This window comes from Diabrotica virgifera, chromosome 8, assembly GCF_917563875.1.
Source record: "Diabrotica virgifera virgifera chromosome 8, PGI_DIABVI_V3a".
NCBI classification, from domain to species: Eukaryota; Metazoa; Arthropoda; class Insecta; order Coleoptera; family Chrysomelidae; genus Diabrotica; species Diabrotica virgifera.
This window is the reverse complement of record NC_065450.1, coordinates 31578831-31650919: the sequence shown is the minus strand read 5'-3', so window position 1 is coordinate 31650919 and position 72089 is coordinate 31578831. Positions and strand designations below refer to the sequence as shown.

Genomic DNA, 72089 nt, shown 5'->3' with positions numbered 1-72089 from the left:
TATATCTGTATGAAACCAGACATATTGTCGTCCTAATCTGTAAACTGCGAACTCCATAATTCTCTGAAAATGATTTATTACTGCCATCTATTTGAATTACTGTCATGATTGTTCTAAAATTATATTATATGAATGTCTGATTTTAAATAAAGTATTCTCAATCATTGTAAAGAACGCAAATACTCTAATAAAAATAAATTTTTGTAGTTGAAGAATTTCCAAAAAAAATAAAATATTTTTTTTAGGTGAAGCATTTCCAAAAAGCTAATGCTAAACGACTAAATGCTTGGGTGGGGTGATAGCCAGTTCTGATGACATAGCAAATGCACATTGTATGCGTATGGCCGGTAATAGTGAAGTCTGCAGCCATATTGCAGCAATCCTATTTTTAGCTGAGTATGCCCAGAGCAAGACAGACGAAGAAGAACCCAATGCATGTACATATGTTACAGCTACATGGTTTGGAGATAGCAACATATGCATTCTCTGATGAAAAACTAATGAGTTTTGAAACTGTTCGGTCAGAGTGCTTGTTGAGCTCACTAAACGAACTGAAATATAAGAAGTCTTTGGCATTGTGTTGCAGCGATATGAAAATGGTTATTCATTTTTAATTATAATGTACTTCTTCATCATGAGTAATTATGTATTGGTCTTTTAGATGTGTATTTATTTTTGTAATTAGTATCAACTTGTAATGATAATATACATTTATCGTTTAAGGTACGACTATGTTTTGACTCTAAAATAAATGTTTTAAAAATCGAATCCTGCCTCTTTCTGTTAGTAACTACCCATGGATATCACAAATTGTGCTTACTGATAGGTTTGTTCGTAGAACGATCAGCAACTCTTGCCAACCATCAGACACATGCGCATTTGTAGTCTATGAATGCTAACTATTAACTGCACAACGCTAACTGTTAACTGCTCATGCATCTGATGGTTGGCAGCAGTTGCTAATCGTTTGTGTCGTACTACGAACAAACCTATTAGGTCTGGATCTTGTGTACCAAAAAAATTGATTAATAGCAAGCTGAAAATTTGTTAATAGTTTAACGGTGTCCAGTTGGACAAACTTTGATGTATTGTGACACTGGAACAGGGGTAGTTTTAATTGTGAAACAGTTTGGAAACTCAGATTTGGAACATCAGATTACGAAAACATCCCATAAATTTTGTCGGACAGAACATCCAATTGATCTGTTACCCTTTCATTAAATTCTCATGCAAAAATCAGACTGCTATTACTAACCAACATGATTCCTGTAGTTTGACATGGTCTTCGTGTTCTACTCATTAAAATGCCCAGTTGGTGATTTTTTCACCAGTCTGGTTTTTGCATGAGAGTTTAATGAATTGGTAGCAAATCAATTGGAAGTTTTATCTGACAAATTACATAAACATTTTCGTAGTTTAACGTTCCAAATTTTTAACCTGTTCTACAGTTAAAACTTCTAGTGTTCCCATACATCAAAGTTTGTCGGACTAGACACTGTTAAGCTATTAATAAATTTTCAGCTTGCTATTAATCAACTTTTTTTTGGTACGCGGGATCCAGGTCTATATGGAATAAATAAATAACAAAACAAATTCCCTGTCAAAACTGCATTTATTTTGAATAGAATGAAAAACAAAATAATATTGTTTTAACAAAATAGGGGATAAATGTTAAAATTTAGTATTAATAAAGTTTGTCACATTGGCCTAAAATTAATGTCACTAGTTACGTTAGTGTCACATATAAATAATTGTAATAATATTAATAAAAACCATAATTCCTAGCATGAGTGCGTCCTGTTTTTTGATAATTTAGTTAGGCGAGGAAACATAAATGAGTTTCTAATAGGGTTTTCATTGATTGTCATTTGTTTCGAGCTTCCGTTAGATGTTGTATAATTCGTGTATAATATTACTATACACGGATTATAGGACATATGACAGAAGCTCAAAACAAATGACTGTGAATGAAAAGCCCTATAGAGGGAACACGAAAAAAATTAACATTATCCGATCAGCTCGACTTTCACAGTTCACTACTATACAAGTTACAGGCATGTTTTCAGCACTTTTTTTTTATTAATGGCTTTGACATAGCCAATTAGCCATTTTCAGCACTTAAAATCACCAAAAACGAAAAGTTTATAAAATAATCAATCTAATGAATGTCTTTAAATACTATATTAAGCTCAAAATCACGATAAAAAACAAATTAAAATTAACATTATTCTGATCAGTTGGACTTCCACAGTTCACTACTATACAAGTCACAGGCATGTTGTCAGCACTCAAAATCACCAAAAACGTAAAGTTTATAAAATAATTAATCCAATGAATGTCTTTAAATACTATAGTAAGCTCAAAATCACGACAAAAAACAAATTAAAATTAACATTATTCTGATCAGTTGGACTTCCACAGTTCACTACTATACAAGTCACAGGCATGTTGTCAGCACTCAAAATCACCAAAAACGTAAAGTTTATAAACTAATTAATCTAATGAATGTCTTTTAATACTAAATTAGCTAAAAAATCACGACGAAAAACAAATACGAAAAATCAAAAATTACATCGAGTTTAGGTTAAGAACGGTTTTGTGTGCCAACCAAAGATCACGTGATTTAACTTTGACAGGTCGATGGATTCCCTACATCGACCTGTCAAAGTTAAATCACGTGATCTTTGGTTGGCACACAAAACCGTTCTTAACCTAAACTCAATGTAATTTTTGATTTTTCGTATTTGTTTTTCGTCGTGATTTTTTAGCTAATTTAGTATTAAAAGACATTCATTAGATTAATTAGTTTATAAACTTTACGTTTTTGGTGATTTTGAGTGCTGACAACATGCCTGTGACTTGTATAGTAGTGAACTGTGGAAGTCCAACTGATCAGAATAATGTTAATTTTAATTTGTTTTTTGTCGTGATTTTGAGCTTAATATAGTATTTAAAGTCATTCATTGGATTAATTATTTTATAAACTTTACGTTTTTGGTGATTTTGAGAGCTGACAACATGCCTGTGACTTGTATAGTAGTGAACTGTGAAAGTCGAGCTGATCGGATAATGTTAATTTTTTTCGTGTTCCCTCTATAGGGCTTTTCATTCACAGTCATTTGTTTTGAGCTTCTGTCATATGTCCTATAATCCGTGTATAGTAATATTATACACGAATTATACAACATCTAACGGAAGCTCGAAACAAATGACAATCAATGAAAAGCCCTATTAGAAACTCATTTATGTTTCCTCGCCTAACTAAATTATCAAAAAACAGGACGCACTCATGCTAGGAATTATGGTTTTTATTAATATTATTACAATTATTTATATGTGACACTAACGTAACTAGTGACATTAATTTTAGGCCAATGTGACAAACTTTATTAATACTAAATTTTAACATTTATCCCCTATTTTGTTAAAACAATATTATTTTGTTTTTCATTATATTCAAAATAAATGCAGTTTTGACAGGGAATTTGTTTTGTTATTTATTTATTCCATATAGACCTGGATCCCGCGTACCAAAAAAAAGTTGATTAATAGCAAGCTGAAAATTTATTAATAGCTTAACAGTGTCTAGTCCGACAAACTTTGATGTATGGGAACACTAGAAGTTTTAACTGTAGAACAGGTTAAAAATTTGGAACGTCAAACTACGAAAATGTTTATGTAATTTGTCAGATAAAACTTCCAATTGATTTGCTACCAATTCATTAAACTCTCATGCAAAAACCAGACTGGTGAAAAAATCACCAACTGGGCATTTTAATGAGTAGAACACGAAGACCATGTCAAACTACAGGAATCATGTTGGTTAGTAATAGCAGTCTGATTTTTGCATGAGAATTTAATGAAAGGGTAACAGATCAATTGGATGTTCTGTCCGACAAAATTTATGGGATGTTTTCGTAATCTGATGTTCCAAATCTGAGTTTCCAAACTGTTTCACAATTAAAACTACCCCTGTTCCAGTGTCACAATACATCAAAGTTTGTCCAACTGGACACCGTTAAACTATTAACAAATTTTCAGCTTGCTATTAATCAATTTTTTTGGTACACAGGATCCAGACCTAATAGGTTTGTTCGTAGTACGACACAAACGATTAGCAACTGCTGCCAACCATCAGATGCATGAGCAGTTAACAGTTAGCGTTGTGCAGTTAATAGTTAGCATTCATAGACTACGAATGCGCATGTGTCTGATGGTTGGCAAGAGTTGCTGATCGTTCTACGAACAAACCTATCAGTAAGCACAATTTGTGATATCCATGGGTAGTTACTAACAGAAAGAGGCAGGATTCGATTTTTAAAACATTTATTTTAGAGTCAAAACATAGTCGTACCTTAAACGATAAATGTATATTATCATTACAAGTTGATACTAATTACAAAAATAAATACACATCTAAAAGACCAATACATAATTACTCATGATGAAGAAGTACATTATAATTAAAAATGAATAACCATTTTCATATCGCTGCAACACAATGCCAAAGACTTCTTATATTTCAGTTCGTTTAGTGAGCGCAACAAGCACTCTGACCGAACAGTTTCAAAACTCATTAGTTTTTCATCAGAGAATGCATATGTTGCTATCTCCAAACCATGTAGCTGTAACATATGTACATGCATTGGGTTCTTCTTCGTCTGTCTTGCTCTGGGCATACTCAGCTAAAAATAGGATTAGAGTAGAGTAGAGTAGAGTAGAGTATTTATTGGTAATAATGTACAAATGTACTTTTACAGGTCAGCAATATATATTGCTGCAATATGGCTGCAGACTTCACTATTACCGGCCATACGCATACAATGTGCATTTGCTATGTCATCAGAACTGGCTATCACCCCACCCAAGCATTTAGTCGTTTAGCATTAGCTTTTTGGAAATGCTTCACCTAAAAAAAATATTTTATTTTTTTTGGAAATTCTTCAACTACAAAAATTTATTTTTATTAGAGTATTTGCGTTCTTTACAATGATTGAGAATACTTTATTTAAAATCAGACATTCATATAATATAATTTTAGAACAATCATGACAGTAATTCAAATAGATGGCAGTAATAAATCATTTTCAGAGAATTATGGAGTTCGCAGTTTACAGATTAGGACGACAATATGTCTGGTTTCATACAGATATATAAACGTAAATAAATCTAATATTTAGAACCAATTTATCCAAAAGACACTAATACTGTTATCCATATATTTCTTAATGGTGAATAAATAAAATAAAGGCATACCTTTCCAACAATAATATGGAAATCAGGAAATCATTAACAATTTTTACTCCATTCAAAACAAATCCAGCTGTAAAATATTTATGTGCCTGAAGGCTTTTGTATGCTTTCATCTGCTGCTTAGAGTAGCAACTGTGAGACTCCACCAGATCTGTATAAATACATATCTATAATAGTAACTTGATGGACTGCACTTTACTGTAAAATCCAATTCTGACTCAATTCCGTATGGATCTAAATCCCCAATTATTTTCAGCTTCAATAAATATCTAAAACAATAAAAGAAATAATGTTATTGCTTGCAAAATTCATCATTATTGATAAATATCGGGGCAAAATGAACAGTAAATAAACATTGTTTCGCCTACCTTTCTCCCAACATCTGGAGTTTCCAATAATAATTTCCTTAAATAATCAGTTCGCATTGTGGTAAAGTTTATAAAGTTCACAAAAACAGGAAACGAAATCCAAATGAATCCAAAATACGACGATAAACAATGAAAAATCATTGAAAAATAGACACAAACATAACCTCTTCTTTAGTTTGTGTGGCAACCAGAGGTCACGTGGTTTGTATTGCCCATAGATTTATAATACTCTAGATTGCGCCTTACGATCTTAAAATGGGTGACGGTTGCGACAGAGATAAATGAGCCTATTTGGTCGGTAGTCTCTTTTTAATTTAAGGGGAATATCGACGACGTGACTATCCCACTTTATCGAGTATTATGTATTGACAGTTCGAGCGGGTGGTGACGAGAAATGGTCTTTGGACTTCGGACATGGATAATCGTGGTTCGAATCCCATACCAACTTTACCTTTTTTATTTTTAATTTAATCAATATTGCGTTTATTAGATATTTTTACATCTGAAAAATGGACCTAAGTAAATCTAGCAGATAATAAATGTATGTATAGTAAGTTAATATTGGAATACATAATTATTTGTAAAATAAGTCATTCGTTATTAATATAAATTCGGCCTTATTCGAATGACGTGAATAAGGTTTGTATTGCTTCTACCTTTTTAAAAAATTGTAATAATAGTTTCATAAATAAAAATAATATCTAATTACTTATAATTGAATCGGTCATTTCAAAAACAGCAAAGTCCACAATTTTCAGAAACTAGCTTTTTGAGAGGAACAGACTCCTTTAAGATAAACGTTGTGTGCAAAAACGACACCAGTCCAGTAAAAACATTAGGAACAAAACTACAATATAACTCTGAATTTTGATGTCATCCATTTCATCCATCTTTCGACTATATAGGTAGTTTTCTTTGCTCTTCTGTAAAATTAGGAATATGTGACTCGTGTCTCGTGTTGTTTTTGAAATGACCGATTCAATTAATAAATCGATCATGGTACATTATGTTGATATTAATTATTGGTAATTTGTACGAATATTTTTAACAATTACTTTATACTATTGTACCATTAACTTATTAAAAAAATAACTGGCTTTTATATTTTTAAAAATCTATAGGTACCTACACAGTTTTTCTTATTTGTTATATATTTCTTTGCTTAGATTTATTTTAGAGATATAATAATATCTAATAAACGCAATATTGATTAAATAAAAAATAAAAAAAGCAAAGATTGGTATGGGATTCGAACCAGGATTATCCACGTCCGAAGACAAACGACCAGTTCTCGTTGCCATCCGCTCGAACTGTCAAATCATCTAAAATACTCGTCGATAGAGTAGGATAGTGACGTCGTCGATACTCCCCTTGAATTAGAAAGAGACTACCGACCAAATAGGCTCATTTATCTCTGTCGCAACCGTCACCCATTTTAAGATCGTAAGGCGCAATCTAGAGTATAATATATCTATGCACTGGAGTGACTGGAATATTGACTAAAATGTACTACACCAACACATTTTGTACAAAAACGTCGTTTTATGTTATTTGAAGCAAATTTATTATATCACAAAATTTTAGGTTTTTACTTTAGATACTTTAGTATCACAAGTTTGGTTGTTAATTGTATCAAATTGGTACAAATTGTACCAACTCTGGCAACGCTTGTGGGACGAGCTTCCAATTTTCGCCACCATGAGAAGGACGGTCGATATGTGTCATCCCCTCCATGTCAACCCTCTCAGCGGATATAACATGATACAAACCAGAGACGTATGACGTAGATATATTAATATTATGTGACACATGACAGAAGCTCGAAACAAATGACAATCGATGAAAAGCCCTATACGCATGCGTCAAGTCAAAAATTGACACAGAGTGAGTGCGTTTTTTGTGTACAATAAAATAATAATAATTATTATTAAATATTATAAAATATAAATATTCAATTATTCTGTGTCTATGCTGTGATTGCTTGAGCGTTAATTGCTATCTATTGTATGTATTTTCTCGATAATCTTTAATTTGTTGCCGTTTGCTGTGCCGTTGTCTAAACCTGTGCCTTAATTAACCACTGCCCTAGAATCAAGTTATCAAGTGTAATCAAATGCAAAATGGAAGTAAAACAAGAAAGGTATGAAATAGAGCATATAGACCTGGATAATGTTCTTTTGCATGGCTTCAAATGTGAAGTTAAAGAGGAATCCAATAACCAAAGTACACATGAAGCTTATGATTACTTAGACTCAAAGGAACAGGAAATCAAGTGTAACCAAATGGAGATAAAACAAGAAATTGGTGATGAAAAATATAAATCAGTAGAAGAGTATAATGAAATGGATTTAAATGACTCTAAATGTGAAATAAAGGAGGAATCTATTAGTCAAAGTGCAAATGACCCCTATGATTATTTAGACTTAAAGGAATATCCTATAATTACTGAAGAATTAGAACAACATGGGAATAAACTTGAAGGAAACCAAAAAACTGAGAAAGGTTAGTAAAAATATATTTCTGGACCCCAGAAGTAAACTACACTGTGTCATTTCGAGTAACTGTCTTTAGCCTGTGTTTGCAACAAAGTTGATATATGTATACCATATTGGTTGAAAGACAATTGACCATATTTTAATGATAATATATTATAACCAATTTGTATCATCTAACTCAGCGTTTCCCAACCGGTGGGTCGCGGCGTGGCTCTTACAGTAGCTGAGTGACGTACAGAGTACAGAATAGCGTATCATCATGGGTGAGGGATGGGTCAGGAATATGAAAAAACATCAGAAGGTGGGTCGCCAGACATAAAAGGTTGGGAACCACTGATCTAACTAATAAAGTAAGTGGATTAAAGGAACTTGTTCAAAATAACACCATGTTGACATAGTGTAGTTTACCTCCAAGGTCCACATTTAAGTCCTCTCATATTTAGAATAGTATAAATCAACCTCTGCATAGAATAACCTTGTGAAATAACTCCCTAACTAATAATAACTTACATATATAACTTATAACTACATTTTTGTTGATTTTGAGTTACAGGTGTACAATTTTTATGCTCTATTCAACTACGCTCTATTAACAAACTATATAGAATTTTCAAATCATGGTGATAACGACGTTCTTCCAGGGTATTGATATTTATAAATGCTCTAATTTCGTCATAACTGTAAAACCTGTTACTCCCAGTAATAGCTCTAATTTTAAATCCCAAAAACCTAAGGAATTTGTTTTGGACCTTTTCAATTTTTTCTGCGTAAACATTATAGTAAGGTGACCAAATACTACAACAGTATTCCAAGTAAGGTCTAACAAGAGAACTGTATAACAATTTTAGGGTATTGGGACTTTTAAAATCATAGCAGTTTCGTTTCATGAAGCCAAGCATCTGTAAAGCCTTTGAAATAATAGAATCAATATGATCTGCGAATTTTAGCGATTTGTCAAACAGTATTCCAAGATCTCTTATTGTATTAACACAATCTAGTGGTGTGTTATCAAGTTTATATTCAAACGGAATACACGTTCTACCTTGATAAAAACTAATTTTATGACACTTTTTGACATTTAGCTCCATTTCATTTTCTTTACACCAATTCTGTATTTTATTTAATTGAAATTGCAGATTTTCGCAATCGTCAAGACTAGATATTTTCGAAAAGATTTTCAAATCATCCGCAAACAAAAGCTTATCACAGTTTATATCTGCAATATCATTTATAAATATAATAAATAATAGCGGACCCAGATGTTAACCCTGAGGGACCCCAGAACTGACAACTACATCCTGAGATAGACAATCCTGGATCCTTACTGCTTGGCGCCTTCCTATTAGGTAGCTTTCCAGCCATTCAAGCAGTTTCCCATCTACTCCAGCAGCTTCCAATTTAGACAATAGGATGTTATGATTTACCCTGTCAAATGCCTTGGAGAAGTCTGTATAAACAGAATCAATTTGATACCCACCCTCCAAAGCACTTGACAACGCATTCAAATAGCAAAGAAGATTTAATTCCGATGATTTGTGTTTCTGAAAACCATATTGCTCATCTACTGGAAACAATTTGAAACATACCGAGAGGCAGTCGTACACTAAGCTTTCAAATAACTTAGGAATGGTACTTAATATAGAAATCGGTCTATAATTTGTAATGTCAGATCTACTACCAGCTTTATGTATTGGCGTTAAAAAACTTAATTTCCATGAATCAGGAAAGTAACCAGTATACAATGAAGAATTAAAAATTTTCCACAATGGTCTGGCCAAAATAAAACTGCATTTCTTCAAAACTATAGGAGGTATTTTGTCAGGACCAGCACCTCTGTTCACATCTAACGCCATCATCCTTTCATATACTTGAGATATTGTAATATTACATGAATTAATCATTATATTGGTGGTGGGAGGTAAAACACGTTTACTGATTACTTTCTCAGAATAAACTGATGAGAAATATAATGCAAAAGCATTTGCAATATCACTTGGAGTTGTATAAGTGATATTGTTCAAAGACATTTCATTTGGTAAACCTGTCCTCGTTCGTTTTGAATTTATGAATGACCAAAACGATTTAATGTTACTATGAATGGAATTCTCAGTTTTTTCTATAAAGTTATTATGACAAGTTTTTGTTAGAGCTTTACATTTACTTCTAAGGCTCGAGAATGCATTATAATCATTTAGAGAGGAACTAACTTTAAATTTTAAATGTGATAACTTCTTTTCAATTACTAGTTTCTTTAGTTCTGGCGAGAACCATTTTGGAAACTTTTTTGTTGACATTATTTTTTTTGGCACGAAAATTTCAAAAGCACAGTACATGACTTCATAGAATGTATTTAACATTTTATCTAGACTTTGATTTTCAAGAATTTGATCCCAGTTAACACAAGAAAGGTAATCATTCAAGGCGTTAAAATCAGTGTTATTAAAATCCAAATAGTAAGAGCTGTTCAGGTTTGTTAAGCAGCCATTACTACAAAGAAAATCTTTTATGGCAATGTTCAAGGCAGGATGATGCCTATCTAATGGAACTATTTCCTCATCAGAAGCTATAACTTGAATAGAACTGTCATTAGCAAATATCAAGTCCAATAAAACCACACGAGAATTGGATATTGTGTTGATTTGAAATAAATTGTGAAAATTACATAGATTTGACAATATCCAAGCAGATTGAGTTTCATTAGGAGTACAATATTGACTAAAAGTAACATTGGAAGACAGTTCATCATTAGACCACATAATGTTTGGCAGATTAAAGTGTCCGAACAAAAATAGTTTGGAAGCTGGATACTTCTCACTAACTTCATCAACACTTTCACTGAATTCGGTATATACAGCTGGTTCCGCTTTGGGTGGAATATAGACAGTTCCAAATATTGCCCTGGACTGACCACTGCCAATAGTAATAAACACCTGTTCAATATTACTGCTGCTTACAAATAGGGCACTCGAGATTGACTTCCTGACCGCAATCAAAACACCGCCACCCCTAGTGTGGATGCTAGTTTCACTTGATCTATCTTTTCGGTACACAATGTAACTCTCCATACCAAATTCAGAGTCTAGAAAATCAGCAGTCAGCCAAGTCTCAGTTAGAATAATTACATCATATGAACAATGTGAAATATTTAATAAGAGAGTCTGAAGTTTAGTTCGAAGCCCATTTGTATTTTGGTAATAAACATTTAAGTTATTATGAGGCGTGCCACGTGGAGACTGACTTAGTTTTTTGAACAATTTTGGGTATATTGTTAAAATATTTAATGGTTAAATTAAGTTCACCTTGGTCTTGTCTCTTTAATAATTCACTTCGAGTTTTACTAAAAAGCTCACGTTGCATTTGAGTTTGATCGAGACTTATAAAGATTTTTTTGTCTTTGTTGGTATTGTGTCTATTTTTAAACACCATAAAAGCTTCTTGAGCAGAAGATAGTGTTAGTTTTAGTGGTCGATTGCCATTTTTATTTTTCTTACCCACTCGGATTATTTTTTTAACTTCAACGCTGGATGGGTTATCTACGATTTGAGTTATGAAACTCTTAACTTCTTGAACATCAGAGTTATGATTTGTTTCTGGAAAATTAAAAATCATGAGATTATTTGCTCGTTTTTGCCGCTCCTGTATTTCTGTAATCACTTCTTCGGCACTAAGATTTGACCTCTCTTCTTTTAGATTTTGAATTTCCACTTTCATTTGCCCAACTTCTGCCTTAAGAGCTTCAATCTGCCTCACAAGATTTGGCACATTTTTAAACGCAAGCCTACAGTCAGTACAGAAAAAGTATAAAGATCTCTTCTGCAGAACCACTGCACGTAACTCACTGGCACTGAGACTGGTGCACTCTTCAGTATTATGCAATATTATGTGACAGCTGTCGCACACTACAGATTTATCTCCCACAGGATTTTGACAATTTCCACAATTTTCATTCATGATTATACTTTGAACTAAATTCCTGGACTATAAGGCTTATTAAAAACCAACTTATATTTGGAAACAAGTTAAATTATTAGCCTCTACTAATTGATGTCAGCAAAAAAGAAGGAAGCAAAAACCAGCTCATTAATAACTTACTGTGGATTTATAACACAATTTAGTCAATTAATTGCACAACAAACACAGGTTCAGCAAAACAAGGTAAATCACTGAATCACTTTGATTTTTCTGCAAATTTACATATAAAATAAAGTTTATTTACTTAACAAAAACCTCTTAAATTCAGCAAAAACATGGCATGACAAATTGTTCCACTTGTATTTGAGAATGTTGAAACTATATTTTCTTCTTCCTGGACCTCTTTTTCCTTCCACTTTCCCTTCCGTCTCTGTAACTACATTTATAACAAATATTCTGAGTGGAATAATACCATAAATATGAAGAATATATTTTAATTATTTGCAATAACTGAGTATCTACACCTACAGTATTGAACCTAATACAATTTTAGAAACTGCATGATAAATGATAAAAAAAGAATGTGTGTGTACTTTGTACTCACATAAGAAGTTTTTCTATTATATAATTTTAACGAAGTAAATATACTTAACAGGTTATTTGTATTCTATTTAAATATTAAACTAACTTTCTTATCTACCACTTTCAAAAAATTTTTATTAAAACAACCAAAAATTAAAAAAATCGTCCAGGATTGGAACCCGGGACCTTTCAATCTCTGACCGAACGCTCAACAACTAGACCACCAAGTCTCCTGTAATTGACACGTAAGTTTCGGATATAATTACACAACACGGTGACAAATAGATTGAGTGGTATAGTGATAAAAATGTTATACCTACATATTTTATTATCTTACTACAGAAGAAGAGAAATTCAAAGACACAACAAAAATTATAATAAATAATATATTTTTACTAAAAACACTAATATATTCTTTTAATGACTTATTTGCGCTGATACAGATACTATCTTGAAAGATTAGAAACAAACTACATACTGTCTGTGTGCGCATGCGCGCAGATTTATGAAAAATTTTACTCTCAATCGCGCCTTAAGAAGAATAACTTCAAAAAGACTAAGCTACCTACTTTAATTATTTTTTATTGAGTCAATTCTAACATTTATTGTAATTTTACATGTTTAACGTTAATTTTAATGTTTATTATAACATTAAATAACAATGTAAGTTACATTACAACTTATTATATTCAAGAGAGTTTGTAACATTTTTAGATAAAAAATGTTGAAGGAAAACACTCTGTCCTACTGTAGTGTATCAATAGGTTTGTTCTAGCATGTACCTAGTTTTGTATGGTTTGACACCATATTATTTATTTATTTATTTATTTACGGGCCTTACCCATTATTACAATATAATTTAAGAGCTAAAATATACATTAAACCTCAAAATAAATTATAAAAATATGTAAATATACTTAATTAAAATCACAAATTATCATTATCACATATAATAAATTGACAAATATTTGGGCACTTAATACTAAATCACCTAGCTACCTATAAATATACTTATAAATTAGTGTTAGTTCTTCCCCAAGCGTTAAATCCTTAATAAAGCACATAAAGCGTCTTTGACTTAAACTGAAATCAATGTTCGGAGATAAGTTATTGGCTGTCCTTACAGACCTTGAACTAAAACTATTAAACTTTACATTCGTTCTACATAAAGGTTGTTGAAACATGGGGTGAAATCTAGTATTCCTTGATGGCACTGCCAAACCAATACAGTACAGTAGATCTGGGCAATCAGCAATACCATTAAAAATTTTGTAAAGATTTTCTAAGTCCCTACATTGCCTGCGAATCTGAAGAGAAGGGAGAGAAAATCTCGTGTGAAGTGAACCATAGTTGTAATGGTAGTTGTCAGGGGGATCCACACCAGCCTTAAAGGCCAAATACCGCAAAAATCTACTTTGCACTTGTTCTAGTTTGTGTACATGGCATGTATAGAGGGGATTCCAGACTGAAGAAGCATACTCCAATAGGGATCTGACCAATGAACAATACAATAGGCGGATTGCTGAGAGATTTGTGAAATCTCTTTTACATCTCTTGACAAAGCCAACCATTTTAAGGGCTCTAGAAACAATCTCCGTGATATGAAATCTGAAGGATAGAGCATTGTCAAATAAGACTCCAAGATCCTTAGTAGCTGATATATTTATCAAGATGGTGTTAGACATTTCATAGGAAAAAGTCAAGGGGATATGCCTCTTAGAGAAATACATAGTCAGGCATTTGTTTGGGTTTAAATCCATGCAATTTCTTTCACACCAATCCACAAGTCTGGACAAATCTGACTGCAAGTTGTTACAATCAGTGGTAGAAGAGACAGCATTGAAGCATTTTAGGTCATCAGCAAAACATAGAAATTCGGAATATTGAAAGCAACTCTGGATGTCATTTTTAAAGATGTTAAATAACAAGGGTCCCAAATGAGACCCTTGAGGCACACCAGAAGGTACTTTTATCTCCTTAGATTTAAAGCCTTTGACCTTTACTATTTGAGATCTATCAGACAAATAGCTGCCGATCCAGCTCAACAAACCACCACCCAAACCCGCTGACCTCAGTTTATCCAATAAAATTGTATGATTTACCCTGTCAAATGCCTTAGAAAAGTCAGTGTATATACTGTGTACCTCACCACCACCATCCAAGACACTTGACAGAAACTCACTGTAAACTAGTAAATTAAGCTCAGTAGACCTTCCATTTAGAAATCCATACTGCTGGTGTATTATTGTTGATGATAACACTGATGTAAGATATTTTGTTACTATTTTTTCAAATAGTTTTGGAATTACATCTATAATTGCACACATCAGCTTTATTCCCAGATTTGTATATGGGGGTAAGAAGCTAGTTTTCCAAAACTCAGGAAAATAACCAGACTTTAAAGAAGAGTTAAATATTATATAGAGAGGACGAGAAAGTATGAAACTACATGCTTTTAGAATAATGGGGGGTATTCCATCTGGCCCTGGACTCTTGTTGGTTTTTAAATTACAAATCTCTTCATAAATTGTTGAAATACTGATTTGAAGATCATTTAGGCTGATATCATTAAAGGATAAAGATTCAACCGCCTGACAAACTTTTGTTGAGTAAACAGTTTTAAAATAATCTGCAAATAGATTTGGAAGATCAGGCCTCAGTTGGCAACTCACCTCGTTGTAAAACATTTCAGATGGTAAATCATTAGATTTTCGTTGTGAGTTGACATAGGACCAGAATTTTTCCACATTACTCTCATTGACAATAGCATTTTCATATTATTTTCATATTTCATTATTGTATTGCTTTGCTGCTCATGTTCAATCCACAAACTGGTAACAAACTGTTTTGTGCTCTAGAACGCTTTTTTATGAGAGTCAATACCAACGTCAAATTGTTTGATTTATTTATAATTTTGAGGTTAGATTAGAAATACATTTTTCTTATAAGTATCCAAAGGACATCGCACACATCTTATGGAAAATATAATGTCACTCAAATTCAATAAAATTTATACCAATAGATTCGTTTTAAATTAACGTTCAAATCTTATCATTGTGCCAACTCTCTATTTTCAAAAATAAGAGCAGAAATTGATATAAATAAATCTGAAATCAAATGGGTAGGTACATAAGTTAGAGAGAGAAAAAATATTTTAAAATACCCAGATTTTCGGTACTCCATAAATCAGCGGATTAGTTTCACTAATCCGCTTAGGCCCAGCGGGATTTAAGCTGTTATGAATAGCACTCAGAGCAATAATGATTGTAAACTAACATTTTATGGACTCTAAAAATGTGATTTCGATAAACTTTAATTGCAATTTGCGCCGTAATTAATCATAATTAAGAGTTGGCGCAATGATAAGAATTGATCGTTATATTAAAATGTATCTAATCGTATAAATTTTATTGAATTTGAGTGACATTATATTTTCCATAAGATGTGTGCGATGTCCTTTTCAAGATTTATGCTAAATAATGTAATCTAATGTTTTAAACGTAAATAATGGTAAGTAACATACTTAGTCATATTACTTTCATTTAAAAATTGTAAATATCAAAGAAATAATTCCACTGGGCAATTCACAAACTGAAAATCTGAACAAAATCTGCAAATTCTTTTGACCGTTTTAAGCCAGTTTCCAAATCAAAATATACTTTTGTTAAAACGCTTGACTAGTAGTTTCAAACTAGTAATTTGAGTGCTTGAGTGCTGGGGCAGAGTTTTGGATTTCAAGTGGTTGAAAGTCCCTTTCTTCGCGACATATGTGAATTTCGATAACATGATCGCCAGGACCAACACTGGCGTCGACAAGGGAAAAAAAGGGACATGATTTCGAACTATTTACACAACAAATCAATTGTATGGAATTTCCAACACTCCGCAAAGAAACCGAATCAAAACAACCCAACACAGGTAGCATTAAATCCGGACCCCGGAAGTGTCATAGCTTTTCGAAACGGACCTTCAGGGAACATAATTGGTGACCCCTGCTCTAAAATACAATACTTACTTAGAAATAATTCTAGAGTTTACTATAAATCATGGTTTTTAATTGATTTAAACTTAAATTAAAAGGATATATATCACAGTGACTATTTAAAAATCTTAAGGCCCTATCAAATGGATTATTGCAGGCATAAGTGGTAACATGAAAGTTTATATGAAAAAGTTCAAAAGATCGTAGTCTATGCTGTGGAATATTGAAGCTTATTTTACTTAAAAGTGCCGGACATTGAATTAAATTATTTAATAATTTATAAATAGATACAGAATCAAACTGAATTCGTCTGTTATAAAGTGTTGTTAGATTTAATCAATCTAAAATTACTTTTTTGTCTATATTTGCAACTGGAATTCTCATTTTGTAACCACAATACCTAAGAAACTTACTTATTCTGAACTTTCTTAATGGAATTGATATACTGGTCATACATAGGAGACCAGACTAGTGTGCCATATTCTAGTTGAGAGCGTACAAGAGAACAATACACAACTTTCGTTACATCAATTGGGAACTCACTACAGTTTCTTAATGTAAATCCAAGAAGTTGTAAGACCTTTCAACGTAGGTAATCTGTGAAACATGGTCATTGAAATTAATGTTTTCATTAAAAGTGATGCCCAGGTCTCTTAACTTATTTTTATATCTTAAGTTAACATTATTCATAAGATAGTTTGAGGTCCGTGAACTTAGCCCGAAAAAGTCGGGAAAAAAAATGTGATCATTCGATTGTCCACGTTTGTCCACCATGTTATTTCGTTAGTCCACCCATCAATTTTTTTATAAGCAAAAATTTTTTTTCGGGCTAACTTCACAAATCCACAAATTTTCGAGAATTTAAAAAAACTCTTGCTATATTGTTTGTTCATCGTTTGTCCATGTTTGTCCACCACATAACTTTTTTTTGTCCACCCACTGATATTTTTAAAATATTTTTTTTTGTATATAATATATTGCTTACGGAGAATAGGACAGTACCGCCGAAAAAGTACTTCAGACATTAGAATGAATGTTTATGCGGGAGCAGAATCGCAACTATCCATTTGTCCACACCCTCACAGCGTTTGTCCATCCCCTTAAAGTGCAAAACAACCCTCTTGAAGACTTTAATTTATTTTTTTTTAATTCTCAACCCGGGCCAAATTCACGTCCGCTTAAAAACGCATTTAAACGTTATTTCAGGTTCAGAATCCCAACTACCCGTTTGTCCACTCCTTCGCCGCGTTTGTCCAACCCCTTAAAGTGCGAAACGACCCCCTGGAGATGGTAATTATTTTTTTTAAATTCTCAATTCGGGCTAACTTCACGTCCGCTTAAATGCGTATTTAAACGTTAATTCGGGAACAAAATCCCAACTACACGTTTGTCCACTCCTTCGCAGAGTTTGTCCAACCCCTTAAAGTGCGAAACGACCCTCCGCAGATTGTAATTATTTTTTTTATTTCTCAATTCGGGCTAACTTCACGTCCGCTTAAAAATACATTTACATGTTATTTCAGGTTCAGAATCCCAACTATCCGTTTGTCCACTCCTTCGCAGCGTTTGTCCAACCCCTTAAAGTGCGAAACAACCCCTCCTGTTATTTGTAATTAATTTTTTTTTCTTAATTCGGGCTAACTTCACGTCCGCTTAAATTTATTTATTTATTTATTTATACGGGCAAGCCCAATTCGGTAATACATTAATAAGATATTGTAGCGTGATTAGTGTAATTACTTCTAATTACAATAAAACTAGCGGTTCGTAATTTATATACGACTTTATTTATATAAGTTACAGACGAATTTATCTTATACACTAAAACTTATTCACAAAATATGCCCGTATTTATACCCAGTTGTTATTCTGGAACAATCGACTCCCATCTCGAGCTATCGGCTTGTTCCGCCTACGTGACGTACCTTCCAGAATTCTCCGGCGAGGCCTAGCACATCCGATTACGTCATTCTCGAGGTGTTTACTGTTATACGGGGATCGGCCAAGATTTCTCTTCCGCTACACTGCTCCCCTCTTAAGATCTGAGCGTCTCGATCAGCAACTCTAAATGAAGGCCCAGGATGGCGGAATCTACACGACTCTCCAGCTCTGCATACACCCTTCAAGAAGAAATAACAGTCTACTGTCTTTGAAGGGTACGACATCTTCGGGTTCATGCAACACACAGTGATTTGTACACCAGTTCCTCTGAAGACCACTTCAAGCATGCTTCTCACAATCTTCCAATCCAGATTTTCTACTGCATGGCCTATTTTTGGTAAAGCCAAATTTTTGATGTCATAATTACACACGATTTTCTTCAAATTAGTTAGAGCACGCCATATGTTCTCGTAGCTTGGCGTGTCCGTATAAGACTTTCTGGTCACCATATACAGCAAAGATCGAGGACCATCTTCCAATCGCAGTACTCTTCCAATTTTAGGCTGCTGATTTCTTAACTCGTCCAGGCGGCCGAACTTTCTATTGAATACGGACGATATTCCTTTAGTCATCTCGAGGTCTTGGGCAACACAGTGGGCCAGAGAGACGTTTTCTGGAACACCAAACAGATCTTGCTGAACTTCTGTGGTCACGCCGAATCTAGCACTCTTTCTCGCTGCGTAATTTGACATAAATTGATTAAAACTTGGCTGTGCGACATCTTTCATCTCCTGTTGGAGGACTCGTGCTTCTTCTGTTTCATTTGAGCCAGCATATGGTGCAAGACGATTTATGTGAATAACTTTTGGTTTACCGTTTGGCAACTTCTTAATTCTATATATTACGTCATTTATTTTCTTCTTAACTTCATACGGACCTTCCCATTGTCTTTGCAGTTTAGGACACAAGCCTCGACGACGTTGCGGATTATAAAGCCAGACAAGATCACCTACTTCGAAGCTTTCATTCTTGCATCGAGAATCATATTGATCTTTCATTCTGTCACTGGCTATCTGGATGTGTTGTCGGGCAAGTTCATGAATGTTGTTCATTCGTAATTTCAGGCGGTCAACGTAGTCTTCGCCTGCAACATGTTCCTCGGAAGGTCCGCAGCCAAACTCTAGGTCGCAGGGGAACCGAACTTCACGACCCAACATCAGGCAGGTTGGTGTTTGACCTGTAGTTTCATTTACGGCCGAGCGGTAGGCCATCAGGAATAAATGAATGTGTTGGTCCCAATCTCGCTGATGTTCAGATACAACTTTGGACAAGTGTTTACCCATCGTTCGGTTCATCCTCTCGACCATTCCATCTGATTGAGGATGCAGGGGTGTTGTTCTGGTCTTATTGGCACCAATCAATTTACAAACGTTTTGGAAAAGAGCTGACTCAAAGTTTCGCCCTTGGTCGGAGTGGATCTCCAAGGGAACACCAAATCGGCTGAAGAATTCTTTAACAAGTACCTCTGCAACGGTAGCAGCTTCTTGATTCGGTAATGCATAGGCCTCGGTCCATTTCGTAAAATAGTCCATGACTACCAGAATGTATTTATTTCCAGCATCGGTTTCTGGAAATGGACCTGCAATGTCGATTGCTACTCTTTCCATAGGACTTCCAACATTGTACTGTCTCATGGGTGCTCTCTTTTTACCAACTGGACCATTACCGGATGCACACAGTTCACATTTCCGGCACCATCTTCTTACATCATCTTTACAGTTCACCCAATAGAACCGTTCTCGAACCTTTTGCAGAGTCTTCGTAATACCAAAGTGTCCACCTGATGTACCGTCATGCAACTGACGCAATACTTCTGACACTTTACTTTTAGGTACAATCAACTGAAGCTTAGATTCTGTACCATCATCGTTCTCAAAGGTTCTGTACAGAAGATCATCTTTTAGTATCAGGCAATTCCATTGGCTCCAGTAGGCCTTGACTTCCGGACTACATGCACTAATGTTTTGCCAACTAGGTCTCTCACCTCGACGCATCCAATCCAATACTCTTTTTATACATGGATCGTCTTCTTGGGCTTCTTGTAACTGTTGTGGCTGCCATTGCTCATTAACGACGGTAGTTCGTCTCACAGGGCAAAGCTGTTCATCTAGTTTAAGCCGGTGATTACAACTTTCACTGCATGGCCGTATCGAGGAAGCATCTGTATTTGAACCAACTCTTCCAGCCCTCTTCATGCGTCTCTTCGGCATCGTGTCACGAATCACCCTCCGCACCATTTCCACCAAACGTTCATCTTTTCTCTTATCGCCTTTTTCCACGGTTATTACTCGATTGTTTCGTGAAGCTTGGCTAGCTGCTTCGTGTTCCAAGGCAATAGCAAGTGCTTCATCTAAAACTTTCGGTCTTGCTAGTCGTAAAGCTTTCTGTAGTTCATTATCTTTCAGCCCATTGACGAAGGTATCTACTGTAATTTCTTCTAAAACGCTGTCTGGCACCTCTGGATAAGCCAACCGCACCACACGAGCCACATCTGCTTCAAATTCTTGCAGATTCTCACTTGCTCGTTGACTTCTACTTCGCAGTTGTGCTTTGTATACTTGTTGTAGATGGGCATCTCCATAGCGTTTTTCTAGACGAGTGAACAAGGTCTGGTAACAATTTTCTTGACCCTTGGGAATTGACCTTAATATATCTGCAGCATCACCTCGTAAAGCAGCAGTCAAGGAAACAGCCTTTTCTTGTTCGGTCCAATGATTGGCGGTCGCAATAGCTTCAAACTGTCTAAGATATATGGACCAAGAGGACTTTCCATCGAATGGTGGTAATTTGAATCTCATATTATGCGACGTTTCGTCTCTCGGTAGTTCATCTTTCACTACAGGATCTAAAGCTACTGCATTAACTGACGGTTGCACTTTTGTATCGGTTATCATGCTCTCTAATTCTTTGATCTTCTCTTCTACGGCCAAAACTACTGCATTAACTGAAGGTAGAACTTTCGTATTGGTTACCATAGTCTCTAGTTGTTTGATCTTCTCTTCTAACATTTCTTTATTGTCGTCTACACTTTTCTGTATCTTATCGAATGTTCTAGAAACTTCTTCAAATTTCTCATTGTTCTGTTTACAAACTTCTTCAAGTTTTTCGTTGTTTTGCCTACAGACCTCTTTAAAAGTTTCTTCAATCTTTTGAGAAGTCTCGTCGAATCTTTTAGCAACGTTTTCGAATTTCTCGTCGCTTTTTCTACTAACTTCTTCAAGTTTCTCGTTGTTCTGTCTACTAACTTCTTTAATTACTTGAGAAACACTTTCAAATTTCGATAAGATCGCTTGTTCTGCTGTCTGGAAGTGGAACGTCTTTGGGTCCTCTCCATTCTTCTTGAGGACCTCGTCGAGTCGTGCTTTCAGGACTTTCTTGGACCCACTGGCATCTTGCTCGTACTCTTCTAATTGTTCACGGAGCTGTTTTAGCGAGAGTTCTTCTAGCAACATCTTTAGTCGGCACACACGTACTTTTCACAATGTCTTTTAAGTCTTTCCGAATACCGAACAATCAACGCACTCCGGTTATTCCCGACGAATAAAGTTCAAAAGTCTTTTAAAGTCTCTCTGTAATTCACTTATTTATATCGCACTAAGTTAACCGAACACCGACACCAACTGTAGCGTGATTAGTGTAATTACTTCTAATTACAATAAAACTAGCGGTTCGTAATTTATATACGACTTTATTTATATAAGTTACAGACGAATTTATCTTATACACTAAAACTTATTCACAAAATATGCCCGTATTTATACCCAGTTGTTATTCTGGAACAATCGACTCCCATCTCGAGCTATCGGCTTGTTCCGCCTACGTGACGTACCTTCCAGAATTCTCCGGCGAGGCCTAGCACATCCGATTACGTCATTCTCGAGGTGTTTACTGTTATACGGGGATCGGCCAAGATTTCTCTTCCGCTACAATATTGATAATTACAGTGTTGAATATATAAGAATAAAATGAGAGAGTACAAAACATTTAAAAAGACATGACAAAGTAAAATAATTACAAAACATTAATTACTAACAAATAACAAGGTTATGACATTGCTAAATATTTAATTTGGTTAAATGGTTCTTAAAAACATCAACAGAGTTACCAAAAAGTAAAAGGTCACCTAGGGAGTTAGCAAGTCTTAGTGTTCTAGGAACAAAAGTAAAATATGAGTAATTATATCTATGAAAAGAAATATGAAAGGTTTGAATTTGTCTTGTTGATCGTGGTGGAACAAACAACAATATTTTAGCAAGGAGTTCAGGGCAGTAATATATGCCATTGATAATATTAAACAATACTGTAAGATCTTTACGCTTCCTACGGACATCCTATTCAAAAATCGTTCCATATCTGTATAATTATAATTGATGTGTTTTTTGAACCCAATATATCTAAGAAAATTATGTTGAACACTATCAAGTTTGTTCTTGAGGTGTAAATAATGTGGGGACCAAACTGGAGAACAGTAGTCAAGGTGCGTCCTGACTAAAGAACAATAGAGCATTTTAATAGCGAACACGTTCGTGAAATCACGAGTTGTCCTTTTAACAAAGCCAAGCATTTTCATGGATCTTTGAGTAATATTGTTGATGTGATGGTTAAAGCTCAGAGAGGAATCAAGAACAACACCTAAATCTTTAATTGAGTCTACCGTATCCAATAATTGATCATTTATGGTATAATTAAATACTGATAAATGATGATTCCGACAAAACCGGATAATGTGACACTTGTTGACATTCAAATCCATCCCATTATCAAGACACCAGTTGGCTAAATTATCTAAATCTGATTGCAATGATATTGCATCATCTTGATTATTAATGATTTGATAACATTTAAGATCATCAGCGAATAAGAGAGCAGAAGTGTTAGAGAAGCAGGTGACGATGTCGTTAATATACAGGTTAAACAAAAGTGGACCCAAATGAGAGCCCTGAGGTACATCAGAGGTTACTAGAAAAGTGTTGGAGTAATGATGATTAACCCTAACCTGCTGTGTTCTATTTGTTAGGTAACTGCCCAACCACTTCAACACAGAACCTTCTATACCATATAATTTGAGCTTATGTAACAAAAGATCATGGTTCACCCTATCAAAAGCCTTGGAGAAGTCAGTATACACTGAATCAATCTGCAACCCCCTCTCCAAAGCTTCAGACAAGGTATCAACATAAAGCAACAAACTAAGTTCTGCTGATTTACCACAAGAAAATCCGAACTGTTGAGAATTTAGTATCCAAGAGCAGTCATAATTAAGGTAATCAGTAACAATACTCTCAAATACCTTGGGAATTGTGCCGAGAATAGAAATAGGACGATAATTCGTTATGTCAGCTTTATTACCTGCTTTGTAAATTGGAGTGACATAGGATAGTTTCCAAAAGTCAGGAAATTCCCCCAACTGAAGGGATTTATTAAAAATATGATAAAGCGGCCGAGACAGAATAAAAGAGAATCGTTTGAGAAAAATGGGAGAAATACCATCTGGCCCAGGTCCCTTATTGACATTAAGAGTTGAAAGTTTTTCGTATATTTTTGAAATTGGTATAATATAGGAAGATACACAGACCTTAGACTGTTTTAAATTGTCATTATGCTTAAGAGTTTTATTACTAAAAACTGAAGAGAAATGGCTAGCAAATAAATTTGCAATATCGTTGCCATTAGAGGCTAGTGTATTGTTGAGTGACATTGAGACAGGCATACTATTATTTTCTTTCTTACTGTTTACAAATTTCCAAAAATTTTTTGGATTAGCTTGGATCGAAATCTCAGTTGAATGTATATAATTAGCATAACAATTTTTTGATAAAATTTTGCACTGAGCTCTAAGTTGACTAAAACTTGCATAATTCCCAGGAGACCTGTTACTCTTGTAAATTAAATGGGCAGTCTTTTTGTCACGTATTAATTGTGTAAGTTCACTAGAATATCAACCAGGAAATTTCTTTGTACAAACTTTTTTCAATGGTACATACATATTAAGCACACAGTAAAGAATATCATAGAAAGTACCTATCATCTCGGAAAGTTCTTTATCACTTATAAGACTGTCCCAATCAATTGCTTCTAAGTATTGATAAATGCAAGGAAGATTATCTTTATGAAAATCATAGTAGTATTCACCATCGCCTGCAGTAGTGTTTTGATCAAAGTGTAGCTGTAAGATAGTTTCAAGTGGAGGATGATATAAGTCTGGAGGAATCAATATATCAACTGCCGAGGTTATCACAAGCTCTTCTGATGAGAGAACAAGGTCTAGAATAGCGCCTCTAGAATTGACAATGTTATTTGATTGGAATAGATTATGAAGAGCACACATATTTGAGATAACACCAATCGCCTCCGTTTCTGCAAACGATGTATTAGGTTTAGCAGTTGCCGATGAGCAAAAGTCTTCAAGTTCCCAATCAGCTGATGGCAGGTTGTAGTCACCAAAGAGGTATAATTTAGAATTTGAATATTGTTCACCTATACTTATAAGCTGATCGAAGTGCACTTGGTACTTGTTGGGTGTAGACTTTGGTGGAATATACAATGCTCCCAAGATAAACTTACCACACAAGTGAACAAAAAGTTGCTCAATGGAGGAATCTGACGGAATAATTTTTACGGAAAATTTCTTCTTAGTGGCTATTAAAACTCCTCCTCCTCCTCTTACAAATTTGCTAGATTCAGGTGTACGATCTTGTCTGAAAATGTTGTAATTTGTCAATCCAAGTTCAGTATCATTGAAATCGGCAGTAAGCCAAGTTTCTGTAAAAATGATTACATCGTAGACACAGTTTGACACATTAATACTTAAATCAGTTAATTTGGTACGGAGTCCTCTAACGTTTTGGTAATAAAGAGATAGCTTGCCCGGGTTTAGTGTTTTTTTTTTGGTTCCTTTGGACAATTTTTGGTACGTTATTGATATATTTAATTATTAGATCTTGTTCACCTGCATCTTGACGGGCTAGTAGTTCAGTCTTGACGGTGTCAAACAGTTTCCGTTGAGTAGGTGTTTGGTCAAGAGATATGAAGATCTTTTTCTCTCGACTAACCTTTATCTTGTTTTTAATTATCAAATGAACATCCTCATTTGAAGATAATATTAATTTGAGTGGTCGATGCCCATTTTTGTTTTTCTTGCCAAAACGTACCATTTTCATACCATCCAATTTAACAGAATCATCAGCAGTAGATAGAATATTTTTCACTTGTTCAACGTCTTCAGGAGTATTGTTTGGTTACTTATCCCCAAGTTTGTCCCTGCAGCAGTAACAAATGTCAGCCATTTACAGCGAATCAATCAGCCTAGGTCACAAAATTATAAGTTATCTCCTGGACTATAACAGAAAACCATAAAGTGATTAACTGTTATCAGCTGTTTTGCTTATTGTTTTGTTTTTGCACTTTTTATTGCAAAAAGTGATAGAAATATGTTCAAAAACAGTATTGTATAACCACTATAAATATGTATAAATTTTCTTTTGAACAGTGAAGAAAATACTACAGAAATCACTGGCGAAATAGCGAAATTTTTAAACGACTTCCAACCACATGAAATCAATAAAAACTAGCACAGACAATCAACACTGCCATTATCGACAGTTTCTTAATAACAACTAAATGCGTATTTAAATGTGAGTTCGGGGACAGAATCCCAACTACCCGTTTGTCTACCCCTTCGCAACGTTTGTCCAACCCCTCAAAGTGCGCAACCACCCTCCTGCAGATTGTAATTATTCTTAATTCGGGCTAACTTCACGTCCGCTTAAATGCGTATGTAAACGTTAATTCGGGGACAGAATTCCAACTACCCGTTTGTCCACCCCTTCGCAACGTTTGTCCAACCTCTCAAAGTGCGAAACCACCCTCCTGCAGATTGTAATTATTCTTTTATTTCTTAATTCCGGCTAATTTCACGTCCGCTTAAATGAGTATTTTAACGTTAATTCGGGTGCAGAATCACAACTACCCGTTTGTCCACCCCTTCGTAGCGTTTGTCCCACCCCTTAAAGTGCGAAACCACCCCCCCCAGATTGTAATTATTTTTTTATTTCTCAATTCGGGCTAACTTCACGTCCGCTTAAAAACACATTTACATTGGAACCTCGATAAGTCGGATTAATCGGGACTGCGGCCGATCAGGGTTATCGAAAATCCGGGTTAGCCGGATAATAATGTAAAAATTAATAAAATACATATAAATAATAAACAAATAGACATTATAATTACAAAAACATGAAATAAATATATGCATAGTACATCTAAATTACGTATAGGTCTGGATCCCGCGTATGAAAAAAAAGTTGATTAATACCAAGCTGAAAATTTGTTAATAGCTTAAGGGTGTCTAGTTGAACAAACTTTGATATATGGGAACACTGGAACAGGGGACGTTTTAACTGTGGAACAGGTTAAAAATTTGGAACGGTCAGACCACGAAAACGGCACATGTATTTTGTCCGACAGAACAGACTTGAAACTCTCCGAACAGAGATTAAACTCTCATGCAAAAATCAGACTGCTATTTATCACCAAATGGGCGTTTTAATGAGTGGAACATGTAGAATATGTCAAATGACAGGAATTATGACAGGTGATAAGTAGCAGTCTGATCTTTGCATGAGAGTTTAATCTCTGTTCGAAGAGTTTAAGTCTGTTCTGTCGGACAAAATAATTGTGCCGTTTTCGTGTTCTGACCGTTCCAAATTTTTAACCTGTTCCACAGTTAAAACGTCCCCTGTTCCAGTGTTCCCATATACCAAAGTTTGTTCAACTAGACACCCTTAAGCTATTAACAAATTTTCAGCTTGCTATTAATCAACTTTTTTTTCATACGCGGGATCCAGACCTTGTACAGTTGTATACAGTATTGTTTATTTCTTGGTAAAAAACTCGGTCAAAGTGAAAAAATGTTTGTTTTGTCTGATGAAAATCGGTCCGGGTTAGCCGGACTTCCGGGTTATCGGAGGCCGACTTATCGGGGTTCCACTGTACATGTTATTTCAGGTTCAGAATCCCAACTATCCGTTTATCCACCCCTTCACAACGTTTGTCTAATCCCTTAAAGTGCAAACCCAGCCCCTTGGAGACTTTAATTTTTTTTTAGTTCTCAACGCGGCCGACCGCCACTTAAGGGGAATGGAGCGAAATGCAAAATTTTGACGCATGTCAGAATTTTCAATGTGTTTTAAATTTATTCATTTTTTTCGAATCTTGAGAAAACTAATAAGTATTTTTAAAAAATCTAAACGCAGAATGAATAACTTCTCTATTACCGAGGGGCCGAAAGTCATTTAGAATAAATAAAAAGTTTCTTTTAAATGAAATATTTGAAATTAAAAATCACACTAAATTTTATCTTTTAGTTTTAAAAGTTTCTTTTAAATGAAATATTTGAAATTAAAAATCACACTAAATTTTATCTTTTAGTTTTACCCTTGTAACTTATTAAAATAAACATTAGGGAAGATTTCAGGAACTTTCGGCCTCGGTAATAATGTAATATTTCATTCTGCGTTTAATTTTTCAAAAATATTTATTAGCTTTATCAGGAATCGAAAAAAAAAAATGAATATATTTAAAACACATTCAAAATTTTGACATACGTCAAAATTGGACAAACGGGTAGTTGTGATTCTGCACCCGAGTCAACGTTAAAATGCGCATTTAAGCGGACGTGAAGTTAGCACGAATTAAGAAATAAAAAAATAATTACAATCTCCAGGGGGTCGTTTCGCACTTTAAGCGGTTGGACAAACGATGTGAAGGGGTGGACAAACGTGTAGTTGGGATTCTGCCCCCGAATTAACGTTAAAATACGCATTTAAGCGAACGTGAAGTTAGCCCTAATTAAGAAATAAAAAAATAATTACAATTAACGAGTGGTGGTTTCGCACTTTAAGCGGTTGGACAAACGCTGTGAAGGTGTGGACAAACGTGTAGTTGGGATTCTGCCCCCGAATTAACGTTAAAATACGCATTTAAGCTAACGTGAAGTTAGCGCGAATTAAGAAATAAAAAAATAATTACAATCTGCAGGAGGGTGGTTTCGCACTTTAATGGGTTGGACAAACGTTGCGAAGGGGTGGACAAATGGGTAGTTGGAACTCTGTCCCCGAATTAACGTTTAAATACGCATTTAAGCGGACGTGAAGTTAGCCCGAATTAAGGAATAAAAAAAATAATTACAAATAACAGGGGGTGGTTTCGCACTTTAAGGGGTTGGACAAACGCTGCGAAGTAGGGGACAAACGGATAGTTGGGATTCTGAACCTGAAATAACATGTAAATGTGTTTTTAAGCGAACGTGAAATTAGCCCGAATTGAGAAATAAAAAAATAATTACAATCTGCGGGGGGGGTGGGGGGTCGTTTCGCACTTTAAGGGGTTGGACAAACGCTACGAAGGGTGGACAAACGTGTAGTTGAGATTCTGCCTCCGAATTAACGTTTAAACACGCGTTTAAGCGGACGTGAAGTTAGTCCGCATTAAGAAATAAAAAAATAATGACAATCTGCAGGAGGGTGGTTTCGCACTTTAAGGGGTTGGACAAACGCTGTGAAGGGGTGGACAAACGTGTAGTTGGGATTCTGCATCCGAATTAACGTTAAAATACGTATTTAAGCGGACGTGAAGTTAGCCCGAATTAAAAAAAATTACAATTAACAAGGGGTGTTTCGCACTTTAAGGGGTTGGACAAACGCTGTGAAGGGTTGGACAAACGGGTAGTTGTGATTCTGCACCCGAATTAACGTTAAAATACGCATTTAAGCGGACGTGAAGTTTGGCCGAATTAAGAAATAAAAAAATAATTACAATCTGCAGGAGGGTGGTTTCGCACTTTAAGGGGTTGGACAAACGTTGCGAAGGGGTGGACAAACGGGTAGTTGGGATTCTGTCCCCGAATTAACGTTTAAATACGCATTTAAGGGGACCTGAAATTAGCCCGAATTGAGAATTAAAAAAAAATAATTACAATCTCCAGGGGGGTCGTTTCGCACTTTAAGGGGTTGGACAAACGTTGCGAAGGAGTGGAAAAACGGATAGTTGGGATTCTGAACCTGAAATAACGTTAAAATGCGTTTTTAAGCGGACGTGAATTTGGCCCGGGTTGAGAATTAAAAAAAATAAATTAAAGTCTTCAAGGGGTTGTTTTGCACTTTAGGGGGTTGGACAAACGCTGCGAGGGTGTGGACAAATGGGTAGTTGAGATTCTGCTACCGCATAAACATTCACTCTAATGTCGAAGTGCTTTTTCGGCGGTACTGTCCTATTATCCGTAAGCAATATATTATATATAAAAAAAATTATTTTAAAAATATCAGTGGGTGGACAAAAAAAATTATGTGGTGGACAAACATGGACAAACAATATAGCAAGAGTTTTTTAATTTTCGAAAATTTGTGGATTTGTGAAGTTAGCCCGAAAAATATTTTTGTTTTAAAACAAAATGATAGGTGGACTAACGAAATAACATGGTGGACAAACGTGGACAATCAATGGACAATCGAATGGCATCGATCACATTTTTTTCCCGACTTTTTCGGTTTAACTTCGCACGGACCTGATTGTTTGAGTCATATTGTTTATTCTCCCTAAAAAAAAGATATAATAGCATTTATCGATATTTAATGTAAGATTATTCTGTATACTCCAGTCCCATAACCTGTCAATATCCTTTTGCAATATATGTATGTCAGCTATAGATTTTATACATCTATATAACTTTAAGTCATCTGCAAAAAGAAAAATTGATGATTCAAGATTATCAGAAATATCATTTATAAAGAGATTAAAGTAATGGTGAACAGTGGCCTCCTTGGGGGACACCTGATAAAACCTCAAATGATTCAGATAGAAAACCGAGAAACCGTTTGTTTTCGATCCTTTAAAAAACTTGATATCCATTCTATGACTTCCTTAGTAAATCCTAAATTTAGGAGTTTTGCAAGCAAAATGTCGAAATTGACTCTGTCGAAGGCCTTGGAGAAGTCAGTGTAGACTGAGTCCACTTGTTCCTTCCTCTCCAATGCCTCCAACAGAGCCATTTCATACACTGCCAAGTTAGTAATAGTGGTTAGTATTACATCTTTGTGTTTTTACATTCACTTTCCCTTATACTCAAATATGTATATTATAGTCAGTTTGGTTTTTAGATTATCTCGAAGATAACGAAATGGAAATTTTGGAAGCATTAACTGAACCTTCATCTCATGAAGAAAATTATACGAATCCACAATTTACTCAAGGAAGTAATTTAAAAGTGCACACTGAAGAAAAACTTTACAACTGTGCAACTTGTTTGAAGCAGTTTACTGTGAGAGATTCTTTGGTAAAACATTTGAGAGTTCACTCTGGAGAGAAACCTTATAAGTGCAAAATTTGTTCTAAGCTTTTTAGTAAAACGAGTAATTTGAAAACACATTTGCTAGTGCACACTAAAGAAAAAGCTCATAAGTGTGAGATTTGTTTGAAGCAGTTCACTACAGCTGGTAATTTGAAAGTACATTTGAGATTTCACACTGGAGAACAAACTTATGAGTGTGAAATTTGTTTTAAGCAATATACTCAAGCAGGTAATTTGAAAGCACATTTGATGGCGCATGCTGAAGAAAAACCTCACCAGTGTGATATTTGTTTGAAGCAGTTTACTTCACCAAGTTATTTGAAAGTACATTTGAGAGTGCATACTGGAGAAAAACCATATGAGTGTGAAATTTGTTCGAAGCAGTTTGTTCGTAAAAATTATTTAACTGAACACATGCAAACTCACAATGAAGAAAAAACTTTTCAGTGTGAACTTTGTTTTAAGCTATTTGCTCGAAGAGCTTATTTAACTTTACACATGAAAAGTCACACTGAAGGAAAAACTTTTAAGTGTGAACTTTGTTTTAAGCTATTTGCTCGAAAAGGTTATTTAAAAGGACACATGAAAATTCACACTAAAGAAACAGTCAACACATTTAAGAATGCACTCGAGAATCTGATTCAACGTCAGGAAGATGAAAAGCTTTCTTAAAGCAATGCATCCTGAGATTCTACAACGAACTGCCTGTAACGGAAATATGATTAATTAGAAAAATTGCATTTGGTCCTTAATTATTTAAATGTATAATAAATACCACTTCAATATACTACTTTATTTAATGGTATTTGACCTGCGAGTATAAACATCAACAGTAGTAGCGACCTAGCCTAATGACATGTCGTACTCGACTTTACATTAATAAATACTAACTACAATAATTATATATCACCACGGTTTATATTAATATATACACTCTTAAATAATACAAGCATGGCATTTCAATGTTATGGTATGGTACGGTATATCGGGACAGGGCCCACTTGTGAGGCCTTCAGACAGTTAGACCTCCTACGGCAGGTCCATTATATCACTCCTATCTTATGGAGTAGGTTCATAAGAACCTGGGCTTCGGCGTTTCTGGGACCCAGACTGCATCGGGCTGTCAGAATCCGCAGGGTCTGCAAATCTGAGCTCCTTCTGCCTATGTGTTGGTTCCGGAGACAATACGAAGTCATTAAGTTCAGTATCATTCGTTTCTTGCCATACTACTTGAAAATCCGATACTTTGCTTGTACAATCTAAACCACTTCCAGAACTACTATCATCAGACCCACCGAAACTTGAATTCACAGGGTTATGTTCAACGTCTTCTGTATCCTGTTTAGAAACATTTGCTACTCATAGTTTAGGAATTTTTTGATTTCTAAGTTTATCTTCCACACAATCACGCTTTCTTTTCTCATTACCCACACTGTCTGACTCTGAATCAGTCTCGCTTTCAGTTATATTATAGTCTACAAGTCTACACCATCACTTAAAAAAATCAATGTCTTCCAATATTTTCTGCAATTCGATTAAAAATAATCTTTTTGCCATTTTTTTGGTTAAAATTAAGTGATAACACACATATTCACTGATAATTTAGTGAAAAACGTATGTCAGAAAGCGGTACAGGTGGGTACAGACCATAGACATATTTTTATAACTTAGAATTCGATTACCGCGTAAAACATTCTACCTAGAACATAAAATAAGTGTTCAGGCAGGCCCAAACTAACTAACTTCATGTATAATTTATATGGACCTATGTTCTTGAAACAGCCACAGTTGAAAGTAACAGCATATTACGTGTGTCCATATATGGTCACAAAGACTGGGAAAGTATGAGTGTGTACCATATTTGGTACACACGGCCGTTAAAGTGTTAAGCGATATATTCAAGCAAGTAATTTGACAGCACATTTGATGGCGCATGCTGAAGAAAAACCTCACCAGTGACATTTGTTTTAAGCAGTTTACTTCACCAAGTTATTTGAAAGTACATTTGAGAGTACACACAGCAGGGGAAAAACCTTATGAGTGTGAAATCTGTTTTAAGCAGTTTGTTCGTAAACATTAGGAAATACTTTATTGAAGATACAGACAAGCTTATCTAAAAAATCACTGAAATTATTATCCACGTCCATAGCAGGAAATCACCACTCAGAGGTTAAGCATAAATTTTGGAAATTACGAAAGTTCTGGGTGGAAAACTGCTTCATGATCAGATAGTCCAGCATTAATAATTGTAGAGTGGACATCAAGGGGTGAGAAATCTGAGACAGTATAATCAATTATGGTCAGGCACGTAGCCAGGGAGGGGGCTTGAGGGGCTTCAGCCCGAAATTTTCAGAGAAAGGACAAAAATTGTGTCAGATTTACAAAACAACGATTTACATATTGGCATTAAGCAAACAATCTAGAGATGGTGTCTACTATTAACCATGCAAAAACATTATTGGAGTCTTGAGATCTATTGAAATCTATGAGAAACAATGCAATGAATGCTTTTAGAGACATGTTTACATCATTGATGGATTCGACCGTTACTTGATGGAAGTTCATTTTATCTCACAATAAAACACTGAAAACGTTTGTTTTCTATACTTCCACAAAATTTATTACAACTATGTTATTACTACAGCTGTTTCGGCAAAGTGCCTTTCTCAAGTGATATATTTTACAATGTGTTTGCCTTTTTAAGTCTTTAACTGAAGAGGTTGAGGAGTGGGGAGCTGTTTGTCTCGAGTTGGTCATTCAGAATTATATCTGTATTTTTCAATTTATTAATTTCCATTGATTCTAAAAGTGATAGCTTAAGGCCTTTATTTTGAATATGTAGAATTTGAAACTCTTTATTGAAAGAATGATTATGATCGAGACACTTCTACATACGCACTTCACCTTCTAGATCATAATCATTCTTTCAATGAAGAGTTTCAAATTCTACATATTCAAAATAAAGGCCTTAAGCTATCACTTTTAGAAACAATGGAAATTAATAAATTGAAAAATACAGATATAATTCTGAATGACCAACTCGAGACAAACAGCTCCCCACTCCTCAGCCTCTTCAGTTAAATACTTAAAAAGGCAAACACATTGTAAAATATATCACTTGAGAAAGGCACTTTGCCGAAACAGCTGTAGTAATAACATAGTTGTAATAAATTTTGTGGAAGTATAGAAAACTAACGTTTTCAGTGTTTTATTGTGAGATGTTTACATCAGCTAAAACACTAAGTCAGGAAATATTTGATCGTCAATTGGCAATTCCCAGGCTGATTTCATGCCAGACACATCGTTCAAATCCAGAGACTAATTCAGTTAAAGATTATTTCAGAGTAACAATGTACATACTATGTGTTGACTCACTTATTCAAAATTTAACAGAAAGGTTTTTAGCGAATGAAGACATTTTATCTAGTTTTCAAATCCTCCTTCCGGGATTTACAAGTCCTGAAAAAGTAAATCTGTTCGAAAATCTAACTGAATATTTTGAGTGGAATCTGTCTCTAGCTGCTGTAAAAGCTGAGTATATACTGTGGTGTAACAGTACAAAAGGAGAACTGAAAAAGGAGACTGAAGTTTTGAAAGTCCTTGAACTATGTGACAAAACATACTACCGGACAATACATTACCTCTTGACGGTATTAGCTACTATGCCAGTGACCACTTGCAGTGTGGAAAGGACTTTTTCAATAATGAAAAGGGTGAAAAGTGTTCACAGAAGTTTAATGTCAGATAAAAGGTTGAGCGCACTGGCTCTGGTAGCCACCCATCGAGATATAAATATAAAACCCTATGATGTAATTGACTGCAGGCGAGAAGAAAAGGAGACTGTTGCTATAATTTCATAGAATTGAACCACACTACTGTATTTAATGTAATTAAGCAGGAGTTATAATAGACTGTCCGGAAATTGTATGTTTAATTTGTAAATAAGTAAACTTGTATATATGTTGTTCAATTACACATATTTTAAAAGTTAAAAGTCTTTCATGTTATTTATTTCTTCCCGTCATCGTCATTATTTTTTATTATAAGTATACATAGTGTGACCAACTAGCCCGAAAAATCCGGAACATGGCCCGAATTACGAAGTTGTGTCCCGGCGTCCCGGACAAGGCTTCCGGGCCATCCGAATTTTCAACGTTTTGGTAAAATTCTATTTTGAAATTTTGAATACGTTATTTTTCTAAGAATTGAGAACAAATTAATTGAATTGGTGGGACGAAAAAAATCGACAATTTCTAGAGTGTAATACTAATAGGTATCATATCTAATGATATCCAAAGACCACAATGAATATATTTTGTTCGGTGAGGTCAATGTAAAATATGATCGGATTGAGTTTTAAAGGTTTTCTTTTACAAAAATTGAAGAAAGACTTCTCTGTAAAAGGTATATTTATTAAAACCCCAATAAAGGGCTACATTAAAAGACAGAACGTTTTCGCTCTAAAGAGAGCATCATCAGTGTTCTAAGCCTAAAATAAGTACAACCATAATTAGTGAAGACAAGAGTAAAAAAATTTAAAGGTTGACCAAGATAAAAAATTAGGTTATACTTACAAGCTCTACATGCCAAGCCACCAAAAATACATAGGTTAAAACCCTTAAAACGCCGACCAAAAGTCTTACATTGGCGTGTATTATGTTAAACCCTGGCGATGGGTGAAAATGAAAAAGATATACCTCACAACATTATATAACTCTACCACGTGTATGTGGGTGGTTGAGTTGATTTGAGTATTCACAAGACAGAGAAATCAACTCAACCACCCACATACACGTGGTAGAGTTATATAATGTTGTGAGGTATATCTTTTTCATTTTCACCCATCGCCAGGGTTTAACATAATACACGCCAATGTAAGACTTTTGGTCGGCGTTTTAAGGGTTTTAACCTATGTATTTTTGGTGGCTTGGCATGTAGAGCTTGTAAGTATAACCTAATTTTTTATCTTGGTCAACCTTTAAATTTTTTTACTCTTGTCTTCACTAATTATGGTTGTACTTATTTTAGGCTTAGAACACTGATGATGCTCTCTTTAGAGCGAAAACGTTCTGTCTTTTAATGTAGCCCTTTATTGGGGGTTTAATAAATATACCTTTTACACAGAAGTCTTTCTTCAATTTTTGTAATTAATGGTATACAGCCAGTTACGGGTAATTTTTCCTTATGGGTTTTCTTTTAATTTTTGAGTAAATTCAATCGTTCAACAAACAGTATAGGAAGAAGTAATCAACATAAAAATGTTCTGAAGCTGTTTTCTTGTGACATGTTCGCATGTTTGGCAATTATATTTTTGATGGGATTAAGCCACAATTGGTTGTAATGATAATTACATTTTTATATCAACCCAAGGTTATATTTACATGACAATCCAACATTAGTTAATTTTCTGATTTTTCCTTTTTTGAGAACGATTTCTGGATTGGAAGTCGAAACGACAATAACTAACAAAAATGTAATTATCATTAAAACCAATTGTGGCTTAATCCCACCAAAAATGTAATTGTCAACATAATAATGTTAAATAGTCGTTCTATATCAATAAAAAAATGGCCCGATTTTCATTGAGAAGTCCCGAATTTCAGGTATTTTTTTTTCAGCCGTGTCCCGAATTCGACTGGATTGCAGTTGGTCACACTAAGTATACACTATTTATTCTGCTACATTTAAGTTTACATATGAGGCAGACCCGACATCAACTCATCAAATTAGCCCCCCCCCCCCAAACCTAATCCTGGCTACGTGCCTTATTATGGTAGATGAAGTTTTTGTAATCCTTTTAGGAGAATCAACGTGCATTGTTAGACCATACGATTGAAATATGTCGACCAATGATATAGGGCTTTTCATTCACAGTCATTTGTTTCGAACTTCTGTCAGATGTCACATAATATTAATATATCTACGTCATACGTTATTGGATATACCAATGATAAAAACCAAAGACGTATGATGGAGATATATTAATATTATGTGACACATGACAGAAGCTCGAAACAAATGACAATCGATGAAAAGCCCTATTGGTGTAGCACAAGCAGCAGCATAGTCAATGTTAAAGTCCCCGCATAAAATTTTTCTACTTTTATGGGGCAGGTCATCTAACAAATTTAGCAGGTTCTGAAAAAATAGTTCCACGGAAGAGTTAGGTGATATAAAGATTAGGATTCTTATTTCCTCATATTTTTATAAAAACTTGACAGTGGACTATAAATAATACCCTTGAATACCTTCTACACCATCAAGTGAAAGCACATTTGATGGCGCATGCTGAAGAAAAACCTCACCAGTGTGAAATTTGTTTTAAACAGTTTGTTCGTAAAAATTATTTAACTGAACACGTGAAAAGTCACACTGAAGGAAAAACTTTTATGTGTGAACTTTGTTTTAAGCTATTTGCTCGAAAAGGTTATTCAAAAGGACACATGAAAAGTCACACTGAAGAAACAGTAAACACATTTAAGAGTGCACTCGAGAATGTGATTCAAAGTCAGAAAGATTAAAAGATGTCTGAAAGCAATGCATCCTGAGATTCTACAACGAACTCACGGTGAGCTTGAAACATGTTATTATCTAATTTACTATATCTTCACCTTTTTTGGTTGGAATATCTTCTACAACTCAAAAATAGACAATCCAAGACAAAATTTAAATCCGCTAAGCGTCCCTTTTTGAAAAAAATGATTTTTTTTAAATATAAATTTCTGAGAAGTAACATTTTACATAAATATTTTGCAATAACTATCGTTGTAATCGTTGCAAAATGAGAGAAACGTTTATTCAAACTTCTATATTAGTAGTACATGAACACAGCAATATATAAATACAGGGTGGGCCAAAGAAAAGAGCCCACCTCGATATTTGTCAGTAGTTATTCGATTTTAAAAAAATGCCGAAACCTGTCGACTTTTATTTTTATATTGCAATTTTTTTGCCTATATTTCATATTAGTGACGTCATCCATCAGAGCAAAATGACGTAATCGATGATTTTTTAAATGGGAATAGGGGTCGTGTGGTATCTCATTTGAAAGGGTGTTCAATTCTCTATTCAGTAATATAAACATTGATATCATTATTACCTATACATTATTACCAAACCTTTAATTTGATTATTACATTTCTGTGCTTTTACAGTCACTTTCCCTTGTGCACAAATATTTATATTATAGTCAGTTTGATTTTTAGATTGTCTCCCAGAGAACAAGATGGAAATTAAGGAAACATTCACTGAACAAAAGGAGACATTAACTCACGAAGAAAAGTATGTTAATCCACAATTTATTCAAGGAAGTAATTTAACAGTGCACACTGAAGAAAAATATTACAAGTGTGAAATTTGTTTGAAGCAGTTCGCTGCAGCACGTAATTTGACAGCACATTTGAGATTACACACTGGTGAAAAACCTTACAAGTGTGAAATTTGTTTTAAACAATTTAGACAAGCAGTTTCTTTGAAAATACATTTGATAGTTCACACAGGAGCAAAACCTTACAAGTGTGAAATTTGTTTAAGGCAATTTACTAAAACAAGTCATTTGAAAAGACATTCCTTAATACATACTGGTGAAAAACCTCACAAGTGTGAAATTTGTTTTAAACAATTTAGTCAAGCAGGTTCTTTGAAAACACATTTGATAGTTCACACAGTAGCAAAACCTTACAAGTGTGAAATTTGTTTGAAGCATTTTGCCACAGCAGGTACTTTGAAAAAACATTTGGTAGTACACACTGAAGAAACACCTTATCAGTGTAAGATTTGTTTAAAACAGTTTACCCAAAAAGCTTATTTAACTTCTCACATGAAAGGTCACACCAGAGAAAAACCTCACAAGTGTGAAATTTGTTTGAAGCAGTTTAGTACTGCTGGTAATTTAAAAACACATTTAATATTGCACACTGGAGAAAAACCAAACAAGTGTGAAATTTGTTTTAAGCAGTTTAACACAGCAAGTTATTTGAAAGTACATTTGAGAGTGCACACTGGGGAAAAACCTTACAAGTGTGAAATTTGTTTTAAACCTTGTAATACCACAAGTGATTTGAAAAAACATTTGAGAGTGCACACTGGGGAAAAATCTTATACGTGTGAAATCTGTTGTAAGCAATTTGTTAGAAAAGGTTATTTAACTGAACACATGAAAAGAAGTCACACTAGAGAACAAGCAAACACATTTAAGAGTGCACTCTGAAGAAAAACCTTAAAGTGTGAAATGTTTTCAGCAGTTTACTACATAAGATAATTTGAAACAACATTTGAGAGTGTACTTGGATCGAGAATCCGATTGAACGTCAGAAAGATTAAAAGATGTCTCAAAGCAATGCATCCTGAGATTCTACAACGAACTGCCTGTAACGAAAATATGATTGGTTGTTGGGATGAAGTGCCTTTGGTCCTTAATTAATTAAATGTATAATAAATACGACTTCAATCTGACTACATTATACTTTATTTAATGGTATTCGAACTGCGAGTATAAACATCAACAATAGTAGCGACCTAGCCCAAGGAAATGTTGTAATTGCCTGTACATTAATAAATACTAACTACAATAATAATTCTATATCACTACGGTTATGTTTATATACACCTTTAAATAATTACAAGCATGGCATTTCAATGTTACTCGAAGTTACTGAATCCAAAAGTTTATAATACCTTGTTGACGTTGAGTGAGGTTTAAACACATTTCATACAGAGTGTTCTAATATTACTTACGGACCCTATGGCTGCATTATTTAACTGCATACAAAGTATGCAAAGATGGGTACAAGCGGTCATCAAAGCTAAAGGAGGCTCAACACAATATTTAAAAAATATATATTCTCGAACATTTATGGATAATTATTTGATATTTTTATATTGCTCTTAGTTCATCTATAGGTTGATGAAGTTTTGGTTTTTCTATTTTTTGCTTCGTTCCCTAATAAGGTTTTTATAATCTGTTTCTGTATTAATTCTAAAATTATTTATAGTACCGCCTAAGCTCGTTCACTTTCAAATTAAAAATATCTTTTTTCATCTGTTTGGTGCATTATTCAAAGAATAATTTAGTCCTAGAATTCAGACGTCAGATACCCTGATTAATACATCGTCAATGGTGCTACAGCCCTATAAAAGAGCCTAGACCTTCCCAAGTCTATTACGCCAGTTAGTTCTATCAATTGCCAACCGTTGTCAGTTTACTGCGCCTATTTTTCTACCTTCTTCATTTACACCATCCTTTCATCTGAGTTTTGGCCTACCCCTATTTCCCACAGGTTGTGACATAAGGATTTATAAGAGATACTACGTCTTTACCACCAAATATATGTTTATATCTGTGGTATATCTCGTAGTTATACCTCTTCCTCCAAACACCATGTTCACAGATGCCATCGAATATTCCTTCAGGACCTTTCGTTCAGATATAAACAGAAGGTTTTCATCTGCCTTGGAGATGTTTCATGTTTCCAATCCATATGTCAACACTGGTTGTATAAGGGTTTTATATATGGTTACTTTTGTTTTTAGCTTAAGTTTCTGCTTCTCATATGTTACTCAGTCCAAAATAACATTTGTTTGCTAGGATTATCCTTCGCTTAATTTTTCCCTCATGACGTTTTCCTTGGTGATCAGGGAGCCTAAGTATGTGAATTTGTCCACCACTTCAAAGGTAGAGTTATCAACCGTGAATTGGTGGCCGATGTTTCTGGCTCTAGTGTTGGTTTCTTCAGTGTGCACTATTAAATTACTTCCTTGAATAAATTTTGGGTTCGTATAATTTCCTTCATGAGATGAATGTTCAGTTATGCATCCATAATTTCTATTTTGTTATCTTGGAGATAATCTAAAAATCAAACTGACTTTAATAAAATATTTGAGTGTAACGGAAAATGAATGTAAAAACACAGAGATGTAATAACCAAATTAAAGGGTCAGCTAAAGTGTACCCAAGGATACAAATACGTTTAAGAAACCTGCGTGTCTGTCTTCTGTATGCGTAATAGGCAGCCCACTTGTCTTTTAATGCAAACCTCAACCATATACGTATTGTTGTGATCTTACTTTTGAAATCTAATGATGTTCTCAGATGTAATTTATCTTAATTAATTAATCAATAATTATCTCATTAATCAAACAGATCAAATACCAATATAGTGTCAATCTCAGGGCTAAATTATAATATCAATTACTTACTTTCGTGGCTTCAAAGTATTTCTCAGTGGGTTCCTAATCGGGATAGATAAAAGAGAGTAAAATAATACACACATACGGATTTCAGTTAGAAATTATAAAAATCGTTTATTTTCTCTAAACAGCAATAACTGCCTAATATTTCTAATATCTTATCTTTCTATCTTTATTTAATACAAAAATTACAAAAACAGGAATCTTATTTCTTTTTGTCTCCAAATTTATTTTATTTATAATGAACTATTATGATTTATCAGTAACAAATTGATTGAGGTTTGATGAAATTTTTATAGTGATTGTGTAGCTCAATTTTCAATGTGTTATTTAATACACAAACCATACATTCATGTCATAACAAAATAGACTGACCTTTACTGATGATTTGACAATGTCTTCACACAAAACACGTTTCCTATTGGCTTGGGTTGCGATCCAAAGACTCGTCCAAGTCTTCCCGTAATGCCTCTGGTCCTTTGAAAACTAAGCCTCGTACAGCCCTCGTTCCTGCCTTCTCCTGATGCCGTGTTCTACCTTTTTCAAACACTTCAACAAAAGCCGGGATACTCTAGACTCAAGGAGTTATATACTATCTCGACTCGGTCTATCACTCGCTCCACGATATCTTTTTATTTTTTAAAGACAAAACTAACCAACCCGGCGTTTCACTTTTTTGTACACTCTTCTCGAAAACTGGACTTCGCCTCTCGATCGCTCAAAACATACTGACTCTCATTGCTCATTCATTCTCCTCCTTCCAAATACCCCTTCCAGCATTCAAAAATCAACCAATCCAAAGCAACTTTCAATTATCCGTATTTACCAACACAAACTTTCCTTTTTCTAAATATCTTAATGGATTTCAAGAAAAAATAATATTCCCCATTTCAATTTTACTTTCCACATTAACCCTCTTTACAAATTTAATAACCTATTATCTTATTTGCTAGAATATGAATTATCGGTGGTTATTCACACCTTTCCACGAACACTTTCTTTTTAAACATCACTCTAATTGTTTACTTGAGTCGTATTGTTCCTGGGGTTCGTAAACACTTCTCCGAAACACTTTCTTAAAAACTACCTATACATAATTTGTTTTATACAGTGTGTTCCAAATTTACATGCCCGCGGTCGAGAAAAACGAAAACCTTTATTTTTATTTGAATTTTAAATATAACTATAGACTTTTATTTCTTATGTCAAATAGGAATATAACAGTATATATTAACATAGACTGAGCCTACCCTCCGCGCTTACTGACGGAGTGATCTCTTGAACTGGTTTGCGGTATTTCTTTCTATCACATTGTATTGATAAACTATCATGGAACTAAGTGGAGGTATAAGCACGGAAGGGGAAGACTACTGTCGCAGTTTTACCATGCGTAAGAGTGAAACAGCACTTAGCAAAAAAAGATGGTGTCGTCACTTCGCTCAACATGACACTCTGTCTATATTAATATATACATATATGACCTCAACACATTCATATAAGTATATGAACACGAAAAAGCCAATAAAATTGCAACCTAAAGACAGTGGTGCACACAAAGGTTTCACAATGATTGAAACTTCTTTGAATCACCTCTTTAAACCACACTTCGAGCATACCTATTTTGAATTTTTAGACTGTACCAGAATGATTCAAAGATATATTTCTAAACATTTCTTTGATTTACCATGTTTTCAGTGTAAGTAATTACATATATACACTGAAAAATAGCAAATCAAAGAAATTTTTAGAAAGATATCTTTGAATCATTCTCGTACAGTTTGAAAATTGATAAATAAGTATACTCGTTAAGTACGGTGATTCGGGGTTAAGAAGCGATTCGTAGAAGTTTCACAGCCATTGTGGAACCTTCGTGTGCACCACTGTCCTTAGGTTACAATTGTGCTGGCTTTTTCGTGTTCATCTGCTTATATGAATGTGTTGAGGTTCGCATTAAAAGACAAGCGGCCTGCCTATTACGCATACATAAGACAGAAACGCACATTTCTCAGACATATTTGTATCCTTGGCTATACTTTATAGCTGTCTTGCATTTTATTAACCGTTAATTTGATTATTACATCTCTGTTATTCACGTTCCTTTGTACAGTTTATCCACTAATAATTTTCCAACCTAATCAGTAGTGATATAGATATCAAAGAAACCGGCTTTCGAATCAAGGTTGTCATATATATTCCATAAAATTCCCAAGTTAATATATTCTGAAAATGTTTTCTCTACTTTAGTATTCAATTGTTAGTCAATGACACTGTTAGAAAGATAATATGAAAATATTCTTAAAAAATATATAAACTAGTTAACTAGGTACTTAAAATTTCAATGGGCCTTCACTAATAAATTGAAGCAACTTTGTATATATTGTACTTTAAATAAATTTTGGAGTATCGGCAACGCTGTAGTCTGGACAAAATTAAGAACCTCTTTTTAAATTGACGTTGCCATGTTGATGATTTTAACAGATTAAGAATTTGCTTTAATGTTAAAACAAGTTTAAACATTGACAGTATCAAATTTTAAGTAATAAAAAACCGTGATGGTCACGTCCATTACTTATATATTTTGTTTCAATTCAACAACAAAAGGACAGTTTTAGTTAGTTCTTCCCTACTCTGCCTAACGCTAAATTAGCATCGTATTTCATGATGACAACACCGCGGAACATCTGTGTCTCTACAAACATTTGTCCATCCAACAGTGGCGAAAAACGAAGTTTTCCTTAAAACGAAAGCGACGAAATAAAAAATTGGGTAGGGTTGACACTGCTGCAAAGGACGTTTATCAATGAACAGTTTGTAACTTATTAGTTTATTACAAAGAAAATAGGTAGATAGTTTATACTGTGAGGACGTTCCAATTTGAAAAAAATTATAATTCGATTTCTTTGCAGATTCCTGTTCAAAAATATTAGTCCTGTCGCCAGGGGGGGTACAACGGCCTCCTGTATTCAGATGGACTTACCCAAGTTTTTTTTATGTATTTTGACTTGTAGAACACGAATTTTTTGGGTAACAGTTGATCCGGATGTCGATAAGATTGTTATAAACCAAGAAGTTGAGGAATCACATAACAGCGATTTCTCGCAAAACAAAACATTTTTTTGTATTTTTTGGGCCATTCTAACCAAAAAATGTTCCTACATTTTTTTTCGTAGGATGCATAGTTTTCGAGATAAACGGGGTTGAACTTTCAAAAAATCGAAAAATTGCAATTTTTGAACCCGAATAACTTTTGATTAAAAAATAAAATAGCAATTCTGCTTACCGCATTTGAAAGTTCAAGTCAAATTATATCGGTTTTAATTATTTGTATTGCTAAAAATTTATTATTTTATTGTTAAAACAAAGCTATAAACAGCTAGTGCTTGAGTGATGTTTTCAATGATTTCTCATTTAAAATCAAACGAGTAGGTAGAGGAGAAAAGAGTGCAAGCGGGGCTATTTCTACGTAGCATGCATTAAAACGCATGTATTAGGCACGGGAAACACTATGTGTTTATAGCTTTTTTTAACAATCAAAAAATAAATTTGTAGCAATGCAAATATTCAAAACGGATATAATTTGACTCAAACTTTTAAAGCTGGTAAGCAGAATTGCTATTTTATTTTTTATTCAAAGGCTATTCGGGTTCAAAAATTGTAATTTTTCGATTTTTTGAAAGTTCAGCCGCGTTTATCTCGAAAACTATGCATCTTACGAAAAAACTTGTAGGAACATTTTTTGGTTAAAATGACCCAAAAAATACAAAAAAATGTTTTGTTTTGCGAGAAATCGCTGTCATGTAATTCCTCAACTTCTTTGTTTATAACAATCTTATCGACATCCGGATCAACTGTTACCCAAAAAATTCGTATTCTACGGGCCAAAATACATAAAAAAAACTTGGGTAAGTCCATCTGAATTAAGAAGGCCGTTGTACCCCCCCTGGCGACAGGACTATATCCCCTTAAACAAATTTGAAGGGCGCCGAACTAATTTTTTGTGCAGAACTTGTTTAAACAAATTTAAAACATCACCTTTTTGCTCCAAAATATATTTTTTTAAAATTTTTTGGTCATTGTAAACAAGACAGGTACCTTGTCAGTTTTCTCAAAAGGTGATAGTTTTCGAGTTATAGGGGAATCGAGTTATAGGCGATCTGAAAAATGCGAATATACGCATTTTAGAGGATTAAAAACTCATATTTAAATTATTATTTTTGAAGTTGTCAAGAGCTTAAATTGAAGTTTAAACATTCATTTTCAAGATTCTGAATAGTAATGGGTTCTAACTTTAATTTAGACAGTTGTTCTTTAATTGTTAATTATACGCGTCCATCCGATTTTATGGCGTATACTATTTCAAAAATCTCTTATTTTGCTCTGAAAAACATTTTTTTAGATTTTGTAGGCCATTCTAAACACAACATATTTCTTTTCATTTTTCTGAGTTCATATAGAGATTTCTGAAATGGTAGACGGCATAAAAATCGGATGGACGTGCATAATTAACAATTAAAAAACAACGGTCTAAATCGTATATTTTAGACCCGTTTCTGTTAGACCCGATTTCTGTTCAGAATCTTGAAAATAAATGTTTAAAATTCAATTTAAGAACACGATAACCTTAAAAATTATAACTTACATATAAGTTTTCAAGCCTCGAAAATGCGTATTTTTGCCTTTTTCAGATTTTAAATCGCTTACAACTCGAAAACTATTAACTTCTTAGAAAATGGCAAGAAACCTTTTTTGTTTAGAACGACACACAAAATAAACAAAAAAATGTTTTTCAGAACAAAGTAAGATAAGAGATTTTTGAAATAGTATACGGCATAAAAATCGGATGGACGCGCATGATTAACAATTAAAAAACAACGGTCTAAATTGAAATTAGACCCGATTACTGTTCAGAATCTTCAAAATGAATATTTAAACTTACATTTAAGCTCTTGACAACCTCAAAGATAATAATTTAAATATGAGTTTTAAGCCTCCAAAATGCATATTTTCGCATTTTTCAGATATTAAATCGCCTGTAACTCAAAAACTATCAACTTTTGAGAAAAATGACTAAGTACCTTTCTTATTTAGAGTCACCCAAAAACCTAAAAAAAAAATTTTTGGAGCACAAAAGGTGATATTTTGAATTTGTTTAAAACATTTCTGCCCAAAAATTTAGAGAGTTTACTGAATATAATTATGCAAAAATTAATAAAAATTATATGATCTTTCCTGAAATATGCGTTTGATGAATTGATCCTTTTTCTTAATTTCCACGCCAATGGTCGGCATTGGCATCAAAGAATCTCAAAAGCCGACACTTGGCAAACTGACTTTGGAAAAAGAATACTCAAATATTTATATTTACCCCGGTCAATATAGACATTTGAAATAACAAAAATTCCCGTAAAGCTCAATTTTGGTGGAGAGCTGTGGCTTACAACAAAAAGGGGTGTGCAACAAAAGTTATTCGGGGTCAAAGGTCAAAATCTGAGATTTTTTGAATTTTTCTCGAAAACGGTAAGTCTTATCAAAAAAACCTCAAACTAAAGTTGTAGATCTTAAAATTCCCTACAAAAATAATCTTTACGATTTTTTTCCTAAGAGTTGCTATTCCTGAGATATCGCTATTCTAAGACTCACATTATACATGATATGCACAAATGCACACATTTCCACACCATCCGTGAGGTAGTGTACTCGGCGCCTTTTTTTACCGTGGTTTTCCCTGTAGACCTACTCCACTAACTGACAATTTTAGGACAATTTAAGGGAACAATACCCGTCAAGTTTGAGATATTACCTTATTATTGATATTGCTATTGATTATTGGGTTAATCTTGAAAGTCTACTTCAACAGTCAATGGATGTTCAAATGTGCCTGAGTCATTGAAATCACAGGAATCTTCCTCTATTATACTCAACTGGACATTTGAGCAAGACTGACCTTGGCAATTGGTACATAATGGTTATGACTCCGTCATAAGGAACCGTCGCAACATGGATCCAAAAGCACCTTTATATTCAAAGACATGAACACCACCTCTCACGTTTTCGTCCGCCGTGATACAATCAAAAGCAGCTTAGAAAACCCATATCACGGTCCTTTTCCTATAGTCAAACGAGGAGACAAGACTTTTGTCGTCCGTGTAAATGGAAAAGACGTAAAAATTTCCATAGACAGATTGAAACCTGCGTACGAGCTTTACGAAAGTATCCATCACGAGCCAGAGAAAATGACAATGTCCAGCAAAACTAACACAGACAATGAGAACAGCAGACCGAAGAGAAAAACAAGATTTACTGGAAGTTACCAAGCAAGTGTCGGTTAAAACATTTTTCAGTAAATTCAGTGATTTTTTTTCTCGTATAAACATTGCGTTGTGTTTTCTATTTTCAGTTTTCATTATATGTATATATGTATTATCTATCGTCTTATATTCTCGAAGGGGGGTGTGTAGCGATACGCTTCAATTACTGTTTTACTATTTTTTAAAGGCTTATTTTAATTTTTAATAACTTTTCTCAAAACGAAAGAATACATCCCATTTAAAATTCACACTTAATATACAAACCATATGCATAGAAGGGCCTGTTAAGTTTTAAGAAACGAAATATATCCCTATCCAGATGTTAATGGTCTGTTCAGTTTATGTATGGGAAACGAAATTCCACATGTCAATAAATCAGTCTTCCACTTCTTTAAAAACCACAGACATGTAAAACTAATGTTTGTAGTTCAGTATAGTCACACCCCAGAGGGCGTCGGAATAGGTCAACAACACACTCTTACGAGATATAAGCAAAACACGTCTTTTTACCGATTAAAATAAATATATTATTGACAGTCGTTTGCGTTTTATTAATATTATTTTATTTATGTGTTTCCGCCAATGAACTGTCAACACTGATGGAATGGCTCCGTCCCATTCCAACAGTGAAGCGAGATAGGCGCCAACATACAAGAGAGAGGTTCTAGCACTTCTAGAGAGACAGAAAATTGTCAGGTAAAATTTGCTACAACTACAACGTACCTGACTAGCACTGTCCGATTATCTTCCCTCCTTTACCTGATTATCTTCTATCTCATCCTGACGCCATTAACCTCGTTTTATGGCGATTCCATCAGTGTTGACAGTTCGTTGGTTTCCGCCAACACCAACGGAACATATGTATACGTGGCTTATTCGCGAACTCAATCGACTATAGGTGGCAGTGCAGTTGCATGAAAATGGCCGATGTAATTGGGATATCGTATTTTTCTATAATTAATATTGTTATTTATGTAATTAATTACTATAAATAAATTATTTATTAAATGAACACATCCGACAAGCTTTCAAACGACGTCCATACATAGGTTAACGGACGATTGGTTTATATTTTCATCCCAATTCCTCTAGTTCCAAATAAGCGGCAGCACCCTCGCTTGAGCTCGCGAATATGTATATTATCATGTATAATGTGACTCTTAGAATCGTGATTTCTCAGGAATGGTAACTCTTAGGGAAAAAAATCGTAAATACTATTTTTGTAGAGAATTTTAAGATATACAACTTTGGTTTGAGGTTTTTTTGATAAAACTTACAGTTTTCGAGAAAAATCAAAAAATCTCAAATCTTGACCTTTGACCCCGAATAACTTTTGTTGCACACATGGGATCGATGGGGATTTTTAAATCTTTATTTGTAATGGTAAACCCCAGCTCTTCACCAAAATTTGGCTTTCCGGAAATTTTTGTTTTTTGACCATTATTTTTATGTCTTTGACCGGATTAATTACAGTCAGTTTGATTTTTAGATTGTCTCCAAGAGAACAAGATGGAAATTAAGGAGACATTAACTGAACATTCATCTCACGAAGAAAATTATATGAATCCACAATTTATTCAAGGAAGTAATTTAACAGTGCACAATGAAGAAAAACATTACAAGTGTGAAATTTGTTTGAAGCAGTTGGCCGCAGCACGTAATTTGAAACAACATTATTTGACAAAACACACCAGTGAAAAACCTTATAAATGTGAAATTTGTTTGAAGCAGTTCGCTGTAGCACGTAATTTGGCAGCACATTTGAGATTACACACTGGTGAAAAACCTTACAAGTGTGAAATTTGTTTTAAACAATTTAGTCAAGCAGGTAATTTGAAAACACATTTGATAGTTCACACAGGAGCAAAACCTTACAAGTGTGAAATTTGTTTAAAGCAATTTACTACAACAAGTCATTTGAAAACACATTCCTTAATACATACTGGTGAAAAACCTCACAAGTGTGAAATTTGTTTTAAACAATTTAGTCAAGCAGGTTCTTTGAAAACACATTTGATAGTTCACACAGCAAAACCTTACAGGTGTGAAATTTGTTTGAAGCAGTTTGCCACAGCAGGTATTTTGAAAAAACATTTGGTGGTGCACACTGGAGAAACACCTCACAAGTGTGAAATTTGTTTGAAGCAGTTTAGTACAGATGGTAATTTGAAAACACATTTGAGAGTGCACACTGGAGAAAAACCGCACCAGTGTGATATTTGTTTGAAGCAGTTTATTACAGCAAGGGATTTGAAAGTACATTTGAGAGTGCACACTGGAGAAAAACCAAACAAGTGTGAAATTTGTTTTAAGCAGTTTAAAACAGCAAGTTATTTGAGAGTACATTTGAGAGTGCACACTGGGGAAAAACCTTACAAGTGTGAAATTTGTTTTAAGTCTTGTAATACCACAAGTGATTTAAAAAAACATTTGAGAGTGCACACTGGGGAAAAATCTTATAAGTGTGAAATCTGTTTTAAGCAATTTGCTCGAAAAGGTCATTTAACTAAACACATGAAAAGAATTCACACTAGAGAGCAAGCAAACACATTTTAGAGTGCACTCTGAAGAAAGACCTTACGATGTAAAATACGTTTTCAGCAGTTTACTACAGAAGGTAATTTGAAAAAACATTTGAAAGTGCACTTGGATCGAGAATCTGATTCAACGTCAGAAAGATTAAAAGAAGTCTCAAAGCAGTGCATTCTGAGATTCTACAACGAACTGCCTGTAACGAAAATATGCTTGGTTGTTGGGATCAAGTGCCTTTGATCCTTATTTAAATTAATGTATAATAAATACGACTTTAATCTACTACTTTGTTTAAGGATATTCGAACTGCGAGTATGAACATCAACGACCTAGCCCAACGACATGTTTAAATGGCCTTTACATTAATAAATACTAACTACAAGAATAATTATATATCACTACGGATATGTCTGTATACGCCTTTAAATAATAACAAACATGACATTTCAATGTTAATCGAGGTTGGTGAATCCAACAGTTTATAATACCTTGATTATTGACGTTGAGTGAGGTTTAAACACATTTTATACATAGTGTTCTAATATTACTACGGGCCCCATGGCTGCATTATTTAACTGCATTCAAAGTATGTCAAGACGGGTACAAGCAGTAATCAAAGCTAAAGGAGACTCAACAAAATATTTAAAAAATATATATTTGCAAACATTTATGGTTAATTATTTGATATTTTTATACTGCTCCTAATTCGTCTATAGTTTGATGAAGTTTGGGTTTTTTTATTTTTTGCTTCTGCTATAAGACTTTTCTAATAAGGTTTTTATAATCTGTCTCTGTATTAATTCGAAAACTATTTCTAGTACCACCTAGCTCGTTGACTTTAAAATAAAAAAGAATATGTGTGTACTTTGTACGCACGTAAGAAGTTATACTTCTATTATATGATTTCTTAAAAATAAATATACTTTAAACAGTTTGTTTTAATTTTTTTTAAACACCAAACTAATTTTGTGCGTACCGCTTTCAAAAAAATAAAAAAGTATAGGATTGCTCGGGATTGGAACTCAAGACCTCTCGATCTCTGGCCTAATGCTATACCAAATACGCTACGAGGACTGTGTCTGTATCGGTTCGGACGTACCTAATGACAATTCACGGTAACAAACAGACAAGGTGAATTATAAATAAATATACAATAAAATGTTTTAATAATGCTCATCTTACTACTGAGGAAGACAAATCCAAAGACACAAAAATTATAATAAATATATATTTACTAAAAACACTAATATATTCTTTTCACACCTTTTCTTGCACTGATATATATTTATACATAACTTGAAAGATCAACTAAACGCCATACTGTCTGTGTGCGCATGCGCGCAGTATTATGAAATTTTACTCTAAATCGCGCCTAAAGAAGTATAACTTTAAAAATATATTCCTGGGTCATTTTAATCTGATCGGTAAATTATTCAAACAAGTATTTCATCCTACAATTCAGAAGTCAGAAACCCTGATTAATTTATCATCCATGGTGCTACAGCCCTATAAAAGATTCTCAACCTTCCCAAGTCTATGACGCCAATCAGTTCTATCCATTGCCCACTGTTGCCAGCTTGCTGCGCCTCTTTTTCTACCTTCCTCATCTACATCATCCTTTCATCTGAGTTTTGGCCTACCCCTATTTCTACTTCCCACAGGTTGTGACATAAGGATTCTTCTAGGAGAGTTGTTCTGCTGTGTCTTGCTAGTTGTCCTGCAGTCTTCCTATTTTTATAAGAGATGCTACGTCTTTACCACCAAATATAATATGTTTATATCTGTGCTATATCTCGTAGTTATACCTCTTCCACCAAACACCATGTTCACAGATGCCACCGAATATTCCTTCAGGACCCTTCGTTCAAATATAAACAGAAGGTTTTCATCTGCCTTGGAGATGTTCCATTTTTCCGATCCATATGTCAACACTGGTTGTATAAAGGTTTTATATATGGTTTTATTTTTGTTTCTACCTTAAGTTTCTGCTTCTCATATTATGTCTACTCAGTCCAAAGTAGCATTTGTTTGCTAGGATTATCCTTCACTTAATTTCTTCCCTCATGACGTTCTCCTTGGTGATCAGGGAGCCTAAGTATGTGCATTTATCCATACTTCAAAGGTAGAGTTATCAACCGTGAATTGGTGGCCGATGTTTCTGGCTCTGGCGTTGGTTTCTTCAATGTACACTATTAAATTACTTCCTTGAATAAATTGTGGGTTCGTATAAGAATTGTGGGTTTGTATAATTTCCTTCGTGAGATGAATGTTCAGGTAATACCTCCATAATCGCCATTTTGTTATTTTGGAGATAATCTAAAAATTAAACTACTTCTTCTTTCTCTTTATAAGCAATTCTGCTTGTTCATTGGCGGGTTGATATCTCTATGGAAGGTTGTCACTCCATCTTTTGCGCGGACGGCCGAACTTCTACCGATTGGTGATTTATCTATTGCTATTTTGACCACACGTCTCCCCCATTCTGGTTATGTGGTTATTCCATTCTTTTTTTCTATTTAGTATCCATTCGTTTATACACTGTACGTCACATTGTCTTCTAATATCTTCACTCCACTTTCGATCTCTCGTATTTCGTGTAATTCTTCTCAGTACTCTCATCTCTGCCGTTTCCAGTAGTCTTTGTGTTGTGGCTGTATCTGGTCTTGTTTCTGATTCATTTGTCATTATTGGTCTTACACTGGCTTTATAAATTCTTGACTTCATTTAAATGTTAATCTGTCGATTTCGCCATATAGTGTTATTAAGGCATCCTGCCAGTCTATTTGCTTTTTGTACTTGATTTCACACTTCTTTGTCCAAGTCTCCGTAACTTGACAATGTAATTCCAAGGTATTTTACTTCCATTACTTGTTCAATACTGATACCATCAATTTCTATTTTTTACATCTGCTTGGTTCTTTACTGATTACTATTGTTTTAGTTTTCTGAGATGAAATTGTCATATTGAATTATTTTGCTGTTATTTTAAATCTGTGGACTAATCGTTGCAAACTATCTTCATCTTGGGCTATCAGTATTGCGTCGTCTGCGTTCTGCGTAGCAGAGTATTTTTACTAATTTTACGTTTCTCGTCTCGTCAAAGCTGCATATACTTTTCTTCTACGTGTCTTGTTCTTCGTGCTTGGAGCCTTGCATATGCTTGATTTTTTCTTTGTGTTGCTTGTGCACATTCCTCATCGTGCCAGTCCGAACCTATTTTTTCACAATTTTACCTTCCAATCACCTCTTCCAATATGGTTCTACACCGCCACCAGTAGTTATCAACATCTTCAAATATCACCTGTACAGTCCTCCAGCTTACGTTCCAGACTTTCCTGGAATTTCTAGGCTATCGTGGGGTTTTTAACGCTTCTACGTTAAATATTTTCTCTTTAACTCCTCTAACTTTCTTTGCATTAGATACTCTAGCTCTTATTTTCGTTTGGACTAGGTAGTGGTCCGAGTCTATGTTTGCTCCGCGTCTTGCACGTACGTCTATTATGTCGCTGAAATGTCGTGCGTCGGCCGCTACGTGGTCGATTTGATTTACTGTATTCCCAACAGGGCTTCTCTATGTTTCCTTATGGATATTTTTGTGCATAAAGCATGTGCTGGGAACGACTATGTTCATTGAGGCGGCTAGATGTATCAGACGAGTTCCGTTGTTGTTCGTTTCTTCGTGTAAACGAAGTCTTTGCATTAAAATCTCCTATTAATACCTTTACTTCATTTCTAGGACAACCTTGTATTATGCTTTCTAGTTGTTCGTAGAATTCCTCTTTTTCTTCATCCGACTTTTCCTCAGTTGGTGCATTTATTACTGAATATTTAAAGAATTTGCCTCTGATTCTTATTTTGAATAGTCTTTCGTTGATAGGCTGGAAGTCTATTATAAGGTACTTTAGTTGATTTGCAATTTATTAACCTTTATTTTTTTTATTTAAATTTATGTGTCTCGGCAGGGATGGCCATTGACACAAACAATATTGGTTATACAATAATTAATTACAATAAGGACTTAAAACTAATTATTATAACAGTTAATTTCTAAATCTTAAATAACATTAGGTAAAAATTATGAAGAAAAAAAATTGAATATACAATCATTGGATACTATAGAGACGTACAACTAATTATGAAATTGCTTCGGTCTTCTTGGGATACTTCGGACGTTGTTTAGTCATAGTAGCAATTGCATATGAACTAGTAAGATTACTGGAAGAATTGGGTCCAGACATGGTGATGCTAACAGTGGGGGAACATTGATTTAAATTGTTACTCATGTAGTCAAAAGTAACTTGAATTTGTTTATACATATTACGCTTTGGATGTCTGGAAATAAGAGAGAACCTTAGATACATCACTGCAATACTGGTTGCCTAACCGTTGGCGTCCGTTGGGACGGCGACGGGATAGCAACAGTGAAAAACTATTGATAGTTTGACACTGAATGTGTTTGGAAGATTATTAAGCAAAACATCTCTTACTGACTGAAGTTACAGCTTGTTCTTGATGATTAGCACGTAACACAATTGTTATTAGTCACTATTTGAGCGAAAACTAATTTTAATAACTAGTATTTATAGTAATAATTACAAATTTCGGTACCAATTTACAGATCGATACATACACGTTCTGACGTTAGTTTGACAGTACAACCTTTAATTTGATTATTACATCTCTGTGTTTTTACATTCACCTTGTACTCAAATATTTATATTATAAGGCGAAGCAATAAAGCACTAAAATCGGCCTTACCTCCGAAAAAAAAAGGACAAGACGGATCTTAATAATCCTTTTTGCATTCGATTCGTGAATGCGCCAGGAAACTTTCTGACCCCGAGCCATGCCCCGACTATTGAAAAATTGCATACAAAAAATGCATTCTTAAAGTGCATCTCAAAAAAATAATAAAAAAATTCAGAACTCGTCAATTATCGGCGGAAATGAGTTTAATTTTAAAGAAGGCAGGTTTTGTTTATATTTGATTCAAAGTTGGACCACCATCTCCATATAGCTATTTCAGCATCCTTATGCCTCATCAGTGAAGCTCAGAAGTCACAACTCTGAAGGAAATACAAACAATTCTGCCTATTTAAGGCAAACCATCGCAATGCAATGAACCCACCTTTTGAGACGCAATTTAGCGACATCTCTCGTATTACGAGGAAAACAACGAAAAGCCCCAGATACAAAGTTTACTACCTTTTAAACAATTAGAATAATTGAAATAAAAATATAATAAACAATATTTTAAATCTAAGACTTTTCGTTAATCAACTGCTTTCTGGCTGCATCCCGTATCTCCGGATTTTACAATATATAATCACAGAGACGACGAAAGTAGGAGAAAGCAAATAGAGGACGCTTAGGCCACGCATTTACCTTCTCTTCGTCAAGGAAAAGGACCGAAAGACAGTTTCTAAATACTGAGAGTAAAAATGAAAAAGATAAAAAAGGTTCAAGGCAGGTTTTGTTTATATTTGATTCAGAGTTGGAGATAGTGGTCCAACTAGAAGAAAGAAATAGCTATATGGAGATGGTGGTCCAACTCTGAATCAAATATAAACAAAACCTGCCTTGAACCTTTTTTATCTTTTTCATTTTTACTCAGTTTGAGTATTTAGAAACTGTCTTTCGGTCCTTTTCCTTGACGAAGAGAAGGTAAATGCGTGGCCTAAGCGTCCTCTATTTGCTTTCTCCTAATTTCGTCGTTTCTGTGATTATATATTCTAAAATCCGGAGATACACGGGATGCAGCCAGAAAGCAGTTTATTAACGAAAAGTCTTAGATTTAAAATATTGTTTATTATATTTTTATATCAATTATTCTAATTGTTTAAAAGGTAGTAGAGTTTAATTTTGTTACTCGGGGGGTTTTTGGAGTCGCTGAAAACCAATATGATGTCGTAAGTAATCTCCGGAGTACCTGGTGCCCAGGGTACCTACCGTTACCTCTTCTTGTGGAGCTTTCGGCAAAACATTTATTAAAACATTAGTTAAAAATTTCTACTCGGGGTTTTTTGTGTCGCTGACGACGAATATGACATCGGAAGTGATACGGAGTACCTGCTACCCGGGGTACCTACTGTTCACCTCGTTTTCTGGAGTTTTCGGCAAATTCATTAAAAAATTTGTCAAAAATCATTAGTCACGAGATAAACAGTAGGTACCCTGGGCACCAGGTACTCCGGAGACCACTTCCGATGTCATATTCGTCGTCAGAGACCCCAAAAACCTCCAAGTATTGAATTTTGACTAATTTTTTAATGAATTTGCCGAAAACTCCAGAAAACGAGGTAAACAGTAGGTACCCTGGGTACCAGGTACTCCGTAGATCACTTCCGATGTCATATTCGTCGTCAGCGACCCAAAATCCCATAAGTAATGATTTTTGGCTAATGTTTTAATGAATTTGCCGAAAATCCAGAAGAAGTAGGTACCCTGAGCACCAAGTATTCCGGATATCACTTCCGATGTCATATTCGTCGTTAGCGACCCCAAAAACCCCCGAGTAATAATTTTTGACTAATGTTTTAATGCAGGGGTGTCAAACTCAATTTTGCAGAGGGCCATATATTAAATTCAGAATGTGTCGGCGGGCCAGATTCAAATAAAAAAAAAATGTACTGAATTATTATAACATTTTATTTAATAGTATACTTATAATATACGGTTGTTAAAAATCATATCAAAGTTATAAAAGAGGGTAATTATTTTGAGCTCGAGGATCCAGATACCTGACTTTTCTTGTTTTTGACAAGCTCATTGATGTCAGGTATCATATTCGTTGTATTTATTTTAAGAATTGATTGGAGATGTTCATTTGTAAGTCTTGTGCGATGTTTGTTCTTATTTATTTTCATGACGGAAAACATCTGCTCACATAAATAGGTGCTACCAAACATGCACAGAATGCGTGCTGCATGCTTTTTTAATTCCGGGTAGTTATCCAAACTCTTAAAATATTGTGTATAAAATGTAAGTGCGTTAACCTCTTTAAATTTTTCTTTCAAAATACTGTCCGATTGAAGATTTATCAACTCCATTTGCAAATGAACTGGTGCCTGTGAAGCTTCAAAATTGAATGGATTGTTGAAAATTGGGAATTCCATTTCATTCATTTTGTGGAAGTCTTCAAAACGATTGTTGAATTCCGTGATAAGATTTTGCAGAAGTTGAGAATATTGATCCAATTTTTTTTGATCCACTGTGCCAAATGATTTTAAATGAGGGAAATGATCCAAAGTTTGATTTTTTACCTGATTTTCCCACAGCCTCAACTTTGTTTCAAAGGCTTGAATACATGAGTACATTTGAGTGACAATCAGATTTTTACCCTGTAACTTTACATTCAGATCAGTCAAGTGTTTATTCATATCTACCAAAAAGGCACAATCAACCCACCAGTCATTGTCATAATCAATTGGGTCACGTAATGCAAAAAATCTTTCTAAAACTACTCCTCGACTGAGCCAACGAACTTCGGTGAAATAAGGGACATCAGAAAACTTTTCGTCCAAATCTTGTAAAAACTGCCTGAACTGTCGGTGATTTAGTCCTCTGCTCCTTATAAAATTTACTATTTTAATTATAGGTTGCATGACATGGTCCATTTTTAAATGTTTGGATGCCAATGATTCCTGGTGAATTATACAGTGAAATCCCACAAAATTGCCTGATGTTTTCTGTTTTAATTTAGTTACAACGCCCGAATGTTGGCCAACCATGGCAGGAGCGCCATCCGTAGTTGTGCTGCTAAGTATATTCCAATCGAGTCCATATTCTGCCATCAAATGCTCCAATGCAGAATAAATATCATTTGCTGTTGTAGTACCTGTCAATGGAACGCACTTTAATAGTTCTTCAGTTATTTCAAAGTTACTGTTAATACCTCGTATAAAAACAGCAAGTTGAGCTGTATCAACAGTATCAGTGCTCTCATCAACAGCCAGTGAAAAGTTTGTAAATTCCTTAATTTTCTCCTTCAGTTGAAGAACCAAATTTTGAGATAAATCATTTATTCTTGAAGCAACAGTGTTTCTTGACAGCGAAATATTTTGAATTATTGACTTTTGAAATGGAAATGAAACATCGGCAACTTTCAACATACAGTCTTTAATAAAATCACCATCAGTGAAAGGTTTTGATCTCTTCGCGATTTCTAATGCAATAATAAAACTTGATTTCAGGGCATCTTCGCTCTCAGTATTAGCTTTAGTAAACATCGATTGTTGACCTTGAAGTTTAGATTTTAAAGATGACAATCTGTCCATTCTTATTTTTTCAGTGTAACAATCGAATTTTGATTTATGATTCGTATCATAGTGTCTCTTCAAGTTAAACTCCTTACAAACAGCAACTGTTTGATTGCAAATCAAACACAGTGGTTTACCTTTCCATTCTATGAAAAAATATGCATTTTCCCATTTAGACTGAAAAACTCTACGTTCACTATCAACTTTACGTTTTTGTGACATGCCGAAATCGTAACAAATATGGAACTCGACACAATTATGGATATCGCACACGCACGACACAAACAAATGTACAATACCTTCTCAACCACTACTTCGCAACTGACTCACGTGACACGTCGACGCACTTCTTTTATATCGATAAGGAAGGTTCTAGTCTAGACTCGAAGCGCATGGAAGATTCTATTGTTCTCAACAAAAATAATAGGGTGTTTCCGCTAAGAGATGGTGTTACTGTCTATCTCTCTCGCTTGTCTAGGCACGCGCTGCCTTTGAAATGACTTATAAAAATGTAGTGTAGTGTACGCATTTTAAAACTTCCGTAGAGCAATCGAGTGAAGTCTAAAAGCTCTAAAAAACATGATTCTTCTTTCTGTGACACATTGCGATCGCGGGCCGTATTGGTATGGCCCGGGGGCCGGATGCGGCCCGCGGGCCGTATCTTTGACATGACTGTTTTAATGAATTTGCCGAATATTCCCTTGAGTAACAAAATTAAACTCATTTCCACCGATAATTGACTAGTTTTAAATTTTTTTATTGTCTGCTTGAGATGCACTTTAAGAATGCATTTTTGTTTGCAGTTTTTCAATATTATATCATGACTCGGGGTCACAAAGTTTCCTGGCGCATTCACGAATCGAATGCAAAAAGAATTATTAAGATCCGTCTTGTCCTTTTTTTTCGGAGGTTCAGTGCTTTATTGCTTCGACTATATAGTCAGTTTGGTTTTTAGATTGTCTCCCAGAGAACAAGATGGAAATTAAGGAAACATTCACTGAACAAAAGGAGACATTAACTCACGAAGAAAATTATATGAATCCACAATTTATTCAAGGAAGTAATTTAATAGTGCACACTGAAGAGAAACATTACAAGTGTGAAATTTGTTTGAAGCAGTTTGCCGCAGCACGTAACTTAAAACAACATTTGACAGTGCACACTAGTGAAAAACCTTATAAGTGTGAAATTTGTTTGAAGCAGTTCGCTGCAGCACGTAATTTGACAGCACATTTAAGATTACACACTGGTGAAAAACCTTATAAGTGTGAAATTTGTTTTAAGCAGTTTTCTACAGCAGGTATTTTGAAAAAACATTTGAGAGTGCACACTGGAGAAACACCTTATCAGTGTAAGATTTGTTTAAAACAATTTACACAAAAAGCTCATTTAACTCCTCACATGAAAGTTCACACCAGAGAAAAACCTCACAAGTGTAAAATTTGTTTCAAACAATTTAGTACAGCAGGTAATTTGAAAACACATTTGATAGTACACACTGGAGAAAAACCAAACAAGTGTGAAATTTGTTTTAAGAAGTTTAACACAGCAAGTTATTTGAAAGTACATTTGAGAGTGCACACTGGGGAAAAACCTTACAAGTGTGAAATTTGTTTTAAGGCTTGTAATACCACAGGTGATTTGAAAAAACACTTGAGAGTGCACACTGGGGAAAAATCTTGTAAGTGTGAAATCTGTTTTAAAAAATTTGTTCGAAAAGGTTATTTAACTAAACACATGAAAAGAATTCACACTGGAGAGCAAGCAAACACATTTAAGAGTGCACTCTGAAGAAAGACCTTATGAGTGTAAAATATGCTTTCAGCAGTTTACTACAGAAGGTAATTTGAAACAACATTTAAAAGTGCACTTGGATCGAGAATCTGATTCAACGTCAGAAAGATTAAAATATGTCTCAAAGCAATATATCCTGAGATTCCACAACGAACTGCCTGTAACGGAAATACGATTGGTTGTTGGGACCAAGTTCCTTTGGTCCTTATTTAATGAAATGTATAATAAATACGACTTTAATCTACTACTTTGTTTAAGGGTATTCGAACTGCGAGTATAAACATCAACAATAGTAGCGATCCAACCCAACGACATGTCGTAATCGAGTTTACATTAATAAATACTAACTACAATAATTGTGTATCACCACGGTTTATATTTATATACACCTTTAAGTAATAACAAGCATGGCATTTCAATGTTACTCGAGGTTACTGAATCCAAGAGTTTATAATACCTTGATTATTGACTTTGATTGAGGTTTAAACATATGTTATACAGTGTCCTAATATTATTACATTTCCCTGTTTTTAAATGAAAAATTCTATCTGGAGATATTCATCTCCTTCCCTTTTTACAAGAGTATTATTCCTAATCCTATTTTCCCAAAAATGTATATGGTTTTTTCCTATTTTAAACAGGTATTTTCTAAAACTAAATGAATGTTTATAATTATCACTAATTCAAATACTGACACGTCTTGTCCTTTAGCCTTTGTTCACTAATTTTCTTCATACAAACGGTGAAAAAACGTATAATATATACGAATATAAAATAAATTTTTAAAATAGTCGTAGTGTCCTACTCTAATTTACCTCATACACGTAGTGGATAAAACCTATTCTAAATAATTATAAAATATCTCAAATCAATCTAATAATATTTTCAAATTTAACTATACTTCTACTTCTATAAGAGATATATCTAAAATGTTTATACCCGTAGGCACGCCAATGGTGAATATAAAATTCTTAATTGTATGTCAAAAAATGCGCAATAACAATCTCTTAAAACCTACCAAATTTCATTTGCATATCTCAACCAGTTTTAGAGCAATAAATAAATCGTCAGTTTGTAATAAAAAATTCAACATCCCGTATCTCGGAAACAAAGCATTTGCGGACATATGTTTATCAAGCAAACAGTCATTATTTTTTCATGCAGAATTACCCCTTAAAGTTTGTCGCACTTATTTAGAAACACCCTGTATTGATGAATAACATTGCTAGTTGTTAAAGCACCCCAACTTTTCTATAATCCAACATAAGCGAATGAATTAAAAAGCAAAATGTTAAGAAAGCCTAAGGTTACAGTTAAGTGTTAATTTCAATAATATATATCACTAGAATATTTCACAGGGTGTTCGAAACTTTGAGGAAAAAACACACTATCATTGTTACACCCGTTATACAATGACACTTACCTGTTTAGCAATAATATTATTACATCGATATACTTGAAGAATAAAGCTGTAATATACTAAATAAAATACTCAAATCGGATAAAAGGTTTAGGAAATACGAGACATCAAAAATGTCCCACTTTTAAGGTGGTGCGTTAATTTTGATGCTTAGTGTATGTTTTTTTGTAACTCGATTGAGATATAGCCACTTGTTAAAATGCTAGAGGTCCAGCTAAACTATTTTTCCCGTAATTTCATAGAAATGTATAGTCCACGGACATGATGTGACCACTGACTTAACAATAGTATATTGTACAACAAGTGAGAAAAAAGACATATTTCTCACGAGCGCAGAAGTTTGTTGGCACGAGGCGAGGGCCGCAAATCAAGCGAGGGAGAAATATGTCATTTTCTCATGTGTTGTACACTGTACTTTTTCTATGGATGCGGTATTGTCAAGAGTTCAAACTTCAAAATTAATTAATTTATGTGCCTTTCGGTATATTATATGCATAAATTGAAATAAAATACATATACATGTAGATATTTAATATTCTTAAAGTTTGTATACGTTATTTATTTGAAGTTCTAATTAAGAGGAAACAGTAGCGATCAACAGGTAGCGAAAACGCGTTCCAAGATTACGGCTGTTATTTTGAATATTTTTTCGAGATATTTGGCACACGTATTCGTAATATAATAAAGAATTGCGATACAGAGCCCAATTTGAAAAATATATTAATATGTGGAAATTACTCTGTAATTAAATACAATATTAAAAAAAAAACGAGCCTGTACCGCCATTAAGAAGAACAAAAAAATAAACTTTCTTCAAATAAACTTTTTTATCCGATGCCTAGATTTTGTGTCATTTTGGAACTACTAATGAAATAAAACATTTTAGTATGTAGTTCCAAAATGACACGAAATCTAGGCATTGGATAAAAAAGTTTATTTGAAGAAAGTGTATTTTCTAATATCTTCTAATTAATGGCGGTACAGACTCGTTTTTTTAATATTGTATTTAATTACAGAGTAATTTCCACATATTAATATATTTTTCAAATTGGGCTCTGTACCGCCATTCTTTATTATATTACGGATGTGTGTGCCAAATATCTCGAAAGAATATTCAAAATTACAGCCGCAATCTTGGAACGCGTTTTTGCTACCTGTTGATCGCTACTGTATCACCTTAACAGTTATTTTTAAGCAGTTTTAAAAGGCAATTCCTGATAAGTTTTGCTTCAACATATTTAATTTGACAACATTAATTGTGTTTGTATTGTACATGTTACCATGAAAACGGCGACCATATGTATGTAAACCGTTGGAGAACCCGTGAGAAGAAATATTTCTCACTGCAATGGCCGACTTTTCTCACTGCATGAGAAATTGTTCGTTTTGAATGTATATAAATAGTGAGAGAAGTTGCACATTGTATAGCATCCACAGAAAAAGTATTTTTATTTATGATGTCTATGTACGTAGGGAACATAAAATATAATGTGCATTATTTATTTTATATTAAGTTAGCAATAAACTAAGTTAAAGATTTCCTTTTTTTATTTTGTTTTAATAAAATATAATCATCATCAACCCGTACGCGTCCGCTGCTGGACATAAGTCTCTCTCAGCTCTTTCCATCTGTCTCTGTTTTGTGCAGCCTGCATGCAGTTACCGATAACATGATTTAATAAAATATAATTTTACTTGTAAAATAGATCACGTCCGTGGATATTCTGCTACGTCCGTGGAAACACGTTACAACGATATAAACACGATACTAATAATCTACACATTACATGGGTGCATTCATCAGACCAGTGCGCTGCGTCAGCGCTTTGAAACTGTTTTAAGATTTTTCTGGTGAACGTCATGTCAATTTAGGCTAAACTTCAACGTGTTGACGAAGCGGTCGCCATTTTATTCAACGTAGTATTTGCATCGCTTCAATATTGAACGTGTTTAAGAAATATATTCTAATGGCGCGATTATTTGAAAATCTTTACTTTTACAATGGTTTTAATTATAAAGTAATTGAAACTTAGGAGATACATAATTGTATATGCTCACGCAATTGTAAATCTGTGTATTGAGGAACAATATTTTCAACATAATTCATATTTCTCGTGACAATTATTATTTATTTATGGTGGGAATACTTCATTATTATCCAATGGTTCTGGCAAGTCCAGCACAGCCAGCAGCACTAAATTATTTCTTATTCATTTCATTATCAAACATCGATAAAGAGTATATTATCCATTTTTGAATTAAATTTTTTTAAGACCGTTTTAGGTTAGGTTCATAGAACAGGTGAGAACATAAACAAAACCAACTATGAAAGTCTCAAACGGAAAAATACCATTCACCAGACTGAAGGTTGTTTTAAAGCGCCTAAACACAGCTGTTTAGTTGAAACTTAAACCGATTATTTCTGGTGAACGCACCCATTTTTAACGTTAGAAACGTAGACATATATGTTAACATAGACAGAGTGTCTTTCAGAGTGAAGTGACGACACTATCTTTTTCTTTTGGCTCAGTGCTGTTTCACCCTTACGCATAGTAAAGCTGCGACAGTAGTCCTCCCCTTCCGTGCCTATACTCACACTGCATGTCATCTTACTTTCTCGATACAATGTGCTAGAAAGAGATACCGCAAACCTGTCCAAGAGATATTGTCGTCAGGAAGCGCGGAGGGTAGGCTCACTCTATGTTAATATGGTTCTATGGTTAAAAACTGATTTGACTGTGGAATATAATCAGCTTTGTCTGTTCATAAAATATAATGTTACTTGTAAAATATATTACGTCCATGGATATTCGGCCACATCCGTTGAAAACAAGAATCCACGGACGTGACAAAAACCACTTTACTAACAATCTACACATCACAATTTTGAGATTAGAAAATGTTTTTACTGTGGAATATATAATCAGCTTTGTCTGTTTTCAAATAAAATATAATGTTACTTGTAAAATAAATTACGCCCGTGGATCTTCTGCCACGTCCGTTGAAAACAAGAATCCACGGACGTGACGAAAAACACGTTACTAAAAATCTACACATCACATTTTTGAGATTAGAAAATGTTTTTACTTTGGAATAATCAGCTTTGTCGTGTTTTCAATAAAATATAATGTTACTTGTAAAATAAATTACGCCCGTGGATATTCTGTCACGTCGGTTGAAAACAAGAATCCACGGACGTGACGAAAAACACGTTACTAACAATCAACAACACCTTACTACGCATCACATTTTTGAGAGTAGAAAATGTTTTTACTGTGTTATATAATCAACTTTGTATATTTTAGTTACAGTGTGGTCCTCAAATCTAAACCTAAAATTACACTTACTTTTTTAAGGGTCCGCAGATGTGACAAAAGGTATTAACGAAACAGATTTCACCAAACAAATCACTCTTTATACGCAAAATGCCTGTGAAATAACTTAACTGACGCGTTTAACCATTTGTTTGGTTTTATGCTTGCCTCGCCATCTAGTAAACATTTGTGGTAATTTAATATATGCGCAAATTTTTAAATGTATAGGTCCACAGGCATGACAAATATTTTGTGACAAGTTTTAAACCTACATATACAGTATGGTGCAAATGAAAGGAATAAATTCATTATTTTGTAAACCGGCGACTTTAAGAAAAAATCCCTAAACAGGTCGATTTTTATTTTTTAATTTTGATATTTTGGCATATATGTCATACTAGTGATGTCATCCATCTGGGCGTGATGACGTAATCTATGATTTTTTAAATAGGAATAGGGGTCGTGTGTTAGCTCATCTAAAAGGTCATTCAATTCTCTATTTAGTTCTCATTTACATAATTATTTATACAATTCCAACAAAATTTTTTTAAATTAAATTATTTGACAAAAAAGAATGTGTAATTTATTTAATTCAAAATACATTTTACTGCTGTCAGAAATCAGACAAAAATGTTAATATTCCTAATAAACATTGCTTTTAGCTTAAATTAAATGTTGAAACTTACAAGAAGCAGGTGGCTGGCGGGAGCGAATTTAATCGAAAAGCAATGTTTATTTCAGAAATAAACATTTTTTCTGTTTTTGGGCAAGAGTAAAATGTATTTTCAGTTAAATAAATTACATACATTCTTCTTTTTTTTTTGTCAAATAATTTAATTAAAATTTTTTTTGGACACCCTGTACAAATAATTATTATTATTACTGAATAGAGAATTGAATAACCTTTCAGTAATAATAATAATTATTTGTACAGGGTGTCCAAAAAAATTTTTTTAATTAAATTTGACAAAAAAAAGAAGAATGTATGTAATTTATTTAACTGAAAATACATTTTACTCTTGCCCAAAAACAGAGAAAATGTTTATTTCTGAAATAAACATTGCTTTTCGATTAAATTCGCTCCCGCCAGCCACCTGCTTCTTGGAAGTTTCAACATTTAATTTAAGCTAAGAAGCAATGTTTATTAGGGATATTAACATTTTTGTCTGATTTCTGACAGCCGTAAAATGTATTTTGAATTAAATAAATTACACACATTCTTCTTTTTTTGTCAAATAATTTAATTTAAAAAAAATTTGTTGGACACCCTGTATAAATAATTATGTAAATGTTCATATTACTAAATAGAGAATTGAATGGATTTTTAGATGAGCTAACACGCGACCCCTATTCCCATATAAAAAAAACATCGATTGCATCATCACGCCCAGATGGATAACGTCACTAGTACAACACACATATATGCCAAAATATAATTAAAAAATAAAAATCGACCTCTTTCGGGATTTTTCTTTAAAGTCGCAGCGCCGGTTTACGAAATAACGAATTTATTCCTTTCATTTGCACCATACTGTATAAATTAATATCTGATCTAACTAAATTAATTTTATATCTCTTCTTCTTCTTTAGGTGCCGTGTCTGTATTCAGACGTTGGCCGCCATCATGTTTACAATTTCCTGAAATCTCTCTCTATCGGCTGCTGCGCGAAATAATTCTTCTACTGTGCAGCCACACCATTGTCTAATATTACGCAGCCATGAAAGTTTCTTTCGACCAATCCATCTCTTTCCCTCCACTTTTCCTTCTATTATAAGGCGAAGCAGATGGTGTTTAGGTCCTCTAATTATATGGCCGAAGTATTCTGTTTTTCTCCTCTTTATGATGCTTATGAGCAGACGTTCCGAATTCATCATTTGAAGAACATCTTCATTGGAAGTGTGCGAAACCCACGATATCTTTAGGATTCGTCGATAGCACCATAATTCGAATGCTTTTATTTTGTTTAGCATTGTGGTTTTTAACGTCCATGTCTCACAACCATACAATAGGATAGACCACACATAACATTTCAGCACCTTCTTTCGAATATTCATCGACAGGTTTCTATTACATAAAACTGGTTTCCAGGTCATAAAAGCCTTCCGTGATATTTCGATTCTAGTTATTATCTCTTCATCATTATATCTAGAACAGATTAAAAAACATAAAAGCAAATCGTTTATCTACCATTGGTTTGTTATTTCTAATATGTTGTTTAAAAACAGACTTTCAATACTATTCACTACAGGTGTGACTATCCTCGGACGTGATAACTCACGTTCTGTGGAAAAGATAAAAGCGCAAAAAATGAAACTTTAAAAAAATATATGGATTATATTATAACGCTTTTAAAACAGGGCAAACTTACCCATACAAAAATATTGAAAGGAATAGTATATTGTACAACAAGAGAGAAAAAAGACATATTTCTCACGAGCGCAGAAGTTTGTTGGCACGAGCCGAGGCACGAGGCGAGTGCCGCAAATCAAGCGAGAGAGAAATATGTTGTTTTCTCTCGTGTTGTACACTGTACTTTTTCTATGGATGCATATACATACATATGAAATACATACATGGATGCATACATGAAATACATATATTCACATATGTATTTAATATTCTTAATATTTATATACTTTATTTATTTAAAATTATAATTCACAGTTGAACAGTCTTAAAAGGTAATTTTTGATAAGTTTTGACAAGTTGTTTGACATTTTATTTGACAAAAATAATTGTGTTTGTATTGTGCATGTTACCATGGAAATGGCGATCATATGTATGTAAACCGGCGGTGAACTCGTGAGAAAAAATATTTCTCACTGCAATGGCCGACTTTTCTCACTGCCTGAGAAATTGTTCGTTTTGAATGTATGTAAGTAGTGAGAGAAGATGCACATTGTATAGCATCCATAGAAAAAAGCAATTTTTATAATAATAAAAAGTAGTTGTGACTTGTGACCATGTGACCTACTTTCTTCCTACTTGATAAGAACAACTCTTGTATGAATGTGTTGACGTTCGCATTAAAAGACAAGTAAACTGCCTATTACGCATATAAAAGACAAAAGCGCAGTTTTCTTAAACATACAAATATGTCCAAATGTTTGGAATATTCCATCTGTTTATTGATTTTTGTATATAGACTCTTCTGAATAGTTATAAATCATTTTGCTTCAATTCTCATCAATACTAAATAAATCTATAAATCTCAAATCCATATAAACGATATGCAAAAAAATGATTTAATCTCTTGTAGTGAAAAACTTACAATGTACAACTTACATCTAAAAATAATAAAATAAATTAGTATAGATAGATAAAACTAAAATTTTTAATAAAACTAATAATCAGTATTTTCTCCATTGCCCTGTATGCATGCCTGTAGGCGATTTGGCATATGCAGCCGATTAACTGGCCGAGCTGGTCTTGCGGAATTCTCTCCCATTCTTCACGAGCAGCATCTTTTAGTTCTCGAAGTGTAATAGGGGGATTGTTTCGCTTCTTGATGCGTGTTTTGAGAATGTCCCAGGCATGTTCCATGACGTTCATGACGGGGGAATTCGAGGGCCACTGTAATGTAGATATTCCTTCTTCCAGAGAATTGTGTACTGCTGCTTTTCGATGAGGAGGTGCGTTGTTATGCATAAACACAAATCAATCACCTACTGCCCCTCGGAATAGACGCATGACATAATTTAAAACTTCCTCGATGTACACAGCACCAGTGACTTCTCTCCAGAACCAGCAGTGGCGTCCGTGTACCACTCACAATACCACCCCAAACTATAATACTGCGACTGCGACCTTCAAATAGGACACGCGGTTGGGCTGTTTCTAGTCGGGCTTGTCGTCCTGGGGCGCTCCAAACCAGTATTCTTCGCGAATCAGAAACTAAGCCAATTTTTGATCCATCAGAGAACATCACGTTATTCCAGTTTAGGACAATGACGCATCATTTCTCTAGCCCATTGCAACCTTACTATTTTGTGTTGGTAGGTTAGTTTAGGAAGATGTAAGGGTCTTTTACGATACAAATTTGCCGTATTTAGTCTGCGTGTTATTGTTTGCCGTGAAATATTCAGTACTTGAAACTTAGAAATTTCGCTGGATATATCACTTGTAGATTCCAGATGATTTCTTCGAGCTATCAATGTTATCTGCCGGTCTTGTGCTGCTGTTGTACATCGACTTCTACCACTTCTGGGGCGATCCTTCACGTCATTTGTCTCTTGGATTTTTGAAGATATTCTTCTTTAGGCGCGATTCGATTGAGGGTAAAATTGTACATAAATCTGCGCGCCTGCGCACACAGACAGTATGTAGTTCCTTGCTAATCTTTCAAGATAGGTATTTATGTATCTGTATCCGTGCAAATAAGTCATTAAAAGAATATATTAGTGTTTTTAGTAAATGTATTATTTATTATAATTCTTGTGTTTTTGGATTTGTGTTTCTCTGTAGTAAAATAATAAAATATTATGTAGACATAACATTTTTACACTATTAGTCGCCGTATTGTGTAATTATATCCGAAACTTACATGTCAATTAGAAGGACCTCGCTGGTGTAGTTGGTAGGGCGTTAGCTCCGTGATTGGAATGACGCGGGTTCGAATCCTGGGCGATTCATATTTTTGAAGTTATACTTCTTTACGGGCGTAATGACGGTGAAATTTTATATGGGAAAACCTAGCGACCGGGCGCATGCGCATTATAACTTTGTTCTGATTGGATGTTCAAATGACATGACAAAAATTATCCAATATGGCAGCTGTGGCACAGCTGTGGGACTGTGCATGGTTTGGTTATAATGTATGCTTGTTGCGTTTTAAAATTTGTAGGAAGAGAAACAACAAACAAAAAGTTAGTTAATGGTTATACTGCCTTTTTAAATAGTTTTCATATTATATTTTTGGACTTATTTACATAGAAGAGATGATTGTTGCATGCCAATGTGAAAGCTCATCAAACTGTGCCTAGTATGAGTGCCGCAGATCTCGCTTATTCAAAGCTAAATAATCTTTCACTGGTAAGTGTTTTATAAATAGTTGATCAAATTTTGTTATGATATTTGAACATAGCCACTTCGCACGACGCAATTGATTGCGAAATTTATTAGTCGTTATACGGGCTCCGATACCTACCTTGAACCTACCAAAATACATAAGTAGTATGTAATACTTTTATTTTACACCTTAATATTCACCTAATATATTGTCTTCTTACCCTATGTTTTGTTGTATTTTTTCAATTCTAAATCATTTCAATTCAAAATCAAAATAATTTGATTTACATAAGTTAAAAATGTCAAAAAAGTTAATCTGTTTAGTTAGACGATCTTCGCACATAATGACAAGCTGTGTCTGTAGCGCAGTTTTAATGCGGGTGAATCCCAATACAACGCAAATACCAGCCGCGTGGTAAGTTGGTTCGAATCCCAATAGAAACTTTTATTTTTTTATTTTTTTTTTATACATTTTATGATTGTAAGTATATTTATTATATAATTTTATTTTCAGAAAATACGTATTTAGTTAAAAATTTTTCCGACAATTAATGTTCAGAAATCATTTGTGGCATTTTTAATGTGTTTGTGTGTGTTTTATTTTTTTATTATTTTAATTTTTGGCACTGTTTTAATAAAAATGTTTGAGAAGTATTAAGTATAAATTAATTTAATATTTAAATAAAATATAAATAAAAAGTATATTAATTTCGTTTATAATCATATAATCATATAATAGAAGTATAACTTCTTACGTGCGTACAAAGTACACACACATTCTTTTTTTTTTATTTTTGGTTGTTTTAATAAAAAATTTTTAAAAGTGGTAGATAAGAAAGTTAGTTTAATTTTTAAATAAAATACAAATAACCTGTTAAGTATATTTACTTCGTTGAAATTACCTATATAATAGAAGAATATCTTCTTACGTGCGTACAAAATACACACACATTCTTTTTTTTTTTTAATTTTCGATACAGCACTCTGAGTAACATCAACAATATTCACGATATCACTTTGAATAAAGCCCTGTTGTAACAAAGCAATTAATAAAGATTTGTCAAAATAGCAAATAACGTTTCTAGGCATGTTCAAACGGCTCAATTCAAATTAAAAAAAAATTAAAGCACTCATTGGCATGGGAGTGCCGACAGAATTGAAAACTTCTTATAGTATATAAATTACGAGCTCAATGCTTTTTCCCCATCCAAAAAGAAGTGCTATACCTATATTATATACGCGTTGCGTACGTTCTATGCTATTTATGTATACATACACATATAATATGTGTATACATATATACGTACGAAATTTAATTCGGCAAAGTGATGACGATCGCAAACTCAATACTTTTTCCCCATTTGAAAAGTGCACAACGTCCCTTAAGAAGTTTTCACTTCAAAAATTTTTTCGTCGAAGCAATGACGGTCGCAAATTCAATACTTTTTACCCATCTAAAAAGGGCTAAACGTCCCTAAAGAAGTTTTCACTTCAAAGCATTATTTCGTCGAAGAAATGGTCGCTAATTCAATACTTTTCCCCATCTAAAAAGTGCATAACGTCCCTAAAGAAGTTTTCACTTCAAAAATTTATTTCGTCGAAGCAATGGCGGTCGGGATGACGGTCACTATACTTTTTTCGCATCTAAAAAGTGCACAACGTCCTTAAAGAAGTGTTCACTTCAATAATGTATTTCGTCGAAGTAATGACGGTCGCGATGACGGTCTCTAATTCAATCCTTTTTCCCCATCCCAAAATAGATTTTACATTTATTTTAAATTTAAATACTTCTACACAATTTATATATACATACACATAATAAATAATATACGTACAAAATGTATTTCGCCGAAGAGATGATGGTCGCGATGATGGTCGCGAAATAAATCCTTTTTCCCTATCCAAAAATAAGTTTTACATTTATTTTAAATTTAAATACTTCTATGCAATTTATGTGTACATACACATAATATAGTACGTACAAAATTTAGCGACACGATCGCAATGACGGTCGCGAATTCAATGCTTTTTCCCCTATCCAAAAATCGCACAACGCCCCTATCCAAAAATCGCACAACGCCCCTAAAGAAGTTTTCACTTCAAAAGACTGAAATAATGTGTAGGTAAATACGCTAATCAGTTGAATGTGACCAAAATGATACAAAAACTATTCAATGTTTTTATCATTTTCATTTAAAAACGCTCTAGAATGAATATCAACAACAGTTTTGAAACCAGCATCATAGGCGTAGATATAGTATTTGTACGTATTCCAAATTTTTGGACATGTGTGTATTTGTATCCTTGGGTATACTTTAGCTGTCTTGCATTTAATTAACCTTTAATTTGATTATCACATTTCTGTGTTTTTACATTCACTTTCCCTTG

At 34.1% G+C, this 72089-nt stretch overlaps 1 protein-coding gene and 2 long non-coding RNA genes across 4 annotated transcripts in view; 2 read left to right on the top strand and 1 right to left on the bottom strand.

The window, feature by feature from the left end:
* Positions 1-768, top strand: part of LOC126890453 (uncharacterized) — a 1100-nt gene extending 332 nt beyond the window's left edge. The window contains exon 2 of the long non-coding RNA XR_007700323.1: positions 246-768. This is a non-coding gene — a long non-coding RNA (uncharacterized LOC126890453). The remainder of the gene's footprint in view (positions 1-245) is intronic.
* Positions 769-4309: 3541 nt separating this feature from the next.
* On the bottom strand, positions 4310-7100 carry LOC126890452 (uncharacterized). 2 transcript variants are annotated; one of them, XR_007700322.1, is made up of 3 exons: positions 5622-5810; positions 5257-5522; positions 4310-4909 (listed from the first exon to the last, which is right to left on the bottom strand). It is a non-coding gene; the product is annotated as an uncharacterized LOC126890452 (long non-coding RNA). The 2 variants fall into 2 exon arrangements; XR_007700321.1 differs by having other exon boundaries at positions 5257-7100.
* A 31004-nt stretch (positions 7101-38104) lies between these two features.
* LOC126890123 (zinc finger protein 726-like) lies at positions 38105-64824 on the top strand. The gene is made up of 5 exons (XM_050658970.1): positions 38105-38261; positions 48865-49119; positions 59121-59381; positions 59466-59633; positions 64736-64824. The coding sequence occupies exons 1-5, from the start codon at positions 38105-38107 to the stop codon at positions 64822-64824; spliced, it is 930 nt and encodes a 309-aa protein (XP_050514927.1).
* Positions 64825-72089: the final 7265 nt, after the last annotated feature.

Bases quoted from the DNA above. Each gene is read 5' to 3' on its own strand.
- LOC126890123 (XM_050658970.1), top strand. From the start codon at position 38,105: ATGGAAATTAAGGAAACATTCACTGAACAAAAGGAGACATTAACTCAC. The intron at 38,262-48,864 runs GTAATTTGACAG...TTTGATTTTTAG, and splicing joins GAAGCAGTTCGCTGCAGCAC to ATTGTCTCCAAGAGAACAAG. The intron at 49,120-59,120 runs GTAATTTGGCAG...TTTGGTTTTTAG, and splicing joins GAAGCAGTTCGCTGTAGCAC to ATTGTCTCCCAGAGAACAAG.